The 63,905-nt window shown below is 44.9% G+C and overlaps 1 protein-coding gene and 1 long non-coding RNA gene across 2 annotated transcripts; both read left to right on the top strand.

The window, feature by feature from the left end:
- Nucleotides 1–49,462: 49,462 nt before the first annotated feature.
- LOC135399501 (uncharacterized) lies at nucleotides 49,463–51,279 on the top strand. The gene is made up of 3 exons (XR_010424309.1): nucleotides 49,463–49,662; nucleotides 49,991–50,093; nucleotides 50,994–51,279. It is a non-coding gene; the product is annotated as an uncharacterized LOC135399501 (long non-coding RNA).
- A 7,270-nt stretch (nucleotides 51,280–58,549) lies between these two features.
- LOC135400421 (putative nuclease HARBI1) lies at nucleotides 58,550–59,692 on the top strand. The gene is made up of 4 exons (XM_064632258.1): nucleotides 58,550–58,893; nucleotides 58,968–59,237; nucleotides 59,514–59,626; nucleotides 59,678–59,692. Exons 1-4 carry the CDS (start codon nucleotides 58,701–58,703, stop codon nucleotides 59,690–59,692), a joined length of 591 nt encoding a protein of 196 aa, XP_064488328.1. The 5' UTR covers nucleotides 58,550–58,700.
- The last annotated feature ends 4,213 nt before the right edge of the window (nucleotides 59,693–63,905 follow it).

Below are 63,905 nucleotides of genomic sequence, written 5' to 3' on the forward strand. Positions count from 1 at the left end.
TTTCGCTCGTCAGACGTATTGAATGTCCCGACGCCTTTACAGACGACGGCGGAGCAGATGGGTCAGATTCTCGAGGTCGCGCCCTGACTGGTGCTTAGATAAATACGTTTTCATGCTCTTCCAGAAAGGAACTTCCGGAATACTCTCAACATCCGGCGTCTGCTCTTGTCATGTATTCCATCGAATAACAGCTGAACTGCGCCACAGTTTCGCGTGGGATTTTCGATGGCGTGCTCAGCTGTCCACAAAGAATACAGTAACACTATAGTTTCCGAATCGCCATAATCAGACGCGACTGTCTCTTTAAAGGGAAGGATCTGGAATGGGATAGCCATATGTGCGCGAAAGCCATTCGAAGTCTGTGGATGTTCAGTAGGAAATATTTCGCCATGGTTCACCGAAAGATATATTGAATTATCAGGCATATAAAACCTTCGTTCAAACCTTGTTTAGAGTATGCATCTGCACTGTGAGTCCCTACACATGCACGCTATCAAAAAAGAAGGGAAGAAGAGACAGAAAGATCCGCTCCCCGGCTTATATTGTCTAAGTTTCGAAGGACTTCTTCGCTAACATGTATGTTGGAAGGATCAGATTCAGATTCACTTGAACATAGGCGGAAAGTAAATAAGCCAAAATTCACCTATAAATGGTCAGTTACATACAAGGATTAATAATACATTGCTAAAATTTGTCCCCATTCGACGCGAATAGATGATCAAAAAATGTCATAGAATTATTTGATTTATTTACAAAAAAATTTATTATTTGACGTCAATCATTATTTGACAAAGTGTTGGAGATTAGGGGTGGAAAACATATATGGCATGTTTAGTCACTGCGTGTTAGAGCAGAAAAACCTATCAAGTTGTCGAACGGGCTAGGGTGAACAACCCAGGCTCTTGGACAGCTCTTGGACAGCTTTAGGGCGTGAAAAAGTGGGTTAGCATGATGAATGTGTTTACGGGCAAAGTAGATTTCACACGGCGGATGTTCCTTTAGATAACCGCAAATAAATGTGGAACGAGGTCCATGAAGGCCTAGTACATTTTTACAAGCCAGCAGCCGTACCAGGCACACTAAACATCGCCATGCCTTCACCGTGCAAGGTTGGAAATTCCTGCGTTTACACGAGGGAAGACACAGCTGTCACCCTGGGAAGTGGAGTCAACGAGGAAATTGGCTAATGTTAGGATAGAACGAGTTATTGGGCTCGTGCGTTCCAAGTATTCTATTCTCAAAAGCACGGTACCCGTTGAAATGCTCACAAAGAAAAATGCAGATGGTGTTCACAACAAAACCTGTGTTCCGCCGTTCAAAAAGCAAAAGAACAGCGATACTAACGAGAAACAGACGTAAAATAGAGGAACGAGCAGCCGATCTAAGCAGTTACAACAGAGAAGAAACTACAGAAGCAACGTCTAGCTAGGAAGTGACCATCAACATGGCGCGGAGCACAGGGGTGGCGTACAATGCATTCGGCCCATAGAGATAGCGTGTCGGGGGTCCGCAATGCATTCTGGACAGGTCCTGGTCGCACGTCATGAGCTACGTCACTGTTCACGTCACCAAAAACATGGCTGCGCCCGTGATCGGTTTCGGAACGTTTGTAAACAATACGGATTCTACTTCTGCGCGGTATTTCGTGACTTCTTTCAACCTGGGTAATCAGTTTTATTGGTTATTATTGCAGCTGAGCATGCAAGTTCATAAAATTGGTCTCGCAGTGACCGCCGACGACATCGGTGTTTGGGTTCGCTCAGTGAATCGGATCGGAGGTGCTCTTCTACACGGAGTCATATTGGTACCCATCATATGTGAAATAAACTATCGCTGTGATTCGATAGATAAAATATCGCTTAGTGTTGATTTATGCCATCTTGTTCCAACTACGTCAAACTGCGGCACCGTAGTATGATCACTTTGCTTGCAACGGAACGATGGCCTCAGATTTCACCTGTTAAGAACAACCTATTGACAGCTAGAAAAATTACTGTATTGCTTACAGACATTATACGAACGTACCTATATGTTTATGACATGCATGATAGATAGCACGAGGTGAAAAATTATATGCAGAGATGGGAAGTAGTCAATAGTAGCGATGTTTTCTGCTGATTACCTACATCAGTTAGGTTATATTGCAAGGCGTAACTACTTAGTTGCAGCTTCTGCCTTCACGTTGATACACAGCGGTCTTTGTGGCTCATTGACGCTTGAAATAAACGGGGGAAAAGTACAGATATCGCATACAGCGATCATTCTATAATGCTGCTGGGTGCTTTTTAGTGCATACAACATTCCACATCACGTATCACCTGAACACTGACAAAAGCACCACATTCTCCTCCATTCCATGCATTATTATCCCCAAAAGGCATGGGCAGGCAAGACATCTGGTCCTAATTTTGACGTTACTTTTCTTTTTTTTTGTGTATGCTGTAAGAATAATAGTATTTATTTCCACAATATTGTGGGGGAGCCAAGGACAAAAAGCTCCTTTGGAGTTTGACAACACCTAGTGAAGCACGGCCTGACATTTTCATGCTTGTTAGGGACCTACAACTTTGCAGCCAACTTACAAAAGTGCAGCCTAAGAAAAATCATAACTAATCATAAGTTATCATAACTATGATGAATAAGTTCTGACTGCATGGAGATGCCAAAGGTCTCGGGGAGTCATTGGAAGTACTTTCATAATCGGATCTATTTCACTGATTTTGATTCACAATGCATAAAACTTCATTGTGAAACTTGTTTGCAAGTACAAGTTTTTGCTCACGCAAAGGAAAAGTAATGACAAATATATGCTGCACTGGCCCAATTTTTGTAAGACCACATTTTGGAAAAGACAAGATGCACATTGTACAAGGTAAATCAGAGTAGACAGAATCCCGGGCGTGGGCATGCTCCAAGGTACAGAGTACTGTTAGTGATCTTTGTGTATCATATTTTGTAAGACATGGTAGGGTGTTATGAGCATGGGAATACTGGAAAAAAATGAACTATAAAAAGGGTGAGTAATTGAAAATATACTTACATTGCATTACACAGTTGCAGTAGTCGTGACTTTAATTAATGGTATAGAAATGTAGTTTCACTAGTGACTGAACTACATCTCCAAATAGTAATAGCACTTGAACTATAGTACATGATTAAAGTACTTACTGTGCATATGTACAAAACAACAGGAAATAAGCATACTATAAGGAATCACATAAAACGATTGTACTTTAAACTAATAGTAATTGCACTTGAACAATAGTATGCAATTAAAAGACTTACTGCGCATATGTACAAAACCCCTGGAAATATGCATATTGTAAGAAGTTACATAAAACTATTGTCCTTTAAACTGAGTTAGCTTAGTAAACAATTGCCTGCATCTGACTTTATGCAGCTCCTCTGTGCGTGTCTTGCTGGCATGCCGCATACGTATATTGAGGTACTTGTGTGCAATGCATCTCATCAAGTGAAAGTAATGATTTTCCAATGGAGACTGCTCGAGCATATGTTCTTCACGTAGATGAGGAACGAACCCACTCTCCATCACAGAATCCAGCACTTGCAGGAGCATTCTTTGCATGAGAGTTCCTGATGCCATACCTTCTTTAAGAAGGGCCTCGCGTAGCACCTTCTCTGATCTTCTGCATATCGTGATTACATCAGGGGATGGATAAGGAAGTTTGTGAAACCTTTCTTTCTGTTGTATCAAAGAATGGTGGAGAGAAGGCACAAGAACTGTCAAGTGGGAGACACAGGTCTCACATTTTAGGTATCCCTGTAGGTGGGACACAATGTGTCCTGCAATATATACGATAACTCTGTCACCAAAAATGGACGGCTCTGTAGGATCTGAAAAATAGTCATGATCAGAGATGTCGTTGTGCAGGCTTGTTTCTTCAGTCACCACAGTCCTCTCTTTTGACGTCCAGTTTATTATGTCTTCTGACTGCACCTGTGTTGCACTACTGACATGCAGTATAGTGACGTTTTCAAGTGGGAGACAGTTTCCTTTCCGGGAGCTTTGTACTTCAGTACTCACAATCAACTTTTTATATGCTGCTGCAAATTGCCTTGCAGTTGGGTTGTTGTTGTAGCCCCCATGTGAATGAAGATGCCAAAGAATAGTTCTAAGTGGTCTTGGCTCACTCTAGAGAAGATTCTAGAGAAGAAGAGAGAGAAGAGAGAGTCATACAGTTCAGTGGCACTTTTACAGCACACAAGGAAACCGAGGAACCCAGTTTTTCTATTTGTTTGCAGAAGAAGAGGCCCAGATTCACTTTTTCGAAGCAGAGATATGTAGGAGGTCACAATTTAAAACATTTTACGGACATCATCAATGTTGTCAGGGCACAGTGGTCTTTTCCAAGACTTTTGTTGCACATTCACTGAGCTAAGGGCATCAAAAGTATTGTTGATGATCCTAAGAAACCTTTCAGTTGCTTCAGAATCTTCGAATCCTTCAATGGCCAGGTTACGGCATTCATTTATAGCATCTGCCACAGACATACTTAGAAGCTCTGTGGCAAGCCTCACCTTCATAGGCTGTCGCTGCCAGTGAATGTGGGCTTTTCGTAGCTTGTTTGCTGCATGAAGCCCCTCTTTCTCCTGCAGTAACTGTAGTCTTTCAACGTGGTCCCACGAAACTGTGCAGCCATCTTCATCAGCAAAGCATTTCAAATGTGATAAGGCATTTCTTATTAATTTTAGCATATGGCATGCGTCAAGGAATATAAATATGGGTTCTGCTGTGTTGGGATGGGGGAAGCTTGTTCTTAGATTGTTCGACTGTAGGCAGCAGCCAAGGTTTTGCGGCATGGAAAGGTTAGCTGCAGCACCATCACAGGTAAGTGACACAACTGCTATTCCAGCTTCGTGAGCAAGTGCCAATGCTTCTTTCACGAGGTTGCTGCGCTGTTCCCCAGGTACGCCATCTACAAGGAAGTAGCCAATGGGTAACTTCCATTGCTCATGTAGGGAAACAAGCAGGATGACAAACGCTTCCTTAGCTACTGTGCCAGTATCGTCACAGCTTGGTCCCACACTTACATGCCCATAAGTCCTTCTTCCGTCTCACTCTATGTGCCGCCCTATAGCCATTTCGTCAACCATAAGGCTGCACACAGATGGTACACATTTTTGCTTGTTGCTCATTGCCTGCATGTGTAGTGCTGCAATTGCCTCCTTTGTGAAGCCAGGCTCACCATCGACAGACTGGTACCACCTCTTAATAGTACGGGGATGAGGAAGGCATGTGTCAAAAGTGTGACGTACGTAGTCGTACCCACGTGGTGAGAGACAGTGCAGAATAAGAGCAAAAGCGCGGAGCTCTGGACTGTACTGTTTTGGTAAGCTAGTGCCTGCAACTTTAGCTGCCTGTCGCATAAGGAGCCCTTTGTTCGCGCCAGCAATATTTTCTAGACACCTAGCTTGTTACTCCAGCAGAATGTTCTTGGATGTGAGGTCGCTAGTTATATGCTCTAGCTTTGCAACCTTTTGTTTTATACGACGCTGTGCCTGTTGCAGAGCCTTAATCCTCTTCTTGCTGACAGTGTGAAGGTTTCCTACTCTTTTTACTTCCTTTTTGAGGAAAGCCTTTACAGGTGTATCCTCAGATGATGGTTCCTAGGACAGTATTTAGCATCTATATTAACACATCACTGGGCCAGTTTTGATATAGATAACAGCAATGGCCATGCAGCTATCTTATATCATGCATCTATTGTTACTTGTTTATTATTTTGCTTTCATGTAATAGTAGTGTGCTGCTTGCACTTTATCAAGGGCAACGGAGACTTATCATAATTCTCTTACAAATGGTTCTTCCTTGAGTAAAGAAAAATAAAAGGACGGTAACATATGCTCAGTACAAGAGCAATGCCATTTGGCTAATTTGAACACTTACATGCAGTGGAATGCAGATGAGGTATATATATATACATGAGGATCCGGTAGAGTGGGAAAGTCAGGTCTAGTAGTAGAACAGACACTTGAAAAATGGCAACGAAGCTTCCTAAAAGTGATTACAAGCTTTCCACACTTTTTCCTGTACTGATTCCTTTCGTTCTGTACCTGATGATGTTTCCCTTCATTCAGCACCATGCCAAAGCTAGTAATAACTTTAAGGAAGCTTCATTGCTGTTTCTCAATTGTACGCAGTGCTACCCTGAACTAAGTGATGACCTAACAAACTTGTATCTTTCTGAATACATATTGTGATACTCACAGAGTACAGGAGTGCTGCACCTTTGAGTCGTCGTTGCCACAACAGGTGGCACAAAATCAGGCATGCAAATCACAGGAAGTCCACCACTGTGGGATGGCTAAAGTAATCTTTATTTCGTCAAATGTGTACAATTCATTGTGGTTTGTGTTACAGTTGTAAGTAATCAACAACATGCAGAAAGTGGTATGCAGTGGATAATTTGTCATTAGAGGGAATGAAACTAAGTATCCTACCGAATATCTTATGAAACGTTGACATTAATGCTCATGTATACTATCGGTAATGTGAACACCAGTGTGTGGCCAATCCCTCACTGTGTTCTCCAGCATGTCGTATATGTCGTATTTACATCCGATAAATATGTACTTTAAAAATTACTTCCTCCCCCTGTTTCAGAGTTTTCATAAACTTTTATGACTTTCATTAACTGCACTTTACTATGGTTGTGCCCTCTGCTCTCATGCTCAGCTGTACTTTGTTCTTTGCACCAAATCTTCAGCATGTTCTTCTGAAGTGTGGATGAATCTTCTTTTCAGTGTGGAGTTTGCCGTCTACAAGCAGTTTGCCTGTACTTGTATGACATATTATCTCTCCTGCATATCCACTGGTTAATCTTTTCACAGTCTATTTCCATGCAATCCTTAGTATCCCTGGTCACTACTCTTACCGCATATCTGCTGGTGCTTGGGGTAGAAAAGGTAATGCTGGAGGAACTAGTGATCTGGAAATATACAGAAATAACAAAAACATAAATTACATGTTACAGGTTTGCAATGTTGAATTACACGCTTTCAGAGCACTCACGTATATTTCACACAAAGGAACCAAGAAAGTGTGACTTTTTTTTCACGTTTAAATAATGCTGTGAACGAAGTGACCAGGACATAGCTGGATGAATGGCATGGGTGCTACACTCTTTTTTTTGTGTGTGTGTGTCTCAGAACTACCGATCTTTCTCTATGAGGCTTACCAGAGATGGGTATTTCAACGATTTTGGAGTTTCAGCACTGGTACTGCTTTCCAAAAGACTCTGGAAAGAAAATGTACTAAGAGATGCAGGATTATGCTTCGAAGTGGTTTAGAATAGAGCAAAATATGGTTCTTGTCACGGTGGGTAAATGAAAATTGAATTAATGAGCTCTACCACATATACTACCACAGAGGGGCAGAGAGCAATAGCTATTGCACAGCCAATTAACATTCATACAGCAATTTCCGCGTGCTAACATCTTACCGGTGATGTTGCCTCATTCCAGTCATCAAAAGCTGAAAGATTCTCGCAGTCAAATCCAGTGCTGTCCTAAAATTGACGCCAATACGATTAGCACTTATCCAAACAGTCGGAAAACTAAAAACAAGATCCAGATTTTTGTGATGATGCAAGCATACAGATCTTTTGGGACTTTAATGTGCTCAGTCACTTCATTCAAGCAAGGTTCAAACGCACATGCAAAAATACTCACACAACACTGCTACATCTATGTAGTCCATACGGTAAAGCACAAGTAATGGACAGGAAACCTAATCATGTTGGCATCGCATTTACAATATGGCTATATTTTTTAGCAGTACACAGTAATGACAGCGTCCATATGAAAGCAAAGCAATGCTTACACCACTCAGCGCAGTATCCAAGTGACCACCTGATGTGCCCTTAAAGGGAGAAAATAGCAGAATGTCTTATATGGTGATGTACATAATCCAGCTAAAGGAAATAAACACATCATGCCCAATCGAGCTACTGTGTACACAGGTGACTTGAAATGCACAGCCGACACCTGAATATTAAACTGAGAACACTAAATCACATATACCACAGTTGACGAGGCGAATGCATCCATAGCTTCGTGCACCTGTAATGCAAAATTTTTAGTGATACTGTAGTGGAATGTATATAACCAGATCTTACGTCACATAGCTCTGGTCCAGGCTCAGACACAGTATGTGGCACTTCTGTTTCTTGTAGATACTACAATGACAACAGTGGCAACAGCTATTATATATGCACCGCTGCACACAACCACAATTTTTCACATACCTGCTGAGCATGGATCAAATAGTGTGGGCTCACCGTACTGGACCCCTGTTCAAAGGAGGAACATGATGTGTCTTACACAAAAAAGATAATGACATACCATATACGTGCAGGAACTTTCCACTTTCAGGGATTTAATATAGGGCACCAAGTAACCAAGGCAACAGATATAATGTAGCACATTAATGTTAGAAATGTAAGCCAGCAGTAGATTCACATGGCACATTATTCAGCTTTGCAATTACTTATATGCACAAAACGAAATTCTTTATGCACCTGCTGAGCTTGCGCAGAGCAGTGTGGGCCCAACCTGCCTTACTGTTCAAAACAGGGACCTGATGTGCTCTACACGAAAAAGAAAATGAGAACAATATTGTATTTGGCACCATGCACATTTTCCGATTTCGGGAACTACATACGTCGTAACAAACAAGGCAACAGAAATAAATGATGCGCGCAGTACAATGTAATAAATATAAGCCGGCTAATGCGGTTGGCACATCCTCAACTTCGTGAACTTAAGCAACAAGCATTTTGTGGTACTGTATAATGAAAATGACTAGCTTACATCACTTGGTTCTCGTCTGCTGGCTTGTAACACCTGCAGGTGCTATAAATGACAAAGTGATATCAGCAGCATATCAATGTAGTTCATGCACGCGCCGACTACCTTTTCTTCTTTTATTTTACGCACCTTTAGAGCGTGTACCGAAGAGTGTGCAACGGGAACAGCGCCTTGTCGTAGGCGGACTCGTGCCGGTGATGTCCTGTCAAAATCGTCATTCCTGAAATGCTTCGAGCAGGCAACACTATTCTTTGTTGGGGCCCAGCTTGGACGTCCAATTGCATGTGCCCATGCCAGCCGCAGAGAGGAATCGCGAGGAAAACTATACGAAGAGCCGAGGGCAATAAATACGAAGAGTTTCGAAACTCGCGGAACATGTCACTTACCAGTGGTATGTTATACCAGATTATTTGCAGGCGAATGTCGAGCGATTCGCGCATCCCAAATAGCAACATATCACCATTGTGAATTACAAATAGCATGCCGACAACAGAGAAACAAAACTACCGAAGTACACGGCAGCCCCAGCTGTGCGCTGCGTCAAAAAGCGTCGAAGTAAACAACAAAACATGTAGATGCACATGATTGGTCCGTAGAGCAATGACGTTTAATGACGTTTAGTGACGTGCGACCAGGACAAGATGGCGGTTTTGCACCAAGCGACCGCTTGAGGGTAGTTACAAATATGGCGGACACATGTCACCCCTGTGGCGCGGAGCGGCGGCGCTGCATTCGCGTGACGGAACATGAAAGCTCCCCTATGGAGCTTTCATGTTACGTCACGCGAATGGAGCGTGCTTCCTAGCTTTTGCTCGGCCGGTGCGACAGTGTGTTGTGATTGACGTTGCTTCTCGAGTTTTTCTCTGTTTTAACTGTTTAGATCGTATATAGGATACGCTACACACCCCAAATTCACTGTGTCCTGTAGTATGTGTTCGCCTGCCCGTCCAAGCTTTTCAGCCCCGGCAGGTAGGTAATACAGATGTCATACGGGTCCCATAGGTAACAACTGTTGAAGATGCATCCCCGTTGTATTAGGCCAACGCTTATGCATGATGCGAGTGTGTCCGTCCAGATTCGTTGTGGCTATGTAACTTATATGCACCACATCCTTCGCCATTGCCGGGATAGCTTTATTAATGGCTTCTTCGACGGGTCGTTCCGATATTCCGAGCTGGAGATGGTCAGACCGCATCTTACTCCAGCTCCGAGCCGGAGAAATCGTGCAGAAGCCGAACGCGGCATGTTCGTGCAGATAAGCGTAGAGGGAATGTCAACCTGCGTGACTTCCAGTGACTTCCTCGTAGTCGAGACGACGACGACTCAAAATGCAGAACATGGCAGCCAAGGCTGAACAGCAGCACTTCTCTTCGGAAGCTGGCGCTGCCACTCCACCGGAACCCAACCACATTTCTCAACCGCTCCAACGGCGTTGGTGAGAGCACCCTAGAGCGATCCGAGTTGAAGCAGAGAGCTCCAAATGGACAAGTCGAACGTAATTAGAGTGTTCTGAGAGCGTTCCTGTTTGCTAGTCGCTCCAGAGCGCTCAAGACCGATCGAAACAATTCATTGGATGATGATGAGGTGTGCGATTCACCGGCGCTGTGGCGGTACAGCACCATATTGCACATTGAGAACGGATGAGGAGATGATTATGAGGGTGGGGGGTACTTTCAGAGATCCTTTGCCAGATCAGTGGAGCGCAAGAACTCCGCAAGGAGGCGAAGGCTTTGCGTCTGGCGGACACCGTTCGACCACGGTCCGAGAATCTTCGCGAAGTTGAACGGCCGTTTGTCAATACGTTGCGTAGATGTCGCCGTGCACTCCAGAAGTGGGGCAGAGGAAAGACGAGGTGGATCCTAGACGGTGTTTAAAGGCAGCTATAAAGGCAACGTTCACTCGCATGTGGTGGAAGAGATGCAAAAATATTCCAAAAGCCGGGAGACGACATGACTGGACATAAAAGTGGAGAAACTCCGACTTAACATAACAAAATAACAAGGTTTACTCAAACGTTTCGTACGTCATCCGATGGACATCATCAGTACCAAACTGAATTACACAACCGCTGAAACGCACAACCGCTTAACAAAAAACCGTGCCCCCTTCCCGAACAATACTTCCATCACCTTAAATAGCGACGTGTTATGTAATTTATCATTCAGTTTGGCACTGATGATGTCCGTCGTATGGCGGACGAAACGTCTGAGTAAACCATTTATTTTGTTATGTTAAGTCGGAGTTTCTCTACTTTTTTGACATGTGGTGGAAGAGTGCAGTAAAAAGGCGCGTCGCTAGTCGCGGAGGAATTTCAAGAGAAACCGTGGTGTCTAGAGAAAAGAGAAGGGAGTGAGCTACGTCGTGTTTCCACTGAGCCTCCATTTTGGGGCCGGTGAGTGTCGAAAGGGGGTGTCTACGGTCGCAGGGAGGCATTATTATCGGGGAGAGAGCTGCATGCTGATGGGCGTTCAATGCGTCTCTGTCTGCTTCTTCATTACCGCTGATGCCTAGGATGCGACAGTGTGCCCTGCAACGGCCGCCTTCTTATAAACTTGCAGGATGTCGCAGACAACAGCACACGGGACTGTCACGGACAACAGGACTGTCCGTCGCATGAAGGACGAAACGTCTGAGTAAACCTTGTTACGTCTGGCACTGATGATGTCCGTCGCATGACGGACGAACCATCTGAGTAAACCTTGTTATTTTGTTATGTCAAGTCAGAGTTCTCTACTTTTTTTCTAGTTAGGACTGAGGGAGCCGCGTATGTCCAAGTTGGCAACACATTGGAGCGCGGGTATTGAGTCTGTGAGGACGACCCAGGACTGAGCAGGGCTGGCTGATATTTTTGCACAGATAATGGCGTAGAGCTCGGCACACGCAGATCAAGTTCTGTGCGAAAGATGGTAACCACACGAGATTGTCTCAGACGAAATGACAAACGGAGCCAACCAGGCGAAGACAGCATAAGAAAATAATGCAAATGAATAGAAACGGGAATTCCTTTCTTTTGACCCTGCTCCGTGTTCTCGCAGTGTTGTCTTATTTTTCACTTATTTTACAATTTACAGCGTTCCGTAGGATATACTATTGCTACTTCTTCCTCTCTACTTGAACTGATGTTTAATGACAATATGTCCTACAAAGTGACAATATGTCTTGTTCTACAAAGTCACCAAAGTTCTACTGAGTGTATGATAAGTTCTACTGCGTATCTGTAGGCTCCCTGTACCTGGAACACATGGCGCTACGATGATGGTGGGCTTCACCCCAAGGTTTCAGTGCAGTAAATGAAGCCTTCTTTACATGTTGAAAATTTGGAAACTAAATGGAACCTCTAAGATCACAATATTCAACCAAAGAAATCGTATTCGTTAAATCGTAAAACCTTCGCCCTGACACAGGCTACGTGCCACTACCCAAGCAGTACAAAATATTGGGCCCATACTGGCTGGTCATTAGCGATACCGGTCCAGTACGGGGCCCGTTTCGCCAAGATTTCCCCCATATTGGCAGCAACTCGGCAATATGGGCCTCATATTGCCATGTTCAAGTTCAAGTTCAAGCCAATATTGGGAAAATCCTGGCAATATGGGCCCGAGATTGGACGTTGAAGTGTGTGAAATGCCCCATTCAGTACGTCGTTACATCCAACAACTTCCCGCAGATGATAGACACTGTTCGAAACAGTCGACATACGAGGCAATCCCATTGTAACGTTCACTAGAACTCGACAACTCAACTTTCCACATTCTTGGAAGCAGCCGCCATCTTGTTTCGCGATGCCAATGTCAATCGGTCGAGGCTGAGAGCGAGCGTGGTCGTTTCAGCGAAATCACGCGCCCTACAACTAATGCGCATGCGGGACAGTCGGATCGGACGTTTCATACGGGCTGAAATGTCGCTGGTTCCTGCAATGATAACGGAATTGCGGTAGGTCAAGCAAAAAAGGCAATGTTTGATAGGAAAGGGATGGCTCTTCTGTGATGTTAGGTGGTTTCAAATTGCCGCAAGCAGTGTGCGTTGCTCTGGAATATGTCCCTCACCGCCACGAAAGTGTTTCGGTCCTTTGTACTCTCGGAGTGGGTTTGAAAAGCGGTCATACGCCCCCTACGGTGCAAGTGCTGCATTTCTACAAGGAAATAGCGGACTCTCCCAGGTTCTTTGAGGAACGATACCCCTATGACTACCTTCTGTCTACAAAACCGAAGAAGATATACTGGGATACGCCGTCGTCGATGCTCGCAAGCCCACCTAACGAACCCTCCCTGTCGCAGCATCTGCTATGGACGTGCTCAAAAGCGCAAGGAAACGTCCTGTCTCTACAGTGTCCAAACTCTACTACTGTACAAGACGCGCATTTCCGGAGTCGGGAGAGGAGAGACGTCCAGCCAAAAAAACTGCCATTCCGAACTTCTTTCACGACGTCGGCGAGAGCTGCCTTGAACGACAGCTGGCGACCAATTAGGGGACACAGAAAGGCCACGCCCCCTGACTTTTCGGCTGCTCTGGACGACGAAAGGCCACTGTGGTGGGAACATAAAAATTGTGCGCGCTGACGGGGCGGCGGAAACGCGCCTCTACTTCCGCCGCCCGCTCACGACGTCGCGTCGGGCGACGCCAACTGAGAACTGGCCCTTAGGCTTCGCTTCGGCGCTCTTCGGATGTGGAGAGCGTTCTTTAAAGCAGTGCGGAGCAGAGCCTTGCGCGTGCTCTCTGGGTTACCTGCGCTCATCGTTCTTTCGCAGCAGCTCACTTTATTTGTTGTAGAAGACGTTGCAGCGAAAAACTAAAAATATTTTTGGGGTCACTTTCATGCTCCTTTAAGAACCTGGCTCAACGCGAAAGGTATCTGTGTTTTTCTTTTGTTTTTCACTTGGGAAGGGACACTGAAGTGGACTGGACCATACTGAAGTAATTGTCAGTGAATGGCAGAGCGTTCGACCCTCATACTTTAGTATTGATAGTTTTCGTGATTTACTGATAGGGACTTCATGGCAATATGGAGAGCTCTCATAGATTACGCTGACTACAAGACTGACTTCAAGACGGCATGGTGGCACTTTCATACAAAACTACTCCATCAGTTGTGAACAGTAATGACGGAGATAAGGATCACTGAAGATTATTGGAAAGGTACAACCTTGGGGCCATCTCCAACATTGTGAAATACAAGAGGATCGGTGAACCTGGCGGAACCACCCAGCGTGTTCGAGAGCGCAAATGGGAGCAACTCGGCGCCCAACCCGCTGGGCGGCATGCATGGCTTTTGCAAATAGTGTTACTAATTGTTAAAGTTACTTGTTTGCAAAACTAATGAATTACCCGTAAAATTACTCCAAAAGATAATCGAACACTATTAACGGAATAATGTAATGCCTTCCTTTAAAGGACCCGCAAACACACATTAAGAACAAATGTCTTTGATGGCATGGTTCTAGGTTGAGTAGTTTTTTATTATAATTCAATGACAGGTTTTCTGGGACACCCTCTACACACAGGTCGTTCTATTTTAAGATTTACTGAATTTTTATAGAAATGGTAGGAGATCAGCATAGACTTCAGCATACGGCCAGGCGAACATCTCCTAAGAAGAGCGTGTAACTACAACATGGCTAACTACTTAATTAGATCTCACTTGTCTCGCGACGTAAACCCTAAATTATTATTATTATTATTATTATTGCTGAATTATTTAATGATTGATTGACATTTTAATTAAGGAATTTCGTGGCAAACCCTGATAGCAGGATGAGGCACAATATTCGTTGGGAGCCATACTAGCTTTAAGCAATGAGGTGCAAATGAGCCGAAACCGAAAAAACGGGAGCTTCGACGTCTTATCCTGGCTGGAAAGCGGTTGCTATGACTCCCAAGCACGTGACCTTCGTAAGTGAAATCTGCACTGCACTACCTGCGCTTCTGGTCTCCGCGGTTTCGGTCATTTGCATATCTAAATTCGGGGACGGATATTTTAACGCGCGTTTCAGGAGTTTCGAAACGTGAAATTGCTTTCAACGTGGATTCTACGTGGAAGTTACATTGGTTCTTCCCGAAATCCGACATTTAAAGAGTTAATTAATACATTCTAGCTAATTAGTCGTATTGTAGTTACATACTTTCTTCGCGAAGGATGTCGGCCCGGCCGTACAACTGGTCTGGCCGTATAAAAAAAAAAAACGCCCTGTGTACAAAGCCAGATTAAGTGAACTGAATAATATAGAACTGCGAGAAGGACAGGAGAAGGACTGGGAGGAGGACAAAAAACAAAAGCTCTTAGAACCGATCACTTAGAAAGGCAGTGGCACACCTTTCAAATGCGAAAACAGATAATCTACAGTGTGTTTCACGAAAATCCCCTGAATAATTCGTTAACATGGGGCGCCATCGAAGAAATTTCTTTTTGGTAGAGATTCTTGGGACATCGGCCATGAACACAGTAGCGACCGGCTCATTTGCAAACGCTCACTAATTTTTTAGCGAGAGTATGAGCGGTGGCGGTTCTGTCGTTCCATAGGTGAGATAGCGTGCTCTTATCATGGATGATATCTTATCTGATATGGATATCTTATCATGGAGCTGCTGAGCGAGCTGCTGAGCTGCTGTGAACGAGAATGATGTGAACGAGCACTGTAAACGAGCACTGTGAACAAGTGGGGTACACTGTTAAGAATTGGATACACCACATAGCACGCTCCTAGCCAACCATCATCCCGAATGACAACGTTCTCGCTCGATTAGTTGAAAACGGTATACGGGGCTTTCCCCCTTATGTTCGGCATAATTGACAGAAAGAAAGAGCGTGCACCTCCCATTTTCCTCAAATCAAGGGAGAGAACGTTGATGATGGTTGGCTAGGAGGGTGCTATGTGGTGTGGTTAATTGTTAAGAGTGTACCGACTAGCTCACAGCGCTCGCGGCGCATTCGTCATCATCCATGATAACAGCATGCTATATCACTTACGGAACGACATAACCCGCAGCGCTGTTTGCCAGTCGCTTTGAGAAGGAGTATCAAAGCGTCCATTGCGGCTGTTCCTAATCCTCCGTCAACCCCGTGTGTCAACCAGGCGGATGAACACGAAATTGACAGCCGGATGGCTGGTTCAAAGAACGCATTGGTGCACTGCTCCGCGCAAGAAATATGTCAACCGAAACCGATTAATTACTCGAAAAAATCACTAAGTGTCGATGCGTTTTTTTTTTCTTGGAATATTTTTCGCCGAAGGTCCCGATGCGTAAAACAGTAAGTTCCGTAAGCGTGCGAAGTAAAAGTTAAAAGTTAGCATGCTTATTTAATTAGTGAGCGTATGCAAATGAGCCGCTCGCTACTGAGTTCATGGTCGATGTCCCAAGGTTCTCTACCAAAAAGAAATTTCTTCGATGCCGCCCCCTGTTCACGAATCATTCTGCCAGGGAATTTTCGTGAAACACCCTGTATATTGCTTGTCTATCGATCTTCTACGAATGCGAGAATCTGCGAGTCAAACTAAAGGGTGAGGTGTTTAGGTTTAATGCGATGGCGTATACCGATAACACTGGACTGAAGAACTGCTTGGAGTATTAGCTCAGTATAATGATGAAATGTGTGTTTCTTACTGCTTTTGGTTTGAGACATTCAGTTGGATCACCGAAAGTCGAACTCACGCTACGACACACCTTGCCACGTTCCTCTATCTCCTGTGATAATGCTCCATGCAACATACCGTCAGATACCTTATTCGGACAATTCTGCAAATGGCCCTTACGGTACGTCCTGCGGATGTACGCTTAGGGATGTCCATTCATGTAGCTCCGAAAGATGTCCACCTGACATCTATTTCAGGACATGGACGTTGGGATCTATTTCGAACGTCCCCCCCCCCCCCCCCCCAGCCTCGCCCGTTTGTTTTCGGCGCTTGCTGTCTTGCTGTAGAGCAACGATCATGCTGTCCCAAAGCAGAGAATCAAAAAGCGATGGTGTATGACAAATCAACTTTATTTGTCCTCGGGAACTGCCTCGAAAAAGCTACAGTACATATTTTTTACGTCTTGTAACAGGCTTCACTGGAGCTTTAGGTGCTTCGACATCGAAGGGCAGTTCAAAAGCCAATGCTGAGCTATGTGCGTCGTTGTTGCCGATGGCTGCAGGAGAACTAAAACAAAACAAAAAATATATTGATGATCCGTAACTCTGCACGAAAATCACTGCTATGATAGGCAATCGATCTTGATTTCATATTTGAACACCAAGGCATTTGTCACGAAGGCTCGTAGATCACAGTGACTGAACGGGTGCGACGCGCATGAGGGGCAACTAGCATAACCACACATAATTTGATTAGCGGCATATCAGAAACGTACAAGTTACGGCAATGCACTGCACAATGAGACGCCGCTAACGTACCGAGTGACTCGTAAACGTTGTACGTAATACACTTAACGTGATAAACCTGCATTACTTCCTTGAGTCACAAGAAAAGTAATCAAACTTGTCTTACCGTTAACCCGTAGTACGTCGGAAAGAGCGCAGACTTCCTCTCTGACGATTTCTGCGTCCTTTGGAGCTGCACGGATTCCCTGTCATGTTCGTCTTCCCGCTGTTGTGATGATCACCGTGGACGTGTCAATCCGTTCTCAGATTAGCAGTTCGCCACAATCTAAATCTAAAGCATTCAAAACCCTCAAACTAACCCCTAGCGTCTGCGTGCACAACGGTTGCAGTCCGAGAGAACACGCTTGGCCAGACAGACGCGATGTCTCCTCTGTCGTTTTCCTTCTTCTTCTTCTTCATATGGATTGAGTGAGGTCAGCCAAAGTCGATGGCTTTTCTCCTCCGTTCGACTGCTTCCGTTGAGCGGTTCGCGCGTTCGGATGCTCGCTCCTCAGTCAAATGACTCTCGCCCAATCAGCGCGGAGGAAACTGACGCCAGTTTTTTAGACCAATGAGCATCCAAATATTTATACATATATTGCACAGCCAATCAGAGATCTTCCGAGTACGCGCGCCGGTGGCGACAATATTTTGGAGGCGGTGCGTTTCGCTTTAGAGCCGGCGGCTGGAACTACTGTCATCTTGTAAAGCAATCCGTGAAATGCATTCCCACAAAATATTATTGTCCAAAGCTGTACCTCCGCGGCGCAATTAATTTGCAAGTTCACCCACCCACTCTCTAATCACCCACTCTGGTGTGAAGTCTGTGGTAGAGAGTCCCCTCATTCGCTGATAGGAAAAACCGTCTGCTACGAACATTGCGAGCTGTATACTTGTTGACTTCTATTCTTTCTGTGATTTATATCACGTTCCCTAAAAGAAAGAAAGAAAAGCGTACGATATGCAGCCTGACAAAATAAGCTTGCAATCACAACAGTAATGTATCCGTGGCTTAGTGCAATCTCAGAACTCGCACTAGCAGGAAGCAAGTGATCACTGCGGTATTGTAGCGCCACCTGTTAGCCCCTGAACCAACGAACTGCGCGGTGAAAGCTGTCGGAGAGGCTGCACGACTGTACACTGTCGGGAAGCGCTGGGGTTTGGCTGTACAACACAGTTAATTTCGAGCTGCGCCACTCGTTCCTCTCGTGGTATCAGCGGTCCCAAAAAATCATTGTCGTGTCGTTGACAGCCTTCAAACCCTCCGTTTCGGACATCACGCAGCCGGAGAACGCCTGGCGTCTCCGAAGCGGCGTTGCTCACCTCGATCATGTGATCTCAGGTCCAATGAGGAGCGTCCCTACCACTTGTGTCACATAATGACGCGCGTGGCGGCGCTCATCACGTCTCTATCGTGAAGGCGAAGGCTGGTGTTTCACGCATGGGAGATTCAGGGGGCCATTGCACGCGTCCCAATTTCGCTACGGTTGAACTAATTGGGGAAAAACTGTGTTCGGCCACCAAACATTCCATACCGACCAAAAACAGAAACAAGCTTGTGTGCCTCTAGACTGCTCCTTTAACGTTCGAAAAGAACAAGGTTCGAGCCGGTCCCGGATTGGCGGAGAGACATCACACGATGTTGAAGTACTGCGTAACGCATTTGAGAGAAATTAGTAATTACTAGGGCCTACCAAATTTGGCACCAGAAAAGGCGGTAATAGGCAGGCGTTTAGGCACCCAAACCCACAAATAGGCAATAAAACGCAAAAATACGCGTGTTAATCTCGTACTCTCTTTTGCTTTGGTGGCTTCAGAATTCTCCTTCCGGGAAAGCTCGCTCGTTTAAAGGCTACGGTAAGGTACACGCTTTGACTTCTGGAACACGAATGCTGACTCCCAAAAACTGACTCCGATTGAAATGCTGACTCCGACTGAAAGGTCGAATATTTTGGTGAAATATGCATGAACCCCTTCTAACAAAGCAAAGCACACTGAAGGAAACGAAACGAAAGACGCAAGCACACAACAACGAAGAGCAAAATGCAGCACTGAGGATTAGCCTGAAAGGTGCACTCGCACTTGCACCGCTCAAAAGGCTGTTTTGGCATCTAAAAACGTTAAAAAAGGCTACAATCCAACAGAGTCGACATAATAATGCAGGCAACCGTGAAAATGCTGCATTTAAGCGTTTATAGGCATTTGTAGGCAAGAGCGAAAAATCGAGGCCATAATAATTATCAGTACACTTTTTATTTTTGATTTTGTTTTTATTTAAGAACAACAGCAGTGTTTGAGAAGTTCGGTTTAAACCGTCAAAGTTTGTAACGTCCGAGTTCCGTGCCTGCGAAGTGATCTCCGTCATCTGTTGGCCTTTCTCTCTCTCCGCGTCCCTGTTTCGTGTGCTCGCTGCTGTTTGCAAAATCTCGCATCCAAGTGATTTCAACGGATGCGTGGTTGGCGTTCCTGTGTTTTGGAATATACAAACCGTGTACCTTCGCAATAAAATGGTTACTGCACTCGCGACAAATGCACTGTCTCGTCTGATGTATCGTCTAGTCACCAACGGTGGGATTGAAGGCAGTAGCTTATGTTGGCGAGTGAGGCTGCTGGTGTGAAATCAAAATACAAGGCGCAAGTGCATTCTCTCCCTGATGACAAGCTCCCTTGCTTTGCTCGCGAAGGTTGGCTTGGTTTGGCACGAAGATATTGGAGGAGTAGCAGGAAGATAAAATGTATCACACTTTACAAAGGTTGCGATGCCCATGTGGCAGAGGTTTATTGTGTGACCAGGTCGTGCCGTCGTGGACTTCAAATCAAACTGTCGCAGGAAAGGGCATCTTCTAGATGGAGCGCGCCTCCAGTCCACACTCGTCTTCCTTCGCTCTTTGGCTGAACCATGCCATCTTGAAGGCGTGGAGCAGATGCAGACGTCCTACAGCGTTGCACGTCACAACCGCCATCGGCAATGTTATGGGAGTCTTTGGGAGGGACTCGGAACAGTGTAGATATTCTGCAGAGTGTGCCTACTGGAAACTTCTCGGTGTCTTCCATGTGCTGGGTGACTGACGTGGTTTCCACAAGGAGGTGGCCGAGAAAGCCAGGACGTAAAATTCTTGCTTTGGAGGCAGTGCATGAAAAGTCATTCACGAACATGTAGTAGCATTTCCAAGCGCTTTAACGAAGTGCTGTAAACGACTTGTAGAGGAAGGCCATGGACGTCAAGACACTGTCGATGGAAAGCAGCACCAACGGTAGAATCGAAGACTGTTGCGTGTGTTGGAGTATCGGGCGAAGATAGTGCAGGAGGTAAACAGGAAGATAGAAGGACGTGACAAACCTTGTGGTGGCTGTGTGGCAGAGGTTTATTGTGTGAACATCTGGTGCCGTCGTGGGCTTCAGCTGAAACTGTCGCAAGAGAGGGCATTTTCTAGATGGAGCGCGCCTCTAGTTCACACTCTTCTTCCTTCGCTCTTTGGCGAAATGCCATCTTGAAGGCGTAGAGCAGATGCAGACGTCCTACAGCGTTGCATGTCACAACTGCCGGTCGGCAATGTTATGGGAGTCTTTGGGAGGGACTCAGAACAGTGTAGAGATTCAGCAGAGGGTGCCTTCTGGAAACTTCTCGGTGCCTTTCATGTGCTGGATGTCCGACGTAGTTGGATAGTGAAGTGCTTGTATTGGAGGTAGTGCATGGAAAGTCTTTCACGAACAGCTGTTCGAAGAGCTTGAACGAAGTGGAGTCATCGAGAGAGAGAAAAAGAGAGAATCATCATTCATCTTTCATGGAGTCATCAACTCGCAGAGGAAGATCATAGACATGAACTCACTGTCGATGCAACTGAGCTGCGCGGACGATGTCATTGAACACCTTTGCATATGTTGGAGCATCGGCCTACTGGTGGGAAACCAAGATCATACACGTCGGTAAATGACGACCCAAATGGCACAGCAAATGTTCCAGTGAGACAGGCAGGTGCTTTAAGTCCACCAAGCAGTTTAGTATAGTTTTACTCAGTCGTTGGCACCGTAGAAGTTGAACGCACTTGGGATTTGGTGACAGGAGGACAGAGAATCTATATCGCCTGCGGTGGTGGGCGTAGAGGGGGCGAACCCCCTCTACCCTCCCTCCCAACCCCCCACCACCGCCAACGGCACCAACAATTTCGTGTGTGATGGAAGTTACACGCAAATCATTGGTGCCGGTCGTAAGACCCGCTGCCATTTACAGAGGCAGCAGATCTTACACAACAAAATGACCGCCGCTAAGAATACCAGAAGCAGCATCCTGTATTCCAGCGGCTGAGACGGCCGCTGGACAGAGTATCTTGGCCACGGTGGGTCTATGCGGACCTCGAAGGACGCGCATAGACCCGTGGCGTGGAAGAGCACGGCAACCAGCAACACTTCGTAATACATTGAAGCAAGAAACGAGAACACGATTGTAATATCAAGAGGTACTTCCCATCGTCATTTATGGTGAACGCGTCGTTCACTAAATCATCGCGTCGTGGCGTGTTCTCGTATTATATATATATTTTTTAAAATGTGTATTGCACGATACACATGTTGGTTTACCCCTTTTGTGCCTTCTGTTCATGACTACCTCAGAAAACTAAACCACACTGCACTAACGTGATCCGACACAAAGCTACCCAACGAAAGCCGGTGTGTTCTGCTAATGTGAACTGAAGCCGCTGCAAACAAAGAAAAAGAAATCACTGAATCGCTGTACTCTTTGGTACACTGCCAAACGCGTAAGAAATGCGCATTGCAGCCAGAGAAAGGAAGGTGCCTGCACTGTGACTATACATGATTTGCGTACGGCGGATCGACAAACCGTATCGTAGGTTGCCATGCTCTTCGCGTGATACGTGAAGGCCGTGGTACACGTCACGCGCAATATGTCACGTGCCCACGTTTTTGAATTTCCCGCCACTCGTTCTCTTGTAGCGACCGTAACGACGACAATGAAGCGATTAAAGGACGACGGAAACGAAAATAGGCTGCAAAGCTATTTGCCTCATATTGCGATGTGTACCAAAACAATCCGGAATTCGACTTAGATTTACGTATATTAGTTGAAACGCCGCCACAATCGCGATATAAAATTCGGCCGTGGAGCACTCTGAGCCCCTGGTGAGCGTCGCCGCGCCGCCGTAGCAGACCACGGAAGTGACGCACGTTGGCTCTCCTGTTGGAGTTCCTGACTTTCATTTCGCTTCATTTCATTTGGTGTTTCGGCGTACGTCTAATTCCTGCTACGGGGAAAGAACGGAGACGAAGAAGCATGTACGAACCCATCTCTCATAGGATATATTGTCTTCAGACTTCCACGAGATCTCCGAATCAAACATCTTCAGGCGTTATTCAGAATTCACCGTGTTTGTGCCGGGCAGCCGCACATGGAGCGCGAGAGATATTTGACGTCACGCGCTCCTCAGATTTTCCCGCAATGCTTGGCGCGCTCCATGGGCGATCGTGTCGAGTGGGCGGCCCAGCGCTCTCGTAATCGTCAGAAATATGGCCATCCGCACAGCGTATTGCAAAATACTAGTGGCACCATAATTGTACATAATATTTACACCTTGTTCGGTCCCCTTTTTGCAATGGACAAATTTCGTTTCGTTTCCGTGTTTCCTGATCAGTTCTCTCATGTTCAACATTTGCCGCTTGCATCGATCCCGTCGTATGAATGTGTGTATGACTGAGCAAAAATGTAAGAGTGAAAGGAGGATGAGTGAGAGAGTGGCTGGTTTGTCCCTTCAGATGACGCACCCCGAAAGTCGCCGCGTAGGCGTGTTAGCTTAGCTCAATTGGTAGAGCCCTGGAGCGCTAATCCAGAAGATGTGGGTCCGAGTCCTACAGCTGTCTAACCTTTTCAGCGACTTTCACCTTTCAACGGTATTGATGTCGTGTGATATGATAGGTTGATTCGATTTCGTTGGCAGCGGTTGACGTTCAGTGTGATGTAATCTTGAATTCATTTCTAGACAAAGGTGGAGCTACGCTCAGGACGGATAAATATTAGTGTAACAATAAATAGCTACGGAATGAAAAGTATATGAACTCTCTTGCTGCACGTACAAGGTACGTTTAACAGGTGGCTCACCCTTACCAAGTCTCACTCTGACGGGAGGACATCAAGTTCCACGCGACCTTCTTACACCACCCGCTCAAAGGTTGCCCACCTGCGCACTGCATGCTGATGATGGCCCAAGAAAGCCGGAACTGCTGTCCAATGCCTGTGCGGCGACGTTTGGGGCATGTATAAATGCAATAAAAAGCTACGTTTTGAATACAGAGGCGAATGTAATGCAGGAGACGTTAGCTAAAGGAGAACAGCTGCAGGTAACACGCTATTGTCTACCGCAATGATAGTATAATATAAATACTGCCCTTCGCGCCGTGGGCTCGTTAATGGAGTTTCCGGGAATTACACTTTCTGTATTATGATGCTGAAATGGGTCTGAGGCGAATGCTTTTCATTCAGGTGCGCCTCTAGCAAAACGGGAAGGCACAACACAGGGATCACTCCCTCAGACACTGAGAACTCGTTATGAAGTTAGCCTTTCCATATGTGACAGGATTTTGAGACTGCGGGCGGTTTCTCTACACGGCAGTCAGTCGAGTCAGGGATTATTCATCCAACCAAGAGGGGGAAACCTTCATCACGAAAGTATTCTCTATGCAAATTGCGCTTCAGTTATGATGACGCTGTTCGCCACTTTTAACACGAAAGGAAATCTCTCGGCGTAACAAGTACAGGATTGAGGTGTTACGCGCGAATTCGCATGCAAGGGTGCCCCGCATTTGGGCCTGGCCTCACTTATTATACGCGAGGTAAACGAGTGAAGTGACGGCTAGAATATGTAAGCTTCTGCTAAGGTTATTGCGCGTTCCTATATGCAAGGGTGAGCTGGCCACCGCAAAATTTCAACGTTTCAGTGCAACGCGGGTTTCGAAAGGTAGCCATTGCAACAAGAAGGGCCACGAGAAATGGGGGACAATGAGTTCTCGAACGTACATTTTACGCACCTGTGAAATTTAGTTGACCAAAAAAAGATGACCACCTTGCGTGATCTCTAAGGACATGCACAGTGCTCGAAATGTCAGCAGCTGCAAGAGGCGAGAATCTGAGATCGCAATTCACGCTTTTATGACATCATTTTATGCAGAAATAGACGCACGTACTCCAGGCCCACTACAATAATCGCCACAGACTGTAAATATATGACTTTGCACCCACGTAGATCGTCAAATATCTGAATATTTTCCGCACCAGAAAGCCAGTGTTGCTTCTTATAAGCGATTCTTCCGACATGAAACGCTACTATAGTGAATGCACCCTTAGAGGGTACATTCATAAATTAAACAAAATTCAACATTCGTAAATAATGTATTGAGCGCTTACCAGCAGGGGTCGGAACAGTTATTTTTAGGGGTTCGGTTCGGCCTCGGATTCGTGCATATCGGTTCAGTTCAAGTTCGGGTGTATAGAATAGAAATTAAAGGTTCGAACCGGTTCACTGAAGTTGAAAGTTTTAGTTTAGTGATATCGCATTCAAACGTGATTTATGCTGGGTTAAGTACACAGAATAGAACTTTCTCTCACAAAAATGTCATTTCAAAATACTCTGCAAGAAGCAATTTGGCCAACATGTGTAGTACACGGGTAAAGCGATCAGCGCGTTGTTGATAACTTCGAGCACGTAAGTTACAGTACAAAACAGTACCACATTTAACTCTCGTTTATATGCGTTTGGGCTCGTGACATTTTATCTGAACCGTTTCGTGAACCAGTAGTCGTTTGCGATTTATTTCGCATCAGTATTCGCATCACCTTACTTGAAAAATTAGATTGAAATTGAGGCAGGTGGCAAGAAGTGGTACGCTAGTAGTATTCAGTCTCGTCGAGCCTTCGGCCTATCCAGTACACGGCGCGTTTATTGACCCCTGCGCCGACTTTTTTCGCGTATTTTTCCCCGTGCGGCGCCAGTGCGGAGGGTTGTCCGTGCGCTTATCGGCGAGGGGAGGGCTGCGTGCGCGTTTACCCTCTCACATTTTTCAGCCTGGGCCAACTTCTTTCGTCATTTTTCAATCTGCGCCGACTTTTTTCGCGACTTTTTCCCGTGCGCGGCAGGCGGCGCTCGGGTGGAGGGCTGCTGCGGTGGGTGGAGCGTGGCCGGAGGGTTGTGTGCGCGCTTACCCGTTCAGCCTGGGCCGACTTCTTTCATCATTTTTCAATCTGTGCCGAATTGAATCGCAATTTTTTTTCAGCTACAGCAGGTGTGCAGTAGGCGATTTACATGCAAAGGATAGCCATACACAAAAGTACAAGTGAAAATATATTTATTAAAGTCATTAGTGTCAGGAATTAGGTTATGACTCAATGTGAAGGAGAAAAACTCAGCCAAAAATCTGATGCAATAGCATTGAAGGGGTATTTTATTAGTGATAATCACGCAAGTTTTCAATTAAGCAGAAGGAGTAGCACATTCTATTCAAAGAAAATATTTTTAATCAATACGATTACAATCAAATTAAAAGTTTTATTATAAAAAGTCTAACATGACCAACCATAGCGGAGTTTTAATTACAATGTTCTGATATGTAGCTTCATGCGCAACAGCTAGTATTCCATTATGACACATTTAATCAAAGAATATATTTTTAATCAATATGATTACAACCAAAATTAAAAGTTTTATTATAAAAAGTCTAATATTCCTATACGTGAGAACCATCAGTGCAATAGCGGGAAGTTCTGACAGATGTATGTGAACAGCAGAGAACCCGGAAGACCATGGGACACGAACACAAGAGGAAATAAAATCTATAACAATACATTGGTTAATCAAAACAACAGAGGAGGAGACTATCATTTTAACTATCATAAAATCATCCTCGTGACTTCCCCATACAATTTTCATTCTAAGAGACACTTTGTTTTATGAATTCAACACAGAAAACATATTTAAAAATGAACTTCACCACATAGCACGCTCCTAGCCAACAATCAACTCTAATAATATCTGCCCTGATTTGTTGAAGACGGGAGGCGTACACCTGACAGTTATAAACATTTTCGAGCGCAATATGGAAGATTATTCAAACATTACACAATTAATCAATTTCTTATTAAGTAAACAGCATAGACATACGGAAATAATGAGAAAAACGATCAACAGCTAATAGAGAACCAGAACACATCACATAAACAACAGACACATGCAGGAAAATAAATGAAAAAGAATCTATCAAAACGATCAACATGCACGGATGAACAGCAGAGAACCTGGAAGACCATGGGACACGAACACAAGAGGAAATAAAATCTATAACACTACATTGGTTAATCAAAACAACAGAGGAGGAGACTATCATTTTAACTATCATAAAATCATCCTCATGACTTCCCCATACAATTTTCATTCTAAGAGACACTTTGTTTTATGAATTCAACACAGAAAATATATTAAAAAATGAACTTCACCACATAGCACGCTCCTAGCCAACAATCAACTCTAATAATATCTGCCCTGATTTGTTGAAGACGGGAGGCGTACACCTGACAGTTATAAACATTTTCGAGCGCAATATGGAAGATTATTCAAACATTACACAATTAATCGATTTCTTATTAAGTAAACAGCATAGACATACGGAAATAATGAGAAAAAACGATCAACAGCTAATAGAGAACCAGAACACATCACATAAACAACAGACACATGCAGGAAAATAAATGAAAAAGAATCTATCAAAACGATCAACATGCACGGATGAATGGCAGAGAAACACTTTGAACAGCACATGATGAATAATTTAATACAGCACAGAGCTAACGCTGAATAGCAGAGAAACAATCTAAACGGCGCATCTGCCAACGTGTAAGCAACAGACAGGAAAATATTACTGAAACAGATAATAGAGAGCCAAAATCCAACACGTAAACAAGAGGTACACAAAGGATAAATAGTTGAAGAACAATCTAACAAAACAAGAAACATGCACGGATGAATAGCAGAGAAACACTCTAAACGGTGCATCTACCAACGGTAAACAACAGACACATGCAGGAAAATAATTGAAAAAGAATCAATCAAAACGATAAACATGCACGAATGAATAGCAGAGAAAGGCTTTGAACGATGCATCTGCCAACATTACAATTTGAAATAATATATCTTTTGAACTATCATAAAATCAACATTGCGAGCTAACAATATCCTACTCAGGCACTTACCTCGAGGAGCTTTCCAAAACACGCACAACAGCTTTACAATAATTACAACCAGACTCGAGACACTGTGGGGCCACTCTCTCCCTCTATGCAGGCCGGTGGGGTCACTCTCTCCATCTATACAGCCCCAAAAGCGGGAACCTGTTGTCAATCTGCGGAGTGGGGAAATCCTCTCTCTTTTTCAAATTCTTTCCTCCAAAAAGGAAATATTCTTAGGACCGGTGTACAGAGGCGAAATTTTTTATTGATCGCAAATAGACATTGGAATTATTCGACTCTCAAGAACACAATAAGAATCCTATCAAAAAAAAAAAAAAATCTAAGAATAGACTTTCTAAGCAAACGAGAAAATATTATCGGTGCAAACAATACTCAACGAGTAACGTTGCATTTAATGTATTTCAAATCAGACACAACTACTAGGCAATCATTATTCTCAACTCACAAAATATCAATCGAGTGAAAGTTAAGTTTATTCAGTGATAGAAACAATACTAATTCGAAAACGAGAAACAAATTTAATTACATCGTTTTATGTTAACTTTGCAATACACGCAGAAGTCGCAAACAACTCATCTGAAATGCAAATTATTGTGTTTGCTATAGCGGAAATCAACGCACACAACTTAAAAATACATTCCCAACTAGTAGAATATTTTTATTAATATCAATCGAGTGATCATCTGAAACAAAGTCAAAAGCAGTAATTAATTTAGGCAAACATTTTTCATAATCACACAGCGCAAATATACATCACAGAAACATGTCTTTTTTCATTCAGAACCCACTAGTGGAAACGAAATGAGAGAGTTCCCGTACACATTCGTTAAGGTTACGCCCGCAGGAAGTAGGGGAATCCAAACAATGGTCTCGGTATACAAAGCCATAAAATCGCTCCTACAAGTCAAGTTAGGGAAGGAGGGTCTCTTGCGCTGTCTTGTACACAGAATCACTGAAAGCAAACGTTTTTCCTTTACACATCACATCTTTTTTGTAAATTGACTTTCATAATTCTAACGTCAGGTGGAAGATTACGAACCTGATAATAAAATTTTAATAAATAAAATTAGCACCAATATGATTTAATTAAATGTCGAGGCGCACTACAAAACAGAACAGACAACTGATATACATTGAAGAGATGGACAGATTTTGTACTCGTTACCATTCGTCATGGGAGGACCTGATAAAAAGTTGCTTCGAAAAGGAGGAGCCGCGAAACGATTCATTTATCGCTGCATTTCAATACGTCCTAGACATGGTCGTATTCGGAGATATGGTGCGAATTATGGAATTCAAGATGCGAGACATTGTATGTCGAATCTACAATAGTTATAAAAATATTTGCACGTCAACATCGGAAGGACCGTTTGGACTGATGGTGGAGTTTTTGAGGTTTGCTAACGAAGAATTGAAATACACTAGACCAAACGTAATTGTAATCATTGCAATGGGCATTGCATTAATCAAGAAAGCAATCAGATCAAATTATCATATACAAGCAGTCTATATCGCACGATTCATTACGGATTTGTTGAAATTACACCTAACGGTTGAAATGGAAAGTACATAAAAAATCTTATCACGTGGTATATTCCACTAGAGCCTCTACACATTTATTTTATTCTACCAGTCAAGGATGTCGAATGAACAGAAGTTCAATATTGTCGTGCAAGGTCTGATGTATCATCACTTATTGAAACTCAACAAACATATCAATTGCGGTGGGCCACCGGACGATTTTCATCTAATACTCTCTTGTACGCCATTCAAGAATCTTCATACAAAGAAAGGAAGCATCAATAAGAGACTGTGCAAATTCGTCGCAACAAAGTGCAAGTTGTTGAAGCAATACAAACACGGCGACAACATATCACCTGCGTTAATCAACGCTGGATTCAAGCGCCCAATAATCAGAATAAATTACTTGATGTCTTCGGAATTCATCAATCAAGACAACAAACGAAAACTTCGGAGTTTGGAATAGAATTGTAATTTATCGAAATAAACAAGTGTATAATTGAAATAATAATTGTATTCTTTGTCATCATTGTAATGTATTCTACACAGCGCAACGAAAACAGCTTTTGATTAGATTGCTAAGGAGACACTACGTACAAGGATGTTCGCATGGAATCAGCGCTGGCAATCAACGAGATTTTTACACGACCACATTCTATACAACACCGACACCTGAAGGAAAGAATTGTAGAAGAATCGATAATAGAAATTTAGAGGCATGTTACATCAATCTTTGTTTACAAAGAGGATCACTAATATTTCGCGAAAGCTTATTTTATGAATTAAATTGCATAGTGTATATATTTTCTCAAACGATTGGACAGTTGACAATACTATATTGAAAGGAATCTATTATCAAATGACGCGATGCAAGTGATGGACATGCATGACGCGCTAGCGGAGTCTACAATTCTAATCATCATAACATGCGGCACACAATTCCAATAAGATTTGGGGAGAATCGAATCACATCACTGTCATCAGAAATATTTAACCACTATACAATGAAGATGAGCACTATCCATAAGATATGTAATTATAATAAGTAAATATTCCTTTTGCAAACTTAACCAAAGCAGCACCCATAAACAGAGCTCCAATTCACAGAATGTACCCAAGGTTTTTAATTAGCCATACTGAAAAACTATGAGTCTATTCATTATGTCACGGCATATGAGGCACTACAAATGGAAGGACATACATTAATTTTAGGAGATTTTAGCTCATAATGAAACAAAACGCAAACACCAAAGATTCGTGTTTAAATTTTCAAAGTCAAAACTGTATACGCTTTCTTACAATTTTTTAATATATAGATTAAAAAGCTGTCTATATAGTCACACATTGTATACAATATATTTGTTTGTACATTAATGGATAAAATTTATCAGATCACATTCCGGAGCAATGGTGACTATCGGTAAGTGTTTAATTAAAACTTGAACTGCTGCCGCAATTTACGAACTGAGTTGTAGAAAGTGTAATTTCACGGCTTTAGCTGGCTCACTTTGATACGCGAAGGTTTTAAGAACTCTTTCACGACGACAAAGAATTTAATTGAGTGTATTGATATTTTCTATACACTCTATAACGTAATGTGAATTCTCCATGATGCGGATAGTAAAAGTTACGAATATTTTTCGAACAAAATTTACTTAAAACTCGGAGAAAGGGTCATCCGCGTCGTCGAACCCGTTTCCGGTAGAAAGCAACACGCTAGCGTGCGGTACCGCGTTAACGCGTCGGGCGCAGAATCGCGTTCGGTTTCGGGTACGGCATTCGGGAAAGGCGGCCCGGCGTGTTGCCGAAACGCATTCGACGACGCGGATGACCCTTTCTCCGAGTTTTAAGTAAATTTTGTTCGAAAAATATTCGTAACTTTTACTATCCGCATCATGGAGAATTCACATTACGTTATAGAGTGTATAGAAAATATCAATACACTCAATTAAATTCTTTGTCGTCGTGAAAGAGTTCTTAAAACCTTCGCGTATCAAAGTGAGCCAGCTAAAGCCGTGAAATTACACTTTCTACAACTCAGTTCGTAAATTGCGGCAGCAGTTCAAGTTTTAATTAAACACTTACCGATAGTCACCATTGCTCCGGAATGTGATCTGATAAATTTTATCCATTAATGTACAAACAAATATATTGTATACAATGTGTGACTATATAGACAGCTTTTTAATCTATATATTAAAAAATTGTAAGAAAGCGTATACAGTTTTGACTTTGAAAATTTAAACACGAATCTTTGGTGTTTGCGTTTTGTTTCATTATGAGCTAAAATCTCCTAAAATTAATGTATGTCCTTCCATTTGTAGTGCCTCATATGCCGTGACATAATGAACAGACTCATAGTTTTTCAGTATGGCTAATTAAAAACCTTGGGTACATTCTGTGAATTGGAGCTCTGTTTATGGGTGCTGCTTTGGTTAAGTTTGCAAAAGGAATATTTACTTATTATAATTACATATCTTATGGATAGTGCTCATCTTCATTGTATAGTGGTTAAATATTTCTGATGACAGTGATGTGATTCGATTCTCCCCAAATCTTATTGGAATTGTGTGCCGCATGTTATGATGATTAGAATTGTAGACTCCGCTAGCGCGTCATGCATGTCCATCACTTGCATCGCGTCATTTGATAATAGATTCCTTTCAATATAGTATTGTCAACTGTCCAATCGTTTGAGAAAATATATACACTATGCAATTTAATTCATAAAATAAGCTTTCGCGAAATATTAGTGATCCTCTTTGTAAACAAAGATTGATGTAACATGCCTCTAAATTTCTATTATCGATTCTTCTACAATTCTTTCCTTCAGGTGTCGGTGTTGTATAGAATGTGGTCGTGTAAAAATCTCGTTGATTGCCAGCGCTGATTCCATGCGAACATCCTTGTACGTAGTGTCTCCTTAGCAATCTAATCAAAAGCTGTTTTCGTTGCGCTGTGTAGAATACATTACAATGATGACAAAGAATACAATTATTATTTCAATTATACACTTGTTTATTTCGATAAATTACAATTCTATTCCAAACTCCGAAGTTTTCGTTTGTTGTCTTGATTGATGAATTCCGAAGACATCAAGTAATTTATTCTGATTATTGGGCGCTTGAATCCAGCGTTGATTAACGCAGGTGATATGTTGTCGCCGTGTTTGTATTGCTTCAACAACTTGCACTTTGTTGCGACGAATTTGCACAGTCTCTTATTGATGCTTCCTTTCTTTGTATGAAGATTCTTGAATGGCGTACAAGAGAGTATTAGATGAAAATCGTCCGGTGGCCCACCGCAATTGATATGTTTGTTGAGTTTCAATAAGTGATGATACATCAGACCTTGCACGACAATATTGAACTTCTGTTCATTCGACATCCTTGACTGGTAGAATAAAATAAATGTGTAGAGGCTCTAGTGGAATATACCACGTGATAAGATTTTTTATGTACTTTCCATTTCAACCGTTAGGTGTAATTTCAACAAATCCGTAATGAATCGTGCGATATAGACTGCTTGTATATGATAATTTGATCTGATTGCTTTCTTGATTAATGCAATGCCCATTGCAATGATTACAATTACGTTTGGTCTAGTGTATTTCAATTCTTCGTTAGCAAACCTCAAAAACTCCACCATCAGTCCAAACGGTCCTTCCGATGTTGACGTGCAAATATTTTTATAACTATTGTAGATTCGACATACAATGTCTCGCATCTTGAATTCCATAATTCGCACCATATCTCCGAATACGACCATGTCTAGGACGTATTGAAATGCAGCGATAAATGAATCGTTTCGCGGCTCCTCCTTTTCGAAGCAACTTTTTATCAGGTCCTCCCATGACGAATGGTAACGAGTACAAAATCTGTCCATCTCTTCAATGTATATCAGTTGTCTGTTCTGTTTTGTAGTGCGCCTCGACATTTAATTAAATCATATTGGTGCTAATTTTATTTATTAAAATTTTATTATCAGGTTCGTAATCTTCCACCTGACGTTAGAATTATGAAAGTCAATTTACAAAAAAGATGTGATGTGTAAAGGAAAAACGTTTGCTTTCAGTGATTCTGTGTACAAGACAGCGCAAGAGACCCTCCTTCCCTAACTTGACTTGTAGGAGCGATTTTATGGCTTTGTATACCGAGACCATTGTTTGGATTCCCCTACTTCCTGCGGGCGTAACCTTAACGAATGTGTACGGGAACTCTCTCATTTCGTTTCCACTAGTGGGTTCTGAATGAAAAAAGACATGTTTCTGTGATGTATATTTGCGCTGTGTGATTATGAAAAATGTTTGCCTAAATTAATTACTGCTTTTGACTTTGTTTCAGATGATCACTCGATTGATATTAATAAAAATATTCTACTAGTTGGGAATGTATTTTTAAGTTGTGTGCGTTGATTTCCGCTATAGCAAACACAATAATTTGCATTTCAGATGAGTTGTTTGCGACTTCTGCGTGTATTGCAAAGTTAACATAAAACGATGTAATTAAATTTGTTTCTCGTTTTCGAATTAGTATTGTTTCTATCACTGAATAAACTTAACTTTCACTCGATTGATATTTTGTGAGTTGAGAATAATGATTGCCTAGTAGTTGTGTCTGATTTGAAATACATTAAATGCAACGTTACTCGTTGAGTATTGTTTGCACCGATAATATTTTCTCGTTTGCTTAGAAAGTCTATTCTTAGATTTTTTTTTTTTTTGATAGGATTCTTATTGTGTTCTTGAGAGTCGAATAATTCCAATGTCTATTTGCGATCAATAAAAAATTTCGCCTCTGTACACCGGTCCTAAGAATATTTCCTTTTTGGAGGAAAGAATTTGAAAAAGAGAGAGGATTTCCCCACTCCGCAGATTGACAACAGGTTCCCGCTTTTGGGGCTGTATAGATGGAGAGAGTGACCCCACCGGCCTGCATAGAGGGAGAGAGTGGCCCCACAGTGTCTCGAGTCTGGTTGTAATTATTGTAAAGCTGTTGTGCGTGTTTTGGAAAGCTCCTCGAGGTAAGTGCCTGAGTAGGATATTGTTAGCTCGCAATGTTGATTTTATGATAGTTCAAAAGATATATTATTTCAAATTGTAATGTTGGCAGATGCATCGTTCAAAGCCTTTCTCTGCTATTCATTCGTGCATGTTTATCGTTTTGATTGATTCTTTTTCAATTATTTTCCTGCATGTGTCTGTTGTTTACCGTTGGTAGATGCACCGTTTAGAGTGTTTCTCTGCTATTCATCCGTGCATGTTTCTTGTTTTGTTAGATTGTTCTTCAACTATTTATCCTTTGTGTACCTCTTGTTTACGTGTTGGATTTTGGCTCTCTATTATCTGTTTCAGTAATATTTTCCTGTCTGTTGCTTACACGTTGGCAGATGCGCCGTTTAGATTGTTTCTCTGCTATTCAGCGTTAGCTCTGTGCTGTATTAAATTATTCATCATGTGCTGTTCAAAGTGTTTCTCTGCCATTCATCCGTGCATGTTGATCGTTTTGATAGATTCTTTTTCATTTATTTTCCTGCATGTGTCTGTTGTTTATGTGATGTGTTCTGGTTCTCTATTAGCTGTTGATCGTTTTTTCTCATTATTTCCGTATGTCTATGCTGTTTACTTAATAAGAAATCGATTAATTGTGTAATGTTTGAATAATCTTCCATATTGCGCTCGAAAATGTTTATAACTGTCAGGTGTACGCCTCCCGTCTTCAACAAATCAGGGCAGATATTATTAGAGTTGATTGTTGGCTAGGAGCGTGCTATGTGGTGAAGTTCATTTTTTAATATATTTTCTGTGTTGAATTCATAAAACAAAGTGTCTCTTAGAATGAAAATTGTATGGGGAAGTCATGAGGATGATTTTATGATAGTTAAAATGATAGTCTCCTCCTCTGTTGTTTTGATTAACCAATGTAGTGTTATAGATTTTATTTCCTCTTGTGTTCGTGTCCCATGGTCTTCCAGGTTCTCTGCTGTTCATCCGTGCATGTTGATCGTTTTGATAGATTCTTTTTCATTTATTTTCCTGCATGTGTCTGTTGTTTATGTGATGTGTTCTGGTTCTCTATTAGCTGTTGATCGTTTTTCTCATTATTTCCGTATGTCTATGCTGTTTACTTAATAAGAAATTGATTAATTGTGTAATGTTTGAATAATCTTCCATATTGCGCTCGAAAATGTTTATAACTGTCAGGTGTACGCCTCCCGTCTTCAACAAATCAGGGCAGATATTATTAGAGTTGATTGTTGGCTAGGAGCGTGCTATGTGGTGAAGTTCATTTTTAAATATGTTTTCTGTGTTGAATTCATAAAACAAAGTGTCTCTTAGAATGAAAATTGTATGGGGAAGTCACGAGGATGATTTTATGATAGTTAAAATGATAGTCTCCTCCTCTGTTGTTTTGATTAACCAATGTATTGTTATAGATTTTATTTCCTCTTGTGTTCGTGTCCCATGGTCTTCCGGGTTCTCTGCTGTTCACATACATCTGTCAGAACTTCCCGCTATTGCACTGATGGTTCTCACGTATAGGAATATTAGACTTTTTATAATAAAACTTTTAATTTTGGTTGTAATCATATTGATTAAAAATATATTCTTTGATTAAATGTGTCATAATGGAATACTAGCTGTTGCGCATGAAGCTACATATCAGAACATTGTAATTAAAACTCCGCTATGGTTGGTCATGTTAGACTTTTTATAATAAAACTTTTAATTTGATTGTAATCGTATTGATTAAAAATATTTTCTTTGAATAAAATGTGCTACTCCTTCTGCTTAATTGAAAACTTGCGTGATTATCACTAATAAAATACCCCTTCAATGCTATTGCATCAGATTTTTGGCTGAGTTTTTCTCCTTCACATTGAGTCATAACCTAATTCCTGACACTAATGACTTTAATAAATATATTTTCACTTGTACTTTTGTGTATGGCTATCCTTTGCATGTAAATCGCCTACTGCACACCTGCTGTAGCTGAAAAAAAATTGCGATTCAATTCGGCACAGATTGAAAAATGATGAAAGAAGTCGGCCCAGGCTGAACGGGTAAGCGCGCACACAACCCTCCGGCCACGCTCCACCCACCGCAGCAGCCCTCCACCCGAGCGCCGCCTGCCGCGCACGGGAAAAAGTCGCGAAAAAAGTCGGCGCAGATTGAAAAATGACGAAAGAAGTTGGCCCAGGCTGAAAAATGTGAGAGGGTAAACGCGCACGCAGCCCTCCCCTCGCCGATAAGCGCACGGACAACCCTCCGCACTGGCGCCGCACGGGGAAAAATACGCGAAAAAAGTCGGCGCAGGGGTCAATAAACGCGCCGTGTACTGGATAGGCCGAAGGCTCGACGAGACTGAATACTACTTACGCTGACATGGTACAGAATGAGGGACACAGTGTGGGAATATCCCAAACTGGGTTTGTGAGTTTAGAACAGTTTCCTCTAATGGGATGCTCCACAGGTGGTATGGTCCGTTCCCACTAACCTTGTTGTGATGGAGTGCAGAGGATCCTGGAGATGAAGTGCCTCCTGAAGCTTGACGATTTTTTTTAAACCAAACGCAAAGTCAAAACGAAAGCTATCCAGTGCTTTTAATATCAAAACCATCGTACTTGACAGAGAGTCAAGCTATAAAGGGGCCGTAAGCATATATACAAGGTGCGCACTTCTCTGCGTTACACAGGGTGTCTTTTCTTATACAGATTTTTCATAAAAAACTATTTGCTAAAACTAAGTGATATAGACATCCCGTTCCCACTTCTATCATCCCTGGGCCGGTGGACGTTCTGGGCCATCTGTTGCTCAACCGTCGAATAATTCATTACCTAAAAATCGTTAATTAACTTTTTAATTATAAAAGCTACGAAGTTGTCTCAATGACAGCATCTGTACCTTTCGGACACCGATATCGTAGTTCTTTTCACAACAAAAATACCGTTCGGTAGATCGTCCGCAAAAAATTCGTGAAGGAACGCCGTTTTTTGCTTTATTTCCTTCATTGCGCATCTTCGTAAACGCGTCTTTCCTTCACCCCTGATGTGAGAGGGTAAAGGAGCATAGTGCCGCTTCATGCGTCGAACATGAGCTTTAAGTTGCGGTAACAAAACAAAAACACATGGTGACGCTATCGGAGCTGCCCTTAGCTTGGGTTGCATTTTCTGTTTTCTTTTAATCTTTTTCCAGGACGCAAGAGGCGACAGTGTGCTTTTTCGCCCTCTCACACTTGGGATGAAGGAAAGGCAGGTCTCCGAAGATGCGCAATGAACAAAATAAAGAAGCAATGGTGTTACTTCACGATTTTTTTTCGGACGACCTACCACACGGATTTTTGTTCTGAAAACGGCTACGATACGAGGTGATCGAAAGGAACAGATGTTCTCATTGAGACAGCTTTGTAGCTTTTATAATTGAAAAGTTATCTAACAATTTTTAGGTAATTGGTCATTCGACGTTTGAGCAGCAGATGGCCAAGAACGTCCGCCGGCCCAGAGATGATAGGAGTGAAAACAGGATGTCTGTAGCCCTTATAGTTTTTTTTTTGTGAAAAATCTGTATAAAAAAAAAGGACACCCTGTATCATTGCAACAGAGGCAGTGAAAGCTCCTTGCAATTACTAGCGCTCAAAACCCAAAGACGCCACTGTGGATTTGAAAAATTAAATGCACTCTTTCGCTTCTTAGCTCCGCCCTGCGCTCTAACTTTACGTAATCCTTCTAGTTCACCATACTTCACGTCATTTTGACGTGGCGCTTTCCTCACCAGTTACTATCAAGGGTTCCATGCATGATTTCGTTTCACTTGCGGAAATGCATTGTGAGTCTTATTCTATTCAAACAGTTCCAAACACAAACTGGAAAAATGCGTTCGATTTAGGTATCACACGCGCACTACGTTTTCTGCGCAGTAGCACGCAGCACGCCACGAGCGCGAATTAATATCCGGCGCTACAGTTCCGGAATCTTAGGTAGGTGCGCGATGGGTCATCTTCGTCATCTTCGAATGGTTCCGACGACTGCGCTGCCGTACTTTAATTTCGGCAACGCGGGATCGCGTCACCAGCTCGCTTGGCACAGTGGTTAGCGTGATGGCCATGACACGTCGAGACTGCGAGGTACCCGGGTTCGAATCGCAACATATGATGGCAGCCAAATCGTGGACGTTTGCGCCACCCGAAGACGTTGTAGATGCCATGACGCTGAATTTCGGATCCACGGAGCGCAATATATAGCTTCACAGAAACAAACGGAGTGCTCCGCCTCACAGATGATTATGAAGCCTCTTTATTGTTTTTTTAATTTGGAACATCATGTCACGGCCTCGGGATTGGACGGCAAAAGACTACGTGGCCATGTGACTTATGCGTGGTGGAGAACGGCGCGCTGGTTACTCGTCTTTGAAAGCATTTATATGGGTCACTGACCTGACACGAGCTGAATGAAATGCATATTTGGGTATTAGGACCTACGTTCTTTCATGGGATACCATTATTTCTGGATATTTGGCGGCTTGTTTGGTATGGAAATGGGTATCTCTGGAGTAACGCCATGTGACTTTCTTTAGGTTATTTTTTTTTCAAGAATTACAAAAATTATGAAATCATCACTGTTCCTTTCGACAGTGCCCATTTCTTGAAAGGTGTCAATGCAGGTACACATATTTATGAGGAATGTATGTTTTGTCGTCTGTGCCAGGAATAATTTCACATTTCAGTTTGTTTTCAACTTTCTATTGCATTCCACTTCGGCAACTGTACGTTTGTGCATGCTCTCTTGAGCTGCAATTTTAGTCTAAAATATCTATAATTGGACAGCTTAAGATGTGTCAAATAAATTACATTGGCATATTTTGCTCAAACTAATTTTTGTCGTATGAAACAATATTCAGCATTTTTTTGTTCCATGTTACACCGCGAAGCAACGGTGGCTATGAGCGGCGTACAGATGTGGACAGGTGGAGAGAGGACAGCAGGAAGGAGTGGAGGAATGTACTTCTCATAATGCATGATTGGTAAGGTCACCTGGGCAACGAACGGCACTACAATAGCTTCGTGACTGAAACTGGTGGCCCGGCCTTTCCACATCAGTGAAGGACTACGTCTCGTCATGCACAACATACCAGAAATACAACCAGGGGCGGATCTAGGATTTTCCCGAGGGGGGGGGGGGGGTCCGCTATAGGCAAGTGCCAAGTGCATGCTGGGATTGCAACCCTATGTTCAAGTCTCTAATTGAGGGGGAATTCGAACCCCTGGACCCCCCCCCCCAACACTAGATCCGCGTCTAAATACAACCGTCCCACATCCAAAAATGTCGGCCTTTTACGGGCAATGCCGGTGTCTGAAGTACCGTTGCCCATCATCCCCACTGACCACGTCATGGTGCGGCCAACGGAGAACGGTCGCTACATCCTAAATATGTATTGATTTCACAACTCGTAGCATCGTGCCTGTCGCAGTCCGTTCCACGAGCGCTGCGGATGTCATTCAGCATCTTCACTGCATATTCTATCACTTTGCTGCGCCTGTCCGATCATGAACCTGCTTTTGAGTCTACACAGCGCGACCATTTTATGCATATTCACGGAGTACAAAAGTCCATTACTCCATAGCCTACTGGGCAGAAGGAAATGGACTTGTGGAGCGTAGTAATGGCTCACTCGTATCAGCTGTTCGCAAGATGTGCCCCGAAAAGTGCCCACAGTGGGATACTAAGTTACAAGAGGCCATGTTCGCTGTTAATACAGCACTCAACGCTAGCGCACGTTTCACGCCCTTTTGAACTGCTATTCGGGTATGTCCCAAAACTTCCAGAAGAACGTTACCGCCCTCTGACAACTTCGTCACTCACAGATCGCTTATTGGACACGCATAATACACGCGTGGAAACTGCATCAAACTCGGAAGAGGCTCAACTCCAAAGGAAGGGCTTGTACGGCCAGATCAATCGCCCTCACGTACTCGAGATCAGTGACAGTGTATGGATTCGCCGACAGCAACCAGGGCTCGAAGGACTCAGAATACTCGCTCCTCGATTTAAAGGCGTCTGTCTTGTAGACCTCCCTACTCCATGCACATTTAAAGTAGCCCTTGTCTTAAATTCCTGTCTTAAGTCAGTCAACTAGACAGCCCAGCCCACACCGCACTGTTCACGTTTCACAGATCAAGAAGTACATACCGCCGACACAAGGCATCGAGGAGTTACAGGCCTCACCACCTTTGAGCCGGAGGAATCACGCCAGTCATCGCACGAAACGATGGACGACCCCAACTGTCTGCAGGAAAATACGCCACCCACCGCTCTGTCACAACTTTCTGGAAGACAATGCAGGATTCCGAACTATTTGAGAGACTATGAACTTTAGTTTACTCCTGTGTTTAGTTTAGACTGTGTATACACGTACTCCTTTTTATCATTCTTTGTGATATCCAATTTGCGTATACATTTTTGTCGGTTCACATTTTACAGTCAAAAGGGACATTGATTCGAAAGAAGGGGTCAGGGGACGTTTGCATAAAGTGGTTTGAGATCGACCTCACACCTGAGTTCAATCTCAAGCTCGTACTCAGCGTCTGAGCCGGTTGCATAAAGCAAATTTGAGAGCAAAGATGAGATCGCGCCTGAGCACGTTCTCCTGTAGAGTTATCAGATTTTGAGACAGGTAACTACCACGCTCAAATCGGTTCTCAATTTGAGAATGGCTGCTCGGCTTTCAATATACAGACGGTATAACTTCTTGATCTGCGACTCGCATGTAGCTATAGTTGCTCCGTGATGGACTGGTACATTGTGTTTCGCTGCGTTTGTTGGCAAATTGAAAATTATTGACCTAATGACATCCATTCGTTGTTCAACTCCATGTGCCAGTTGTAACCTTCCGTCTATCTAATTTGGGCTCCGTTTCACCGTCGTTCAATCGCTGAGAGACAGCGTCGAGATACAAACGACGGGTAGTCGTCCCCATAATGCAAAACAACAGAGCACACGACGTCAAAGCCGGTCCAGAAGAAAGCGCGCTCAAGCAGCCTCAGACTTTCCTCCTCTCCCACGCGGAAACTGCTCCACGCACGAGCGTCGCACGTGGCGCGATTTGCGTCGTTTGAGCTGTCATCTGACATATATTTTTTCTAGGCGAATTAAAAAATACGACTTTTACACGTTGTTCGATTTAAAATGAAACTACCCCACTTTGATCGCAGATCAAATGATGGTACGCGAACATATTGCACTGGACAGATTCGCGACACAGTAATATTTGGCCCTACCTCCTTGACGGCAAAAGACGACGACCACGAGAAGTGAACAATCTCCGAGTGTCGTAGAAGCAGCACGCTCCGACATCCGAGTTGTACGAAGCACCTCTATCCTTCATGGTATTGGACAGTTTCAGCGCATGACGTAGTTTCCGCTCGCCAGTTGCCGATCTCAAGGTCGGTCTCAATTGAGTATGAGACGAGAACGGTCTCAACATGGATTATGGAATCGTCTCTGACTTGAGTTCGATACTTTACTCATTTGAGCACGAACTCACCGTGAGATCGTTCTCATGCCCGTTTTGTTTTATGCAAACGGTCCCTGATGTGAGAGCACCATTCTCCCCTGCCCTCGCCTCTCTCCCAAGCTAGTACGTCCGCGGCTCAACAGATGGCACCACATCGCCGTCCGCCACTCTCAGAAGAGCTACGCGCGCGAATTGCAAGTTGCAAGTATGCACAGCAGAATGATATGAGCAGCCATGCAGGTACCACCGTGCCGGTACCTCGCCAGCGCTTGGTTCGCCGTGCCCCATCTCAGCCATTTTGTATCGCCCTTGATTATTAAAGTGTTGATATTGTTAAGGTTTATTAGAGAGGGTGGAAAAGGGGCGGTCAGCTCACAGCGAAGCCGATGTAACCTAATTTCGCGAAAACCTTCTTCTTCACAATACCTTCATGCTCGCCTTGTCTTGTCTCCCCCCCCCCCCAATTTGACCTCACTCAAGAACAGAAATGAAAACGTGCTCGCACCGAACTAATTACTCTTAAATTCCACTCGTAAACATTTTCAAACACTCACCTTTGTTGTTCTCCTTCCTCTTTCGTGGAAAGTCATCATTAGTGAAGTGTTTGCTGCGCACCTCGCTGTTTGTCGAAGGTTTCTTTCAGTTTTCAAATTAATGGTCCAAGCGCCTTCTTCGGAAATTTGTGAAAGCTTACACCTGTTTCAGTTGAATAATTCGTGCATCCGAACACGCAGCAACACCGAACCATATGTTACATGAAGCACGAGCGTCGACAGCTCATCCACAAACAGTGCGAGAGTTTGTAAAAACTGGTAGAAACACGTAAAACTGCGTACAGCTGCTTCGCAGGTATGAGATGGGGGCGAGACGAGAGCGATCTCCTCATGCTGCACAATGCCCTCGTTCGTGGCTCAGTAATGTACAGTTTTCCCGCCCTGCACGGACTTCCTCAGACACTGGTACAAAGGATTCGAGCCCTGCACGCGAGAAGCCTTCGAGTATGTCTCGGGGTCCCACGAGGCGCTGAAACCCGCCTAGTAGTGGCTGAGGCCAGGGACATCCCCATTGAGGTTCTCCGTACTCGGGAAACTGCACGCCACTATCTGCGTCTACGTGCCCATCATAAACGTCACTCTCTGATTCACAACCTTCACGCTAGACGGAACGCGACGGTTCATGCTGCTGTAACATCATTCAGACCTAATATCCCTAAATTCATAGTCGACCCGACGGCACCCAAAGTGCCTCCATGGACGTTGCCACCGCCGCTTGTCACTGTCTCCATACCCGGCCTCAAGAACAAGAAAAAGAGCTGTCCTGATGTTATCCTTAGGCAACTTACCCTTGACTTCATCGAGGCTCAATACTGCAGCGGTACCGCTGTATACATGGATGGATCGTCGACCAGGCGGACACTTCATCTTCAGCCTTTGCCATTCCATCAGAGTCCGTTACACGTGGGTGTCGTCTGTCTCACCGCACCTCATCGACATCCGCTGAACTTTATGCTATCTTGTTATTGTTGACATATGCGGAAGACTGTGAACCGCGGCACTGGGTAAATTATACCGACACCAAAGCAGCTCTCCTGTGCATTAAAAACATGGGCATCCGCGGTTCCCTTTCCTCGGTGGTGACAGATATCCTGTGCGCCCTGAAGTCCCTTCAAGATCGCTCCCACTCCGTTGCCTTTCAGTGGGTTCCAGGGCATTGTGGAATAACTGGGAACCACGAGGCCGACGCTACCGCTGCCGCTGCACATCAACAACGGCCTTCTAAGCCCATTACTCTCGATAGGAGACAGAAGATCCCTCCTCAGGCATTTGTCCGATTCCTAGTCTACCCTACAGTGGCAACACGACATTCCAACTAGGTCCTCTTTGGAAAGTGTAGACCCAACGCTGTCATACCGGCTGCCAGCAAAGCTTCCTCGTCCTCTGAAGTCGCTCATCCACAGGCTACGTCTGAATGTGGCTTTCACTCCGTTCTATCGCTACCTGCTTGGCTATGAGGCTAGCCCTATGTGCAACGAGTGTGGTGTACTTGCCAACGTAGAACACATACTCCGCCGATGTGGGTGAAAAATCCCAAGTAATGGCTTGTGGTCCGTATAGACTACAAATACCCGTCCGTAGAGGTACTGTCTGAACTTTGTGACCCCAAAAATAATTGCCAACGCGTCTCTGTCAATCTGGGCGTAGTTCCGCTCACTCTCGTGCAGTGTTCGTGAAGCAAACGCGATCGGTACTTCCAATCCAGCGTCGTTGACATGTGACACCACGGCGCCTACACCGTACGGGGATGCGTCACAAACAAGAACTAAGTCCTTCGTTAAGTCAAAGTGGCAGAGGAGAAGTTCCGAACTCAGAGCATTCTTGATCTTTTCGAAACTTGCTGTGTGCGCCTTTGTCCACTTCCACTTGGCATTCTTGTCCAGCAGTCGGTGTAAGGGTTCAAGTAGTGTTGCTTTGTTCGCTATAAAACGCTCGTAAAAGTTAACTAGGCCAAGAAATGCTTGGAGCTCTTTCTTGTCTCTCGGTTCTCTTGCGTCGTGAATAGCCTTTACCTTGTCGGCGCATGGACGTATCCCTGCGGCGCTGATATTGAACCCTAAGAAGTCCATGGAAGGTACGGCAAACAAGCACTTCTTGCCGTTGAGTCGCAGCCCTGAATGTTGTAAACGTTCCAACACCGCCTGAACTCTCTGGTCATGTTCTTTAACACACCTGCCGGTGATGATGATGTCATCCAGGTATACCGCAACACCTGGTATGTCTCGCAGTAACGTCTCAATAAAACGTTGAAAAATTCCAGGCGCGGCTGACACACCGAATGGTAAGCGCTTTACTTTGGAAAGGCCCAATGGTGTGTTCAGCGTCAAGAGCTTCGATGATTCTTCATCAACTGGCAACTGCAGGTACGCCTGTGCGAGGTCGAGCTTACTGAAAACCGTGCCATTTGCCAAGATGGCAAACATCTCCGTTGCCGTTGGTAACGGGTACTTGTCTGGTGACGGTGTTCACCGTACACCTGTAGTCTCCACATATTCGCAAAGTACCGTCACGCTTGTACACGAGAACTATCGGTGTGGCCCACCTCGAAAATGCTATAGGCTCCAGTATTCCTCCAGAGACCATCTTCTGTATGGCAGTGGCCACCTTGTCCCTCATTGCGAATGGAATTGGACGACATCTCTTGAACACTGGCGTTGCCTCCTTTTCGATGTCAACAGAAACTGGTGGTCCTGTAAACTTCCCCAGTCGTTCACCAAACACTGGGTTGCTCAACCATGCCCGTCTCTCGTCGGTGACGGCGTGAACTCCCTGGACCTGAATGCCTAAATCCTTGAACCATGAACGCCCCAGCAAACAAGGTCCATCACCAGGTGCTACTAGAATCGACTGTCGAGTCTTCACGTTCTTGAATTGTACATCGACGTCGAGTGACCCCAAGATAGGTACTTGCTGATGAGCCCACGTCCGCAGAATCGTCGATGATGGCTGCAGCCTAGGAGGTTGGCTCCATAGTCTTCTGTACGTGAACTCGCTGAGAATCGACGGCCCAGCTCCCGAATCCACCTCCATGGTTACTGAAGCTCCGTCAAGTACAACGTCCACCTTAATCGGTTCCCCGTTTCTGGTAGACCGTAGCGGACCTAAGTGATACATACTGTCATTCTCAGGCATCTCGTCCTGCAGATGATGCACCGGTCCTTGTGGTGAAGCTCTCGTAGCAGCCTTCTTGAAACATACGTGCTCCAAGTGGCCTTTCTTCTTGCAGAAGTTGCAGGTTGCATCTTTGAAACGACAGCTCCGGCCTCCATGGCACTGTCCACAGCGAATACAGGTGTTCCTTGTCCTGTTGGGAAATTGCAATCTGACTTCTGCTGCTTGCTTGCTTTAGTCTTCGGATGACTCGAAGTGTAGTTGATGTCTCTCGTAGATTCCCTGATCTCGGAAACGTTCTTGTTAGCCGCCTCTGCAGCTAGGGCTAACTCCAAAGCAGACTTCAGTGTCAAACGAGGATCTGCGAATAAACGCTTCTGGGTCGCCTGATCCCTGATGCCGCAGACCAGACGATCTCGAAGCATATAATCCAAATCCGTGAATTTCGTTATGCTCTCCCCTTCACGCTGATCTCTCTTGTGAAAATGAAATCGTCGAAGGATCTCCGAGGGTTGCGGGGCGAAATGCTCTGTAAGTGACTTGTGCACCTCGCTGTATGAGCATTCCGACACTTTCCGTGGCAACAGCAGAGATCGAGCCAGGGCGTAAGTCTCAGGTCCACACAGGGTTAAAAAGACTGACCTCCTACGACTTTCCTCCGTGATTCCATTTGCCTCGAAGTAGAGATTCATGCGTTCCAAGTAACAGTCCCAGGCGTCTGGCGTGTTCGGATCGAACGGCTCGATGTGTCCCAGGTACCCAGCCGTTGCTCGAACGCTTTGCGACGTGGAATCCCCGGCGGCATCAGTGGCCATCGTCGATTGTGGTATTAACTTCGTATCCGTCGTCGCCAATTGAAGTGACCAAGGGTCCAGCAGGAGTCAAAACAATAAAGTTACAGGACCACCAGTTTCTGTTGGCATCGAAAAGGACGCAACGCCAGTGTTCAAGAAATGTCGTCCAAAAAACAATAAAGAAAAACGTAACAAAAGGAAAGCAGACGGTGTGAGAGGGAATTATATCACTACTTAATCTGTTGTCACGTGCCATGCCCTGCTTTGTAAGGAGCAAGAACACCGCGCTTTGTTATCGCGTGTTTCTCTTATTTGGGAATGGTAATTTATATCTGCTACGATGCCATCCTTGAAACTTGCCAGTCAAAACTGCTGAATGTCTGACCTGCTTAAATATGCCGCCACGGATAAGCAGAGAGAATACGACAAGAATTATCGCGTTGCTCGAGGCTGGGCTAGCACAGGGAGTGGTTCCACAGCGTGTAGGTTGCTTCGTGCCGACTGTCCGGCGAGTTCGAGATGCTTATGTCCAGGAGAACCGTATAGAAGACGCTCTCCGCGTTCCCGCTCATCGTCGGAGTTCGAGGACGTTTGTCTTGTCGCAGCTATCGTAGACGATCCTTTCATGACTGCCGCAGATATAAGGCGGGAGCTATCCATCGCAGCATCGGCAAACCGGAGGCGTGTTCGCGACGCGGGCCTCCGCTGCCGCATTTCATGTCGTAAGTCAGCATTAAGCGTTGCGCACAAAACGCTCAGATACGAGTTTGCCAGCAGCCACCTTCACTGGTCGGTCCAGGAGTGGTCATCTGTAATATTTAGCGACGAGTGCACTTTCGGAAGCCGTTGGAATCAACAGGTGAAGGTTTGGAGGCCCGTCGGTGCAAGGTATTATCCAGTACCATAAGATTGAAAAGAACTTGGGGAGATGCTCTTGCGAAAGAACCTTTAATGTTTTAAATTTCAGGTATCACCCAGCCTACATTCAGCAGGTTGCCATGAGTGGCCGCTGCACCGTTAGTCTCTGGGGAGCTATTACGTCCGTCTCGGGCCACTGCACAGGATAACCGGCAATCTCAACAGCGAGCAATATGTCAGCATCATAGACACAGTGCTGACACCCTTCGCACTTAATGGCCAGTTTCCAGACGGCGGATACTTGTTCAAACAAGACAAAAGTCCAATACACATGTCCCGCCTTGTGCAGCATCACCTAGACAGCCAATGCATCATGCAGCTACCATGGCCCGCAAAAGGAGCAGATATGAACCCGATCGAGAACATATGGGGACTGCTCAGCTTTCCAGAAGGCACCTAACATTGGGGACACCCGACGCCTTGTGGTCGGCCATCTAAGAAGAGAGAGAGTCACTGAGACAGCAGCAGGCCGTTGTCACCTCTCTGTACTCATCGATGCCACACCGAATGGAGTCCATCGTGGCGGCAAGAGGAGGCTGGACAAAGTACTGATTTTCTTTTCAAGAATCGCAGGCACAAAAATAAATTGCGCCAGAGATTTGAAATACACGACTTTTTTAATGCCTCAAATATTACATACTCAGCGGTACATATTAGTGAGTGGTTGTGTGGCCAAACACTGGTGGTCACCAGTCAAGGCGCGGTAAATCGGGTTTTCAGGCAAGTCTCTTGTCGTCGCAGGGCCGTTAGTACAGCACCATTATGCATCATTTGCGTTTCCAAGAGAAACAAACATGCGATAACAAAGGGTGACCTCGGTGTTTCGTACACAATCACAGAGTGACACGCCGCGTGACAACAGATTAAGATAGTGATATAATTCCTTCAGACACCGTCTGCTTTCCCTTGTAACGTTTTTCTTTATTGTTTTTTACTCGGTCCTTCCAACGCCTTCGTGTGGCAATGCGATACCTTGTCGGCACCCGGCCACACCCGGACGAGTTCACTTTTTGTTTGCGACCTTGGCCGCTAGCGTGGCGCTTATCGGAGCGAGGCCGCGAGGCCACGGAAAGAGTAGAAAGTCAGAAGTGTCCCTCTGTCATAAGCGTGCTTTGTTAGACGCTGCTCCAGACGAAATGCTGGAAACTGGTGCAGTTCCAAGGTCCCAGAGTCCTGGGGCCTTCCCAGTCGCCTTGGCCCCGAAACGTGATGGTACGGCAAGGTTGTGGGTGGACTATCGTCGACTTAACGCAGTAACTGTAATGGACTCTTACCCCTTTTCGACCATTGAGTTCATTATGTATTACCTGGGCTAAGCTACAGTGTTTACCACGCTATATTGAAGTAGAGGGTTTTTGCAAATCCAATTTACCCAGGAGGATGTCCCGAAAACAGCCTCTACATGTCATAGGGGTTTGCTTGAGTTTCTACGGATGCCCTTCGGACTGTCTAACCCGCCTGCCAGTTTCCAACGGCTAATGGATACCATTGTAGCCACTTGCATAAGAATGTTTATGGCAACGCACGAGCAACTCAGCGCGCGGCCTTGTGACTGCGCGAGCTCGGCCCTCGCGCTATGTTGATTCCTGCTGTCGCCATCGGCAAGTACAGTCCAAATAAAACCACGTTCTGCATGTAGTATCTCCGTCCAGTCTTAGAGCGCTACACCGTATTAGGAGATGCGAAGTATAATTTCGCAATGGCGTACATGGATGATGTCGTAGTATTTTCCAGAAATTTTCAGGAACACTTCGAACACCTGTCAATCGTCCTTGCAAGGATGAAGCAGGCGGGGCTAACTATCAACCCCCGCAAGGTGCAGCTAGCATCGCCTAGAATCAGCCTTCTCGGCTTGGTGGTGGACGGAGGAACCATCAGTCCTAGCGATGACAAGCTAAGGGCGATCGTGGAGTATCAGTTTCCCGGTAACGTAAAGCCTTGCAGCGTTTCTTGTGTATGGATGGTTTCTACAGACAATTCATTCCTTTTGTGACAACTGTGCTGAGTTAGCGCAGCCGCTTAACCAGTTGCTGCGCAACGATACATGTTGGCAGTGGGGAGAAGAGCAGGAACGATCCTTCCGAGCTTTTTCTCATGCAATCGCCAATGCGGCCAGGCTATATTTGCCCGACCTGAACAAACCGTATGTTGTGCAAACAGATGCTAGCGATTATGGTTTTTGCGCAGTTCTCTTGCAGAAGCTTGGCGCTATTCTCTCTCCAGTGGCTTTTGCAAGTCGCACGCTGAATCCCGCAGAACGGAATTATTCTTTCATGAGAAAGGAGTGCTTGGCGATCATCTTTGCTCTCATGAACTTTGATCACTACCTGGCTGGCACCACTTTCACAGTCCAGACTGACCACTAGGCACTTTCCTGGCTGCAGCGGCTCCACAATCCATCTGGACATCTCGCCAGGTGGGCCCTGACGCTACAAGGCTATTCCTTCAACGTGGAGTACAGGCGGGGCTCGACGAACGTGGTAGCAGACGCGCTTTCCCGTGCACCTCTACCGGAGGGGGCGGGGGAGGAAGGCACCGAGGCGCCTTCTCAACCTCTGGCAGCAGCACTAGTGGCACGAGACGTATCTTCGTCTTGGGGCACGGTCCTGAGCAGAGAGCAGCTCCTTGACGCTCAGACAGCGGACGGCCTTCGTCAGCGGGTATCTCAATGAGCAGGACTGAGCAGGACTCGGCAGGCACCGGAACGACTGACGGATGGCACGACTCCTATCTGCTGGGCGAGGATAGCATCTTGTTCAAATACATACCCCAGGCGGAAGACGACGACGGCTCATCCCCATTCAGAGTTGTGGTGCCACGCAAGTTGCGTAAGTCTTTCATACGTTACCTTCATGACTCGGGCTTGGCAGGTAACATCAGTGGCAGGAAAACTTATGAAAAGTTATGTCGTGTTGCGACATGGCCAGGAATGAGGCAGGATGCAACTAGGTGTGTTCGTACTTGTCCCGTATGCCAGAGAGCAAAACACCCTGGTGGTTTACCTCTTGGGCGCTTACAGCCTGTTCAGACCAGTAGGCCCTGGCAGATAGTTGCTTGAGATGGGATGGGACCACTTCCCCGTAGTCCTAGGGGTAACCAGTATTTGTTTGTGGTTACTGATCATTTCACGAAATGGGTTGAACTGTTTCCTCTCAGGACGCTGACTTCTCAGAGCGTGTGGGAGAGACTACTCGACACTTTTTGCCGGTTCGGGTTTCCTGCTCCCAACTCATCACAGACAACGCAACCCACTTTACAAGTGAGGTATTCTCATGTTCTTGCGCTGTCTTAGGCATTCAGCACACGTAGGCTTCCCCGTATCAACCACAGCCTAACATTACCGAACTTGTTAATTGGAACGTGAAAATGATGTTGGTCGCTTTTACTAGTCAGCACCATCGTGATCGGATTCTTCGCCTGGTTGAGCTGGCGTTTGCTACACGGACAACAGTCAACAGATCTACAGGCTCACCCCGGCGTTGCTAAACCTGGGACGAAAGGCACTTTTTCCAGTGGAGGATGCTCTGGGCCTCCGGGATGGCAGTACTCGGCCTCCTTATGCAAAGTTCGCTGAGGAGCAGTGGAGTCTACAGGACGATGCAGCTCGGACGGCTCGGGAGAATGTGGACGTCGCACGGTTGGACCAAGCTTGCCAGTACAACCGTGGACGTCGAAACCTCACCTACAGCATTGGTGACCTTGTCCTCCGACGGACTCACCCGCTTAGTGATGCGGCACGCGCTTTTTCAGCTTCGCTCTCAGATAGGCGGGATGGCCCCTTCGAGCTAAGTGCGTGCTCCTCCGGCCTCACTTACAGGCTTCGTCGCCGTGAAACGGACGAAGAAACTGGGCCAGTACACATCTCGGACTTGAAAGCTTACCACCTCCGAGACCCCGAGGGCGGAGAATTTGACCTTCCGCCTCCTCAACAACTGGACCAGGATTCTGCTACCGGACCAGCTTCCAGTAACTACAACTTGCGTCCCCGCAGGCGCACGTAGTGGCCACTATCTCGGTCACTAGGGCCTAGTGCTCACCATTTATGTGATATTAGTGTGATTTCTGTTTCGCAGTTTTCCACAGATTTTTTAGGGGAGAGCCCTTTCGAGCTCTCACGATCTGAGTTGCCCTGTCACCGTGTTCCCTCTTCTCTTCTCAGCATATACCATGCGGCGACCCTCCCGATAAAGGACGGGCCTGTCTCGACCGCACCGCCAAGAGACTGCAGGACGCTCCTGACCCAAGTCGTCCCCGGATAGGTCTCCCCCTCCGCAGCAGCGATCGAGTGCGAAGTGGATCGTCGTCCACAAAGCACGGCCTTGGTTGGGCATCGCACACCAGATGGGCCGCTCAGGTCCGGCCCCTCCGCGGCACCAGCACTTCGGGGATACCCCTGCCCTTCCGAGGGTTGACACAATCCGACAGGCATCCTCATGACCCCCCCCCCCCCCCGTTGACCGCAGAAGAAGAGCGCCTCCTCTGTCCCGTATGTCCGGTGCCAGAATTACACCGCAGCACTCACTTGCGAGGCGCCCTCCATCGTTCCAGGACCACTGCCAAACGCACCGCCGGGTCAGAAGTGGATGCAGCACTCGCCACTCTCAGGCGCCTCCGCCCAGACCTCATTCGACCGGACCCTCCACCACCTCCCCCTCAACTCAACCCTAGCCCGGACGACATCATCCTCGATATGCCATCCGACGACGACGACGAGCTGTGAACCCGCCACGTCTTGAACCGTGTGAACGCTCAACTTTTATTGTCTGAGAACTCTAGGGTCTTGTTTTTTGGGTTGCGGAGTGTTGTGGCTTTGTTTACATGGATAGCGCCAATAGCGCATTTTTTAGGCCGAGAGATAACGGGCCAGATAACAGGCTTGTAGGCACGTGTTTGAACAACGCCGTGAGGGCGCTACTGTTAGTGCTTAAAAAGGGAGCGGTTCTCCCGAAAAGGGGTTGTTTTTGGTACGACTGTTGTTCCGGCTGGAGGGTGCACGTTCTTATTGTTCTTTGGGTAATAAACATTTTGTTCCTTTTACTCATTTGCTGTGCTGCGTTTTCCCTCGTTGTTGAGCGGACGGGCAGACGCCCCAAGAGTGGGAACCTTGGTTCCTACAACATAAACCCAAGCAGCACGCCAATATTGGTCCAATATTGGACCCATATGGGTTGCCAAGATTGCCAATATTGGCCCAATATGGGCTGCCAATATTGGACCAATATGGGGAGTGCAACCAGGCTCCATATTGGACCAATATGGGCTGCCCATATTGGCAGCCCATTTTACGCCAATATTTCTGTGATAACACCTACGGGGAACCCGTGTAGTAATAAAGCATTATGCTGTATAATATTCACTACTTCTGTATGATTTTTGCTTTTTTATTTCTGCGGATCTAATTGATCCACGTTCACATCACTGAAAAAAAAGAACGAGAAAAAGGAAAGAAACACGGCATTGCCCAAACACAAAAAAAAAAACAACCGAAGAACAGGTGCCACGCCCGCGCTGAAGATCACAAGCAGTCCCACAGAACTGCCAATACCTAAGATCCCTCAGAAGCCTTCATTGGGATCGCATAATTCTGTGGACTAACAATTTCCACACCCGCTCCGAGAATACAAAGCAGCGAAACACTTTCGTGGCGGTGACGGACACACGCCAGAGCAATTTACACTGCTTGCAGCAACTTGAAATCACCTAACTTTACAGAATAGCCATCCCTTCTTATCAAACATTGTGTTTTTTACTTGACCTGCCGCAATTTCGTTACCATTACAGCACCCAGCGACATTTTAGCCCTATGAAACGTCCGTTCGGGCTGTCGCGCATGCGCATTAGTTGTAGGACACGTGATTACGCTCAAACAACTCGCTTGCTCACAGTCGGCTCGACCGATTGGCATTGGCATCGCGAAGGAAGATGGCGTCGACTTTCAAGACGTGGAATGTTGAGGTGTCGAACTCTAGCGAACTTTACGTTGGGAATGCCAAGTACGTTGACTGTTTCGAACAATGTGTATCATCTGCGGGAAGTTGTTGAATGTAACGATGTAGTGAATAGGGTATTTCACACGCTTCAACGTTCAATCTTGCCGTGCTGCTTGGGCATTTGTGCAACACGGCTACGTACCCTGTTCAGTCAATATGGGGTGTACGCGTGCAATATGGGGCCCATATTCCCAAGATTTTCCCAATATTGGCTCAAAGTGGGCAATATGGGGCCCATATTGCCAGGATTTTCCCCATATTGGCTGAAACTGGGCAATATGGGGCCCATATTGCCCATTTTCAGCCAATATGGGGAAAATCTTGGCGAAACGGGTCCCATATTGGACCCGTATCGCCAATGACCAGCCAATATGGGTCCAATATTGTGTGCTGCTTGGGAAGGCTTTTTCGTTTTGTTTTCGTTCTTTTATTAGCTTCGTAGCCTTCGTGTTGCTCACAGAAAAAGTCGTGCGCTAAAGGAATGCTCTGGATTTTCTGCAGTCTCGAAATAGCAACAAAGAGGGTAACTTAAAACTGTTATGATATTCGGGGTGTCTTTTTTTTTAGGCGATGCAGATTTTCCATAAAAAAAACTAAGGGCTAAAGACGTGCTGTTTTCACTTGTATCATCTCTGGGCCGGCGGACGTTCTTGGCCATATGTTGCTCAACCGTCAAATGACCAATTACCTAAAAATCGCTAATTAACTTTTTAATTATAAAAGCTACGAAGTTGTCGCAATCAGAAAATCTGTTCCTTTCGGTGACCCGATGTCGATGCCGTTTTCAGAACAAAAATCCATTCGGGAGATCGTCCGCAAAAAAATTCGTGGAGACAATTCTTTCTTTATTTTCCTACCACCGGCTGTGCTGTCTGAGGTTTTCCCTGGGTTTTCCGAAGACTTTCCAGACGAATGTCGGCACAGTTCCCCCTGAAGTCGGCCCAGGACGCATACTAATCCCCCATCCCCCAATCCTTCCTGCTGTCCTCTCTCCATCTGTCCACATCTGTACGCCGCTCATAGCCACAGTTGCTTCGCGGCGCTAACACGGAATCAAAAAAAATCTTTCTTTATTTTTTTCTTTTTTGCATACGTCGAAGATGCCGCCACAGTGCCGCCTCATGCGTCGAATATGAGCTTTAACTTGCGGAAACAAAACAAAAACACATGTATCGGGTGACCCTATCAGAACTGCCCTTATCTTGGGTTGCATTTTCTATTAATCTTTTTTGAGGACGCAAGAGGCGAAAGTGTGCTCTTTCACCCTCTCACATTGGGGGTTAAGGAAAGACGTGTCTCTGAAGATGCGCAATGAACAAAATAAAGAAAAAATGGTGTTCCTTCATGAATTTTTTACTGACGATCTACCAAACGGATTTTTGTTCTGAAAAAGGCTACGATATCAGAATGAAAAAAATAGCTAGGAAGCAAGCGAGCTGGTGAAGATGATGCATAATGTAAAACCCCGAGACTAGGGAACACGAAAGGACAGACACAACACGAAGTCTCAAAAGACTCAAGACTTCGTGTTGTGTCTGTCCTTTCGTGTTCCCTAGTCTCGGGGTTTTACATTATACGATATCACGTCACCGAAAGGAACACATGTTCTCATTGGGACAACTTCGTAGCTTTTATAATTAAAAAGTTAATTCACGATTTTTAGGCTGGGCTTAGGCTGGGCTTAATGGCTTAGGGTAAGGTAACGGGCTTGGTTGACTGTTATTCCTGCCAAGATTCTGCGAACAACGCAGCAGAACGCAGTGTCCTAGCAGTAGCTCATGCCGCGGTGATTAACAACCCCGTGGGTTAGTTAATCACCGCGGCATGAGCTACTGCTAGGACAGTCATCCCAAACCGGTAATTAATGGTTATGCTCCTGTCGTAACCACTACTAATGTTATCTTTCATATCGCGCAAGGTCAGCTCCGGGGAAAATTCATTGTTACAGATCACAACAAAAGCGAGCCGGCACAAAGGTTGGCGCCTAGTGCATGTACCTCCAAAATAGTTTGGCCAAATACCCTGTACTTACGGAGAAATCGATTTTTTGGTTTGACTTTGGTTTTTGAAATTGATTTTTTTTTTTTCGGTTTGGTTAGCTTTCGCTTTGGCTCTTCTTGGCTTGTTTACTTGCTCGCGGTTTCGCAATCGCCAGCAATCGTCAGGCAAAAAACGAAATCGAGAGTCGGCCGTGCATACAAGCACCATGAACACCTTTTTTCCTGGGTTTTCCTCAGACGCTTTCAGACATATGTCGGCACAGTTCCCCTAGAAGTCGGCCCAGGACGCACATTTCCCCAGGGCGTCAGTCGTGACGTTGCCCACATACGTGAGGCCGACAACGGCAAGCCCTATCACCACCACCACCACCTATGAACACCGTTCTCTTCTTCTAAGTTTAATCATCATCGTTTTCTTTCGGCTGGTCAGTACACACAATTTCGCCTGAGGTGTCATCTTGTGAGAGATGCGGTGTGACAGAATTGTGAGAACGCCGTGCTCCTCGCCGTACGAGCTGGAACGCTAACAGCAAAGATGTTTCGTACCAAGTTACCCGTTGATTTTGTGCTTGACTGGGTGGTACGAAACCAGTGGTTCAGTGCTCTGAACTTATCAAGGCAACAGTCGTGGGTACTCGAAGCATTTTGCATCAGAACGTTACGAGGTCGTTCACCTGATGGCCGATTTGGACTCGAAAAGTCGCTGAAAAGGGATGCGGCACCTGCCTCGTTGGACGACGACAAAGCAGATAGCGTCAAAGGACCAAAGTTGCAGGTAAGTGTCCGCTCGAACTTGCACTATGGCTTGCACACAATATAAACACGTGAACGACAAATACGGGGCTGCTGAACCTCATAGTCCGCGATTGCATGTAAAACTGCGCAGTTTCTCAGAAATGTTGGTGACGAAATTACATGAGTTTGAAGGAGCCTGAGCCTGGGCACAGAGAAGACGAAACAGTCAGAGCAGCTGAAATCAGCAACAACTTGAGGGTTCTTGTTTTGAGATGATCTGTGTCTGTCTTCACTTCTGTATGATCACGCTCAGCCTTTTCCCAACCACGGAACAGCCCCATATACAACTTACATGGCAGCATTATTGCTCCACTTTAAAAGCCGGGCTGTGTCTGTGAGTTCTATGTGTTAAAGTTGTAATGTAAGGTTATCACATGCCACAAATTCCATTGTGTTGTTGTCCACTGAAGTTGACTCCAGCAACCAGCAGGCCTTCAAAGGGTGCTCGAGTACCTCGACCACCAAAGGATGACAGTCTACATACTCACAGTGATGAGCACAATGAGGTAAAGCCCTTCTTGGAAAACACTCATTCGTCTGTGAATCATCGCTTCGACGTGCTGCACGTTACAAGAGGTAATAAGCCACGTATCATTTGTAGCATACACCGTCATAACACACATGTGCAGCAAAGCTTGTGTATGTCGTTTGAAAACATATTTCATATTAGAAGGGGTGCATTACATTGCTGGGGACAAGCATTGCTGTTAACATTATTGATCACACTTGTTGTGTGTAGGTGTTTATGCATGCACAAATGTGCAGATGCTTTTTGCACATTTTTAGCAGTGTTAGGCTTAACCAGTATAAATATAATATCTGCTTGTACTTGCTGAGGCTCCAGAAAAAAGATACATGCAGCAGCACTCGTAAAGCAACATCCGGTGCTACAAAAATGGTTCCACAGCATTGTAAACCACCTCTACTGGTGTGCATGGAAAAGCAGTGAAAATGCAAAGAGGGTCCTGGTAAAGTGGCTCACGATGATATCATGGATATTTGGATCATAGTGTTGCTTTATATATTCATGAGAATCAAGGTATTCATGCAAGATGTGCACATCGAGACATTGGAGAGCAGCTTTGGCTCCATGAAGGTGATTTGCAATATTTGTTCGCATTTACAGTTTGGTGTGACTTCGTCCTAGCGATCCTATAAGCGCGATCCTAGCGATCCATGGTAATATTCATCATTTCTGCAAGACATTTTATATAGATTTCAGCCTTTATACATGCATGCCATTTGTGATATGTTCCCATCTACTGTATTGTTATATATATGTAATAATAAATTTTAACGCAGAAACCACATTGAGTGTAATTCCCTTTCGCAGCGAAAGCAACATTTCTACTAGTTAGAAGCAGCAGCATCGAATGTTAACTGCACCCTAAAAAAAGCGCATTGACAATGAGAACGTCACGGTGACTTTACTGGGAAATACCTTGCTGCAGCAGGTTGGCTCAATGGGAAACAAGATTGAGCTCCAATGGGATGCTATGGTTGCTATTCAGTGCGATTCATCACGTCGATTCCGTTGCAATTGGACCCCACTGATTTTACAATGATTTCTGATGGAGACGCATTGAGATACCAGTTGCTTTCAATGCAATATTTGCCCAAAATTGTCGAATGTGAATTGAAAATTTGTATCACTTTCAATGAAAATTCTCCATGTGATATCCGCATAAACTGAATGGGATTTCTGGGCTATTTTAAATTGGACTATTTCCCGCAGGGACGTTCACGTGTAGTGAGCTCAATGCAGGTCTGTCTGGCAGTTTTATGACTTGTCTGTAGTTCTATGACAGTCCTCTGTATGGAATAAAATTATGGTGTGTTCAATGTTACACGGAATACGGAATTACAGTATCTGTGGAATATGCGGAAATGTGCGTTGATATTGGAAGTAATCTGGCTGCAGAAACCATCCAGATGTAATAATGATATAGCCAGATGATGTGTACAAGCAACTCATCTCTTTCTGTCTTCTTTTTTTTTTAGTGGTGGGCTAATGTGTTGTGGCATGACTGCATTGGTCTTGTGAACCAGCGGACGTGAGGTGCAAGGAAATGCGTTATAATTACACTTTCACTGTGTATTAGTATTGTGCAAATTTTATTGAGCTTAACGTTTTTCCTTTTGTCCACCTATTGAGCTCTCATAAGCTGTGTGCTCTTATGCAAGTATCTTGCTTGTTCTACAAATGTATGTGGTGCTTCGCTGTGCACTTGTGGCGCTCTAGTGAGATATCTATTTTGTGGGATACCCCACCTAACCCCACCAGTGTTCACCCGTCGAACTCCCCAGCCGCAGCCCTAAGAACATGAACACAACCAAATTGAAACAAGCAATGCATTTATTCCTTACATACTGTCTGTAAGTCTTTGTCTCTCTTGCACTGCCGTTCGACGCAGCTGCAGCTTGCTTTTATTGCATTAGAGGGAGAGGGCAATGACTCCTTTCGATAACACGAGCAGTTTGCAAAACAGAATGTACTCATGAATTTCGGCGACAACGTTCATCAGGAATCATGCTTGCCACTCATGCTTCGTACGTACGTACGTACTGAAGTGATTTGTCCTACAGTGTGTATACGATACCATGGTGCTGCTAAATACAACTGCTTCACACGATTGTAATGCCGTCAAAGAAGTGAACTGCTGTTCTTGGGACGTCAGAAACAGATATGTGTGCAGTGCATGACTTCGCAAGCAGCAATTGATGCAGCGATGGTGAGCCATAACGATGCGGCGGCGATGTCTTACAATTACGCAAGCAATCGACTTACTTTATCAAGGCAATTCCAATTCCAACAAAACATATATTTTACGTATGTAGGCGTAGCACACTGGGGCGCGTTACCGAACACTGCGCGAGCTTGCGAGCTCGCGATGCCTCCGCCTTGCGCGTCGTCTTCACCATAGCAACAGGGCATTCACGTGACGGTCACGTGGTACTCTTCGCGGGTGGCCAAAAAAACCCCGTTTTTCGAGAACGGCGCAGCTACTGCGCGTGGCAGAGGGTAATCGCCCGCGCAGAGAAGGAAGAACAACGCAAAGCTCCTCGACGTTCGCGTTGCAAATGGCGGACCCGGTGGACTTGTATCTGCTTTTCCTCGAAGAAGGTGTTGCTGAGGAAGAGCCGGTACGCAGCTTCCGCAGTCATCGAGATGCTTTCGAAGCGTTATCGGAAGACGAGTTCATTGCTACCTTCCGATTGTCGAAGGAAGCTGCCAGGGAGGTGTGCGAAGCTGTTAGGCCGGACTTGCAGCGCAGTAAGTACACGATCATAATGTGGTTCATTCTTTGCGCACGTAACAGCTCCTCATTTTTAAAATATACATTTCAGCCCGAGAATCCCGCCGGACAACTCTGAGCGTAGAGCGGAGAGTCCTCACAGCCCTTCGTTTCTACGCTACTGGAGCTTTCCTTGGAAACATTGGAAATGAGGAAACGATCGCCTGCAGCAAGCGTGCAGTGTCACAGGCTGTCCATGAAGTTAGCGAAGCCATCTTAAAGTACCTTGCGCCCAAGTACCTGAGGTTCCCCACAACTCCTGAGGCGAAGCTAGAAGTGAAACGTGGCTTTCATGAGCTGGCAGGCTTCCCAGGCTGTGTCGGTATGTGACCACACATGATATGTACGCATGAAAAGGCTAATGCACAGAGCGAATCCTGTGTTATCTTACGTGTTTTCGATATACTGATTTTCGGTGCAGAGGCGTTTCGTGCGAGACAGGGGTCTATGTCAGTCACTATGTGCACTGTGACTCATAATGTAGTACAGTATACATGCTGTACTGATAAGTTACGAGTGATCACACATGGTTCGAGTTGACTGTCTGTTGAAATGTGCTGCCTGCGACATATCCCAAAAAGTGTGTTCATGATTCCAGGGGCTATCGACGGTACGCAGGTAGCAATTTTGCAGCCGAGCATTTTCGACCCGAGATTTGTGGATGGCAATTACTATTGTCATAAAGGCTACCATTCCATCAATGTCTTAATGGTATGTGCCTTTTCTGCTCAGAATTTCAGTACCATGCATGTCTCAAACCAGTACGAGGCACAATAGCCCCATGTCTTTTTCTCTTCTCCAATAATGCTTTCTTCCATTTTGCTGTTCGCGAAGGGCACCTACAACAAGGTTCTCATTAAACATGTTTTCATATACCCAGGTTTGCGATGCCTCCATGCGGATACTCTTCCTGAATGCCAGGTTCCCTGGTTCATGCCATGACGCAGCTGTATGGGCTGCCTGCAACCTCCGTCAAGCCACCTCAACCGTATTTGAAGAAGGAGAGTGGCTAGTTGGTAGGATGCGTTTATCTGTTTATAATGCAATTTGTACTCTTACAGTACACAGTGCATTACACTTCACATTCAGTTCATTTCAGCAATCCATACTTGAACTAAGCAGCTGTATTCCATTAATTAATATACATTAAGTAGTGGGTTAATTAACATGGATGCATTACACTGTTGCAAGTTGTATAAAAGAACATCTGCCTTGCTAACTATCAGTTGTGTGAGCACTTTATTGTGTTATTGGATGAAGGGATAAATTATTGTGCCAGATACATTTATTACAGATACATTACATTACACATACATACATACATTATTACATGCCAGGTACATTACAACAACATTTATTTTCATACACTTTCATTTACATTATCTACAGCAGCATAACACATTGTCAACATGAATATATAAACACGCACAAACTCCTCCCACTTCTTCCTGCTCTCCCTTCTCTATCCATTTGTCTGAATTTGTGGATTTTCAAGAGAATAAATATAACTTTACAACTATTTACAGGTGACAGTGGCTACCCCCTCCAACCTTGGCTGATGACACCGGTTCGTACACCAACGACATCGGAAGAAAAAGATTACAACGATGCACACAGCAGGACCCGCGTGTGCATTGAACAATGTTTTGGGCTGTGGAAAATGCGGTTCCGATGCCTCCAAAGGTACCGTACGCTGCACTTTGCTCCTGATCGAAGCTGCAGAATTATCAACGCCTGTGCTGTGCTTCACAATATGTGCTTGGCGTACAACACCCGTGAACCTCTTGATAATACAGATGAAGGTGATGGGCCAAGTGGGGAAGGGGCAGAAGCTGGTGCAGCAGGGGAGACACAGGAGGATGGAGCACAGGAAGAGGAGGACCATGACTCTCAGCCTATGAGAAATCGTGCAGCACAACTTAGAAGCCAGCTCATTACGCATGGTTTTAGGCGAAGAAGATAATCTACCTCATTGACTGTCATTTCGTCTGTCTCTCTCCAGGTGATAAGCGAAATATTCGCTCATAGGAGTGAGCAGCTGCAAGTGATAAGCAAGCTGTGATATGTGCAGAGACTGTATATTTTGTCATTCACGAAAAACAACTGAGGCTGAGCTGTGCTTGAGATATTTTAAAATGTAATTATCTAGCCAAGTCAACCCCTATTTATCCAGACTTCACAGATGTGGATCCAGCACCACACTGACAAACAGCACGGTGATCGATTCTAGTCCATTCAATGTTCCTTCATTCATCCGGGCCAGAGTTTCTGGATCAGACCAACGATTTTCTGAAAATGCTTAGGAGATTGCCCAACAGCTGCCTTCACATATCCGGATTGGAGGGCTCAGTACAAAGTGTGCTACATTTGTGTGCGGTATTGAGTGAGAGACAGTGTGCGACCTATATTTCATCAAGGCAGTGTGACAACCTTGAAGAATTTCCCCTCGGACCTGTGTAACATGCATTGACTAAGTCATTTGAAGCCCTGGAGAATGGCGACTGTAAAACTTTCAACAACACCTTCAGCCGTGCACATCACTTTGTCAGCTAATGTGTACAGTAATTTTATGCAAGTGTGCATTGTACCGTTGTTGTACTGTAGTGTACTGTTTCATACCTTCTGAAATCAACATCATCTTTACTATCATCTAGTGACTGATCCCCTCTTGAGTTCTATTCATCAGGATACTTCACTTTCAATGCAATTTTTGTTGTAAACCACAAGATGAAGATAAAAAAGGGTTGACTGTAAAGAAGGCAGTCAAAGACTACCCGTACCTGTTTTTTCATTACATTTTCTTAGTCCTCTGCACAGCTGTCGTCATGAACTCAAGTGAGAAATACAGTGTGCACAATCAGTACTACCACTGCTCAACTGATCAAGTCAGCTGACATGCTACTTTAATGTGCTATGACTACTATTATTCACAATCATTCAATCCTGTTTCTCTTACTGACAACATTGTCCCATATCTGCCTTTGTATACAACGGTTCAACTCTACCTGACAAATTGTGGTCAAACAGTTGACCGTCTTCTTCTGCTCTTCCAGGAGAGCCTTCTGCTCGCTGAGCAACTCTTGCTGGCGCTGCATGAGTTGCCCAGCAATAGAGGGAGGAACTCTTCTCCTCCGTCGTCGGCATGCACCACCTGTGCCCTGGCGCCTGCTGTCAGACGGAGGAGGTGCTTGGTCCTGTAAGCCATGGAATCAGATGTTTTTAGAATAGTGGCTGGACAGTTTTCACCATATTGACATTACCGTCTCGGTTGGCTCAGCACCAGCAGGACCGGCCGAGGTCGATGGTACAGGCTCTTCCACGTCCTGAAAAAAAAATATGTACAACACATCACTCTTTTTGAAGGAAGGAGGACTCTATATAAAAAGGATGGAATGTGAAGTGTTCTCCATTTGGGTGTGCTGTTTCATAATTGCTTCAAAATCGTGTTATTCTAAGATTACTGTACATGTCTTACAGCAGAGACAGGAAGTCTCACTTCCATGGCTCCGGTTTCCACAGATGGCTCCACTCCTCTGGGAAATCCTGAGGAGGAGTCCCATCCAACAAGGGCCATCACCCTCTGGTCGATTCCAGACAGGTGGGCAGCGATGTCCACAGGAGTGGCCCCCTGACTGGACACCACGTACCCACTCCCTCCACCCGTGGCCTGCATTTTCCGCGTCATCTCCCGTGCGCGGCTGCGCACACGGTACCTCCAGTCTTTCCAGAGCTGCTGCCACCCCTTAGCATCTTTATTAAATGCCCCAACAGCATTAAGGGTGGCAGCAATCCGGTCCCATTTGGCACGGCGATCAGCTGCTGTCTCACCCCGGAGGAAGGTCCGGTTATTGCAGAGTTCTGGAGCTTCCTCCAGTAGTGACAACAGCAGCATCCGTTGTGCCTCGGTTGCCATGGCTGTAAAGGGAGGAAAACCATTTACATTGATCACATTTACACTTACATTGATATGACGCATGTCAAACTTGAAATACTGCATGATTAATAAACTCCCCTCAGGTTTATTCATTTGCATGCAACTGTACAATACGCTTTTGAACATGTGAATGGAGGCAGTGGGTCATGTACAGCTCTTGGTGCAGCTGAAATTGCATGTATTCATGCACTAGCTTTAGTAACGTTTAGGTGAGTCTGAATAGGTAGCTGTACAATTCCAGCATGAACAGCATTTACACGAAGGATGGTGCAAGCCTTTCGCCTTTTTCTTTTCTTTGTTTCAGATGTTACTTCATATAGATGGCTACTTACTTTATCAATTGCACTAGAGAGGGAGGGATCGCTATTGTCGCTACATCTCCCTATTTTTCACCATACTGCTGTTTTTTTTGTTTTCTTTATTCAAAATAATCATGGTAAGTTACTAACTACACCCCTACAGTAGCGCGCCAAGACAGACTGTGTGAAATGTTGCTTAAATTATACGCCGGCGCTAAAGGAAGGCACATCAAAATGAAATCAGAACTTAACGACCCACATCATGTATCGTGTGTACCGAGAGTGTTAAACTGCGTCGCCACGCACGTAAAAGTGTGGTTGGCGCCTGCTGCAAGCGTATTGTACAGTGTAATATAGCTCGCGTCAGTAGAAGCTCGTCATGGCAACAAAGTGCAGCATGCGAACTTGCGAAGCAATACGGGAATGTAGCTACACGATTTCATTTCGTTGACTTACATATTCATGGCTTATACTAAGTCCTGTTGGGATATAAACTTGCAAAAGGTGGTATACGACTGTGCGATAGCACAGGCAATTAATTCTGAGAATACTTTTATACTTACCGGTAAATATTTGGGTTGTTCACTTTCGCGAGATGAATTTGGCGGTTTTCGTAGCAGACGACGAAGAGGTGTTCCCCCATTGGTCAAGTTGAAGAATAAGACAAACCACTCAAATGAATTGCAGTTTCGAGGCGTACTCACAATTCTTTTATTCATATGAACAAAAGTATACATTGCACTTCAAGTTTATTTCA

This window comes from Ornithodoros turicata, chromosome 7 (genome assembly GCF_037126465.1).
Source record: "Ornithodoros turicata isolate Travis chromosome 7, ASM3712646v1, whole genome shotgun sequence".
Lineage (NCBI taxonomy): Eukaryota > Metazoa > Arthropoda > Arachnida > Ixodida > Argasidae > Ornithodoros > Ornithodoros turicata.

Coding starts and splice junctions, on each gene's coding strand:
- LOC135400421 (XM_064632258.1), top strand. CDS start 58,701: ATGGCGGACCCGGTGGACTTGTATCTGCTTTTCCTCGAAGAAGGTGTT. Junction 58,894..58,967: donor TAGGCCGGACTTGCAGCGCA/GTAAGTACACGA, acceptor TATACATTTCAG/CCCGAGAATCCCGCCGGACA. Junction 59,238..59,513: donor AGGCTTCCCAGGCTGTGTCG/GTATGTGACCAC, acceptor TCATGATTCCAG/GGGCTATCGACGGTACGCAG.